The sequence below is a fragment of the Rutidosis leptorrhynchoides genome, chromosome 11 (assembly GCF_046630445.1).
Source record: "Rutidosis leptorrhynchoides isolate AG116_Rl617_1_P2 chromosome 11, CSIRO_AGI_Rlap_v1, whole genome shotgun sequence".
NCBI lineage: Eukaryota > Viridiplantae > Streptophyta > Magnoliopsida > Asterales > Asteraceae > Rutidosis > Rutidosis leptorrhynchoides.
In genome coordinates, this window is record NC_092343.1 from 344,142,990 (window position 1) to 344,215,078 (window position 72,089).

At 31.1% G+C, this 72,089-nt stretch overlaps 1 protein-coding gene across 4 annotated transcripts; it reads right to left on the reverse strand.

Annotated features, from left to right (window-relative positions):
- Positions 1–18,586: 18,586 nt before the first annotated feature.
- LOC139876566 (uncharacterized) lies at positions 18,587–27,817 on the reverse strand. Of its 4 annotated transcripts, XM_071863905.1 has the most exons (6): positions 27,745–27,760; positions 26,119–26,622; positions 20,515–20,721; positions 20,293–20,416; positions 20,127–20,188; positions 18,587–18,882 (listed from the first exon to the last, which is right to left on the reverse strand). In XM_071863905.1, exons 3-6 carry the CDS (start codon positions 20,638–20,640, stop codon positions 18,685–18,687), a joined length of 510 nt encoding a protein of 169 aa, XP_071720006.1. In that variant the 5' UTR covers positions 20,641–20,721; positions 26,119–26,622; positions 27,745–27,760; the 3' UTR covers positions 18,587–18,684. The 4 variants fall into 4 exon arrangements, with proteins under 4 accessions (XP_071720006.1, XP_071720008.1, XP_071720005.1 ...); XM_071863907.1 differs by lacking the exon at positions 26,119–26,622 and having other exon boundaries at positions 18,587–18,877; positions 27,745–27,817; XM_071863904.1 differs by lacking the exon at positions 26,119–26,622 and having other exon boundaries at positions 27,745–27,817.
- Between the last annotated feature and the right edge of the window lie 44,272 nt (positions 27,818–72,089).

Sequence of the window (72,089 nt, forward strand, 5' to 3'; positions counted from 1 at the left end):
AAATTTAAATGTTGCATGGTACAAATGGGCCCGAATCCTATACCCACCTGTAATGTACATGCTATATCTTTTAAATACAGTACATCTTTCTCGTGTACGAAACCATTTTCATAAATCATAGTAACCGTACACATATCTTGTGCACAAAAATAACATACACATAACCTGTGTATAAAATCATTCCCTCGATATATAACATTCATATCAACTGGTGGCAATTATCATATCCACATAATTCAATGGTGGCAATTATCATGTCCACATATTTCAATAATAATCCGCAGAACTTCTGTCTGCATAATAATTCATTCGAGGAATGTTTTGCTTGTGTCTATCTCGTCAAACATTTATAAAAGCATTTCATGTATTCGCAGTTCAAAATATATTTCAAAAGCATTTAATAAAGCATTTGTAAAAATAGCGCATGTATTCTTAGTCCCAAAAATGTAAAGAGTAAAAGGGAATCAAATGAACTCACGAATATAAATATTGTAAAACAGTTAATAAAGCATTTGCATGTATTCTCAGCCCAAAAATGTAATGAGTAAAAAGGAAGAAAATGAAACTCACCTAATGTATTTTGTAGTAAAAATACATATGACAATATTGAACAAGTGTAGGATTGGCCTCGGATTCACGAACATATATCATTTATATATATATATATATATTAACACATATATATTTAACATGTAATAAACATCAAATCCATTTATATATATTAATTATATATTACTTATTTAAAACAGAAATGTAATATTTATATAGTTATCATATATGTATATTTTTATATAAATAACTTTTGTTTGTTAAAAATAATGATTTTAATGATACTAAAATAGTGTTGGTAATAGTAATAATTAGGTTTAATAATGAAAACATAAATTTTTGATAATAATACTAGTTGTTTTATTTGAAGTAATAATAATAATGATAATAATAATATTAATAATAATATTAATATTAATAATGATACTAAAATCATGTTTAATGATAATAATAATAATAATGATAAAAATAATAATAATAAGGATACTTTTAATGATATTAATAATAACAATAAATAATAATAATAATAATACTAATAATAATACTAATAATAATAATAATAATAATAATAATAATAATACTAATAATAATAATAATAATAATAATAATAATAATAATAATAATAATAATAATAATAAGTAATAATAAGTAATAATAAGAGTAATAATACTACCTTACAAGTAAAAGTTCCAAAAATAACTGTCTTTGCCAAGGCTCGAACTCAAGACCCTTTGGTTACACACAACACACCCAACCACTGAACCAATGTTACTATTCTTATCTAATTACGATTTTTAGTTCTTTTAACACTATTTCGGACCGTTTAATAATTTGACTTCGGCCCAATATGGATTTGAAGTGGATCTCGGCCTAATATCATCGTGGCAGCCCACTGTTTATTCGTCCAGCAAGAAAATAAAAGATTTCACGGCCCAATATAAGCCCAGCTAACGTTTAAATGGCCCAACCATCATAACAACTTCTATAGTAAAAAAATAAACTGGAGTCGCCTAGATTCGAACTCAAGACCTCTTGTCCCCTGACCTCATCACCAATCCATTGCACTGCTCGATACCTTTCTGTTTTAATTAACAGACTAAACTACTTAAGCAGTAAACCTTATTATTATCGATTATCATATCCAAACAAACATCATCAGGTGAACGTTTATCATGATATCATCCATCTATCTTCACCATCATACCTTTATCATCATGTCACCGAACCTATTATCATCTTAACATCGTCATGTTATCACTTCATCATCATAACCCATCATCATCATTAATCACGATTATCATAATCTCATCACCATAATCATAACCGTGAATCATCACCATTAACATACATCCTCACGATTTTCACCAATATCATCATCTTTAAGTATCATCATCTTAACAAACTGCATCAGCAACGTATAAAAGTAGCTGCATCGATTATACAGTTGGGGTTGTTGGGAGGGTTTCGAATAGAAAAAGAAAAATAGGTGGATTATAGTCAGGTGTTTAGCAGGTAGGAAATAAGTGGGTTTGAAATGCCCAACTTCTCAATATGATTGAAGTCCATTTACAGCCCATCCGGAGCCCGATTAACTTGGTTGTTGCATGGTGTCTTTGAAACTTGCCACGACAGAAAGAAATAGATAGAAAAATTCGATGGTTCCCACAGTCTAAAGTGATGATACATGTCGGCCATAAATTATACTTTGTCCCACTTGATCATTTAATAATGCTTTATAAATTAATACTTTATATCTAAGTTGATAACTCCTTAAAACTTTAAACATATAACTCATTATTCTTTCGGTAGTTTTCTAAATCAGAGTAAAACGAAGCAGCACGAGTTCAACGGTTTGCACCCGTAGTTGTTTTTGTGCAGTCGCGAATAAACAGAAGAATATGAAAGAGAGAGAGAGAGAGAGAGAGAGAGGGTGGACAGTGGCAAAGGTTTGTTCTCGATGGTGGTGGCATTTTAATGTGAAGGTTGGTTGGTGATTAAAGGTGATGGGATAGTTCAAGAAATAAAGAAAGGAGGGTGGCAGTTTTTGTGGTGTTAATCGACTAGAAACAGAAAAAAACTGCATCAGTAGGCCGTAGATGAGGGTGGTGATTTCTTGATGAGTGGAAATGATATTTGGCGTGCTCAATGTAAGAAATTAATCAGTGGTTATGGTTTATAGTGATGATTAAATAGGTAGCGAAGGTGGCGGATGGTGGTATTTATCAACAAGACGAAGACGAGAGTGAGGTTTGGTTGTGTTAGTTGAACCATGAACAAAGAGTATGAATAAATAAAATAGTAGCACAAGTGATGAGGATGGTACATGGTGGAATGGTTGTGATGTTTGGTGATCGTAGAAACCGAGCAAGAGATGGTGTTGGGTCTCGGACAGGAAACAAGAAACAAGAGAAGAAGATGGGTGTTCAAGCGTGTAAGTGATTGATAGTTGATAAGGTAAAGTCTATTGATATCATATACACTGAATTTGTTTTAATCAATGGAGCTCGACAGGAGGAATCAATCGTACACAAAAAATATAGAACGATGTCGATTGCTAACAAATTTTTGGATTCATCCTAGTGTTTTAGAATTCTGATTTGTAGATGATTGGCTCGACAAAGAAAATATTCTGTCAGAACACAAAATAAGATCGACTTTAACAGATTTGTTTGTTCATGATAATTAGATTCTTAATTTGTACGAATTTGTTGGTTAGTATGACTTAATTGGAATCGTTAGTACCAATTTGTATGTAGGAAACGCTTTATGACGCAGCTTGATATGGATTGAAAACAGAATACGAAATTTTATGTATTTATTTACGAAGGTACAGTATATATATATATATATATATATATATATACCTGTATATGTATTTATGTTTATATATATATACTGTATTTTTTTGTATACATATCTGTATTTATATATAACTGAATTTGTATGGTTGTATAACAAGTAAATCTATTCCTGTATATTAAATTTATAAAGAAAAAACATAATAATTATACATGTATTAATTTTTAATATCAATTTTGTTAATAATAGTAAAACTAATAATAATAATATTATTAATAATAATAATAACAAAAATAATGATAATAATATCAATAATATTAATAACACTAATTGTACATATCAAATTTCATATATATTAATAATAATAATAATAATAATAATAATAATAATAATAATAATAATAATAATAATAATAATAATAATAATAATAATAATAATAATAATAATAATAATAATAATAATAATAATAATAAGTAACAATGATAATAATGAAAATGGTAATAATATTATTAATGATGATAATAATACTAGTTATAATAATACTAATATTATTAGTGCTAATAATAATATTAGTAATAATAATACTGCAATCATTTATATATAACAATTTTGTATCTATAGATTATATATATATTTCTATTACTACATATGTAATTATTTTTTAGATATAAAGTAACATAAATATATTCATTATATATATTGAAGCAATAATCTCAGAGTACACCTTTAATACTTTGTTAACGTTCACACATTTATGTTCAAAGTCATTTACATTCAATATACTCTCAATAATTAACTAAACCTTTTTAAATAACAGTTTTTAAATTATCTTAAGTTATATTCCATAATAACTAAATTGCATAATAGTTTAATTTATAATATATATTTATTTACAAACAATTGTTCGTGAATCGTCGGGCATAGTCAAAGGTCAAATGATTACATGAACACAGTTCAAAGTTTTTGAGACTTCAATATTACAGACTTTGCTTATCGTGTCGAAATCATATCAAATTAAGTTTAAATTTGGTCGGAAATTCCCGGGTCATCACATAAATACGATACAATTTTACACAAGTTATTTATTTATTTATAGAGTGGATATACCTAAACCTTGCTACAACACTTATAGGCAGTGTACCTAATCGTAGAGTAGTGTAGTTTTTAGTAAGTTCGGTTCGTCCACAGGGAACTAGCCAAGTTTAACGCTATATTTTTAAAACTATATTTGTATATATATAAATATATATAGACAAAATTTCATTCATCGCCCCTGAACTTTACATCAAATTTGACTCCATGTCCTTTTTCTTTTTTTTATGCATTCCTCGTCCCTAATGTATCACATTTCTACATCCCTCGTCCTCCCGTCTAGATGTAGAAATGTGATACATTAGGGACGAGGAATGCATAAAAAAGAAAAAGGACATGGAGTCAAATTTGATGTAAAATTCAGGGACGAGAAATGAAATTTTGTCATATATATATATATATATATATATATATATATATATATATATATATATATATATATATATATAAGTAGTATTAATATTATAAAAGGGGGTTTTTACCGTTTAATGACCGGTTTGTCGATTTTAAAACTTTAGTAGCAGTTAAAACCTAATGTAAAATATTAAAAATAAATATAACTTAATTTAAAGCGTAAATTAAATGACAATAATTAAAGTGCGATAAATAAAATGACGATAAATAAAATTGCGATAATTAAAAAGTACGATAATTAAAAGTGCAATAAATAAAATGACAGTAAATAAAAGTGCGATAAAATATGGAATAAAGGAATTATGCTTATTTAAACTTCCGTAATCATGATGTTTGACGTGTTGATTTTAATTTATTACCATGGGTTAATTGTCCTTTGTCCTGGATTATTCGATATGTCCATCTGGTTTTTGTCCATAACAGTCCATCAGTCATAAATATAAAGTGCGAGTGTCCTCGTCAAATTATCCTTATATTCGAAGTCAAATATTCCAACTAATTGGGGACTTAAACTGTAATAAGGTTTTAATACTATATTATCAATTACACCAAGTGTCCTTGCATGTAATCCACCCCTGTTTTAATGAGTCCATTGACTATTAATCCATTCCCGTGTCCGGTCAAATGAACGATTATTAGTACTTATAAATATCCCGCCCATCGTGTCTGATCGAGTGTATGTGGTTATTTATAATTACGTCCAATTGTAAATCTTTATATTAAATTAACGAACTATCATTCAATTAAACAAATATAAAGCCCATTAATAGCCCATAGTCTAATTTCCACAAGTGTCGTTCTTTTGTCCAAACCCCAATTATGGTTCAAAGCCCAATTATCCCGTCTTTAATATTTTAGCCCAACATCACGATTACTTCGGCTTAAATAAGCATAATAATAACTTAGCTACGAAACATTAATTTAAAAAGGTTGAACATAACTTACAATGATTAATAATAGCGTAGCGTTACACGGACAGAATTTCAACTTACACACTTACAACATTCGCTAACATACCCTTACTATTATTAATCTTAAATTAAAATTAAAATTATAAATTATATATATATATATATATATATATATATATATATATATATATATATATATATATATATATATAGTGGTAGGATCAAGAGGGAAGTAACCATTCGGGGGGAAGCGGGGGGAAGCAAAAACTTTTTTTTTTCGTTTTTTGAAAAAACTTTGTTAACGAACATTATAGACGAGATGAAAATATGAACATTTAGTAGAGACACTTTGTGATAAATGTTTTTAATTTGGCGGGAAAACGCTCGAAGAAGTAATATATAACAATTATCGTGTTTTTTGAACGTATTTTGAGGTTTTAGCTATTGGGGTTTAGATATTAGGGTTTAGATATTAGGGTTTATAGGGTTTAGATATCAGGGTTTAGAAATTTAGGGTTTAGGGTTTAGATTTAGGGTTTAGATTTAGGATTTAGATTGAGTTTTTAACACGAACGGTTTAGAGTTTCGGGTTTATGGTTTAGGGTTTAGGGTTTAGGGTTTGGTGTTTTGGGTTTATGGAATAAACCCAAAACACCAAACCCTAAACCCTAAACTCTAAATCGGGCTAAATTTTACTTCACAAAACATGAAGAAAAAAAAAGTTCATATTCTTCACGAACAATATTATCTTGAATGTTATTTTTGTCGATCGTTTTCCCTTTTAAATAATAACATTCATCACGAAGTGTCTCTTCTAAATGTTCATATTTTCGTGTGATCTTGATGCCGGAAAAAAAATTTTCAAAAAAAACGAAAAAAAAAAATTTTGCTTCCCCCCGATTGGTTACTTCCCCATTGATCCTGCCCATATATATATATATATATATATATATATATATATATATATATATATATATATATATATATATATATATATATATATATATATATATATATATATATATATATATATATATATATATATATATATATATATCGTGAGAGATAGAGAGGATAGAAAAAGATGTGTGAATTTCGGCCAAAACACGCGAACTTTATAGGACCTGACCTCACTGTTGCTGCCATGCGATCGCATGGGTTTATAACTGCCAGGCCATGCGATCGCATGGCCCCCTGGGACAGCTCACATTTGCTTGTTTTCTTGTTGCCGACGATTTTAATATGTAATATAATATATATATATAATTTTAAGAATTAATTATATATTATATTATATTCATGTGCATAGTTGACTTGTAATTTTTAGTCCGTTGCGTCGAGCGTTGAGAGTTGACTCTGGTCCCGGTTCCGGATTTTCGAACGTCCTTTCGTACTATTTAATATCTTGTATTTTGCGTTTCGCGGCTGGTACTCTTATAACTTTTAGACGTTTCTCATCAATAATTTGAACCACTTTGATTGTACTTTGTACTTTTTAGGTTTTTGGTCGTTTGTGTCTTCAATTCGTCGAATCTGTATTTTGTCTTCACCTTTTATTATTTAAACGAATATTACTTGTAAATAGAACAATTGCAACCAAAAACTTGTCTTTCTTGAGGGATAATGCTATGAAATATATGTTTGTTTTTAGCATTATCAGGTACGTTTTGGTAAGAGGGGAAAGTTGAATCCTCGTTTTGTTGGATCGTTTGAAATTACAGAGAGAGTTGGACCCGTATCTTATCGTTTGAAATTGCCACAAGAACTCAGTGCTATTCATGAAGTTTTTCATGTGTCGAATTTGAAGAAGTGTTTGTCCGAGGCCGATAAGACCATTCCTCTTGAGGAGCTTCATGTTGATAAACAACTCCATTTTATTGAGGAACCTGTTGAAATTATGGATCGAGAGGTTAAGACGCTCAAGCAAAGTAGAATTCCTATCGTCCGAGTTAGATGGAATGCCAGACGCGGTTTCGAGTTCACTTGGGAGCGTGAAGATCAGATGAGGAAGAAGTACCCGCATTTTTTCTCAGATGTTGAGTCAACCCCTGCACCTGCTTAAATTTCAGGACGAAATTTCCGTAATGGGAAGGTACTGTCACGACCCTACTTTTTCCGTTATCTTTTATCGTTTATTATTTAACGTCCGTTAATTGTTATTCGTGCCACGTCATTTCTATGACCTATATTATTATTTTAGTAATAATATATTAATTGTTATGTGTTAAATGAATATTTGTATTCATATTTTAAATTGTACGTTTCTACGTTTCGTGGATTTCTATCCGGCGAATCTTTTAGGTTTTCAAACCAACGGTCAAACTTTTGAGAATTTTAAATCCAAATTATTTTAAATATGATATTTTAATGTCATATGATTTTATATAGTGTTTATATATTTTATTCGTCGCGCATATGTTATCTCTCCGAATAATTAATCGCGTAATAGCGTTTTCGTGTTTCGTGTTTCGTTCGAGCGTTCGGGCCACAAGCTAATCAACATTTAACAAAATTGGGCCATGGGGCCCACCCCCTTACCCACCATTCGGCCAAACACCCTAGGGGAGGGGTGTTAGGCTTTGATTTTCTCATTTGTTTCAAACATCTCATTTTAGAAATATACCTCTAAACCTAATTCTCTCATTTTCTCTCCTCTCTTCCTTTTTCTTCTTGTGGCCGTCGACTACACCAACCATCATCATCATCATCATCAACTAAAATAATACTTGGATCAAGCAATCGTTTACATAATCGGATTCTACACAACGATCTCTACGCGTTCATACTCTTTGATTCGCATTCATATCGTTAAGGTGAGTTATAGTCCCGTTTTTCATACTTTTTAAAGTATTTTTGGGATGTGATTACATGCATTTTGTTTTACGTTTAGACACAAGTGGCAATTAAATTTAAATTATTCATTATGAGTTGAACGAAAATATTCCCTAGTCTGGTAACTGTATTCACTGGTTTCTACTGGTGAACGCGAATCCTATGGATAGATCTATCGGGCTTGACAGCCCCATTTCGAGCTAGTCACGCTAGCAATTTATAATCGGAATGTATTAGTACTTCGTATTTATTTGAAGATACACATGTTCAGTGTATATATATTGTGTTTGATAAGGGTATGGAAATGGTTAAGTGGTTACCAGGTGGCTCATAGATAATGGAATAATATTTTATGTTTTCTAACATTTTAAATCTTGTGGTCTAAAGTTTATTTGTTTATTTAAACCATTCACTCAACATTTTTGTTGACAATTTACTTGCATGTTTTCACAGGTACTTTTGGTGCTTCCGCTGTGTTAGAAGTGTCTGCATGCATTTGGGCAGATTTTATTAAACGTTTTATGAAACATTGAACTTGCATTCTCTTTTAGATTATTAAAATGTGGGCATTTGGTTGACAGTGTTTTATGTCAACTTTGGTTATTTAATATGTTGAGTTTGTTTAAACTACATATTTTGGTAAATTTTCTTTTTGGGAAACTTTTTAAATAAAAGAATGCAATGTTGTTTATTAAATTCATTTAAAGTTCGATCAAGCTATGGGACCAAGTGACGAAGCCGTTAAGTGTACTTGACGGGGCCATCACAGATGGAAGAGCTCTGGTTGTAGGGAACTAGGCGGTCTTAATGTGGTCAACCTGTGGTTTTTAGGGTGCATTAGAGTCTAGTCTACAGCCCGGCCTTTCTTGATATAGCATTATTATGCATTTCATTTCATATGAGGAATAATTATAATTTATTGCTTATGTCATTTCTATTTTGTATGTGGCTTGTGGATTTTTCTGTTTGCAGATGTCGGCTTCGAGCAACAATTCTGTTCCTGCTCCCGTTTCCCCGTCTACCGCCCGTCGCCGTGCACGGCAGCCTCGCCTGAGGGACCATGTTAACTACTACATGGTTACCATCACTCATATGACTAGAGCATATACGAACGAGACTCGCATTGATGCTCTTAGAACTGTATGCGTGTCTTGCCGCATGCGGAGGTGGTGGATGAGATTAGAGCTGATATGGATACGTTCATTAGCTTCAAGCATGGGATTGAGTTCGAGACTAGGAAGCGTAACCGAGAGGTGGACGCTAAGTTTGAGGCTCTTGAGAGCGTGGTTCGTGGTCTTAAGACGGAGTTGGAGGAGGTGAAAGGAAAGTTAAGGAAGTATGAGACTCCTGAAGAGCCTCATACCAGCCCAGCTTATCACACCCGCTCCAAGCAGATGTGATGTGATGTTCATGAGTGATTTCTTTATTTCATAGACTTATTGTCCTTTTATACATTCATTTTTGGATGATGTACGACGTTTTGTCGAGGATTTTGTTATGGGATATTTTTCATTTATGTATGGATGGTTATTTCTTTTATAACATCTGTTTATCATTATCATGATTTTTATTTTGGTGTTGTAACTCTTGGCATGTTATATTATATGCGTAATATAGTTCATGTATGTTAGGTGCTATGTATGTTGTATGATTTTTATCATAAAGTATGTATGCATGTGGTGGCTATTTCTATAACTTTGTTCATGAACATTATAGATTGGATGAAAATATGAACATTTAATAAAGACACTTTGTGATAAATGTTTTTATTTTGGCGGGAAAACTCTCGAAGAATTAATATATAACAATTATCGTGTTTTTCGAGCGTATTTTGAGGTTTTAGATATTAGGATTTAGATATTATGGTTTAGATATTAGGGTTTATAGGGTTTAGATATTAGGATTTAGAAATTTAGGGTTTAGGGTTTAGATTGAGTTTTTATCTTGAATATTATTCTTATCGATCGTTTTTCCGCCTAAATAATAGCATTCATCACGAAATGTCTTTTCTAGATGTTCATATTTTCGTGTGATCTTGATGCCTAAAAAAAAATTTCCAAAAAAAAAAAAAAAAAAATTGCTTCCCCCCGCTTTTCTAGATTGGTTACTTCCCCATTGATCATGCCCCTATATATATATATATATATATATATATATATATATATAGGCAGGTTCAAACGAGAACAACTAAAAAGAAGATAAATGCGAGAACTATTTAATTTAATAGTTTTTATGCGTTTAAATGCAACAAATTACATGCAAATGTTAATTAATGCACATATCATTTACAAACATATGTTCATTACCTCAAATTACATGTTAAATTATTAACTATATGAAACTGTTCACATGTTCGGAAACAAATATGCACATGTGAACGAGAAACTATATATTTAATTATATAGGTAAAATATAAGTATTTTTCAACTATTTTACGTTCATTTGTACTCTTCATTAAGGTTTATGTGCGATTCAATATATCTACATGTGAAAATTTTTATAAATCAATAGTTCGCAGTTCTTGCTTTTTTATGGTTCTCGTTTGAACATATATATATATATATATATATATATATATATATATATATATATATATATATATATATATATATATATATATTAAATCTACCGTGTGTGTGTGTGTGTGGGTGTGCGCGCGTGCGCGCGCGCTGGCGCGCGGGCGTCGTACACGCACTCACATATTAACAATGTCTATGTTTAACTAGATTGGCCACAACAAAGTCTAAGTAAAAAATGCAATATTCGAATATAGATATGGGGTATGTTTGGGAACGAGCTTTTTGAAGCTTTTTAGAGCTTTTAGCTTTTAGCTTTTAAGAAAAAGCTCATATCTAACAAAAAGCTTCGTTTGGTTATGAAAAATTAAAGCGATTGCTGGGATTGAAAAAGCTCTAATAAGCTTGTTGATGAAACGCTTCAACAACTAGCGTTTAAGATATAATAGGAGCTTTTGGTGTCTATGTGACTTAAATACCCTTCAAATTGTAGTACATCTCTTCCACGTAATTCCACGTAGTGCAATCAATATTTTGACTCATTCAGTTAAGATAGAGATATATCAATATGTGGATTAATATAATCGATAGCATTTTTATTTTTATCATCAATATAATCAACTAGTAAATGGGCCGCCCAATTTTGTATTCATTAGTTAGAGATATATATAACAATATAATCGAGTTTTCAAAATTTCAAAAAGAGCCCCCCAAGTAATATGAAGCATTCAAGTGTTCACATTCATCTCTACGAAGTTATATTGAGAAGTCATTCGGAATTTTGAATAAACGGTTTCACATACTTAATGAAATGCGAAGGTTTAGTGTGCAAACACAAATTGATGTTATCACGGCTACATTTGCATTGCATAACTACATTCGTACTAATAGTCAAGAAGATATCATGTTTGCAATAATCGATGAACATCCAAATTATATACCACGAGATGAGCTTAATGATGTTAATAATCATGACACACGCTCCGAAGGACTATTTGAAGGAAGAAGGAATGAAATGAAACATGTTCGTAACAGTATTGCTACTTTAATATGGAATGATCGTCATTAATAATTAGTAGTATTATATATGTTTTCGGTTATTAGTAGTATTATATATGTTTTCGGTTATTTGGTAATGACTATGTTTTATTAAACTAAAATAATGATATTTAAGTATTTTTTCTAGTGTCCATTTTTGTCATTTTACTTATTTTATAACAGCTCCAGCTACTTTGCCAAACAATTAAATACATTTAAAAAGCTTCAGCTAAACGCTTTCAGCTAAACGCTTTCAGCTAAACGCTTGCAGCTAAACACCTGCAGCTAAACATCTGCAGCTTCCAGCTAGTTTTGCCAAACATACCCATGATCCAACTTACAGCTTTTCCACTATTGTTCAACCTCTGCCATTCCACAGCCTCCCGTTTTATCTTGTACGTGTATAGTGGCACGAATCCGGTTTTCTAATATATGATATGATAGGTATATTAAGGAGTTGGTATTAGCTCACCAAATATTTTAAACAATAGACATTTTGAGTAATTGGTATTAATTCAAATATTCTGGAAAGTTAATTGTGATTGTACTTACTTTGGGTAGACATCTTTGACAGCAGACCTGCATGTACGACAATCATATATGGTCACTCCCTATCGTAATTAAACTATTCATCCTCTTAACCTTTCACATCAGCGTCACATAAACACCAATATCCTATAACTAACTCATAATTAAACACTCTCTATCATGACTAAAGCAATACTCCTCTTAATATACAACGTACAAGCAATAAAGCATCAAGTCCAACAATAAAAAGCACTGGGACCCGCAATTCCTATAACTCTTCCGTTAAATCTATGGTGAAAGCGGGTAACTAACGCGGGTAACTAAGTGGTGCCTATGGTTAGTTACGGGTAATGAGCGGGTAATCGGCGGGTAACTAACCATAGGGGGTGGTGTAAGGAAATACCTAGCTACACTTTTTTGACCACAAATGATGCACTAATATTGAAACCACCCTTCATCAGTTCATTGAAACCACCCTTCATTACAGGCATACCTAGCTACACTTCCTCGCACAACAAAGGTGCACACCTACGGATATGTTGAACAACAATTAAGGTTACTTAGGTATGATATAGATAAGTAAAATCACAAATCAGTTTGTAATCAAATAGTTCTTATTGGCTAACACATTAATATTATTAATATTAATATAAATATTAATATTAATATTAATTAATATTAATATTAATTAATACTAATACTTTTAATACTAAAAGTGGTGGATATTTGTGTTGTTTCAGTTATATCGGATTGTCGTTTTGAGTTTGCGTACACAATACAAACGGTCCATCAACTTCGACTATATTTACACAACGGCCCCTCAAGTTTACACTTTTTCAGGGGTTAAAAGTGTAAATATTTAATTTTATTAAAATAAAAGAAGATAATTCCACCCGAATTTATAACGGGCCCTATCTTCTCGCTCGGTGCGAGTTAAATTTTTCCGAGACCACCGTTCAAATAGGAAAAATCTTACGAACCCAACGGGACTAACTATACGCGAAATGGACAATTTTTTAAAAAACGCTAAACACGACGACAACCCGTATCTTCCCGCTCGCCACGAGTTAAATTTTTTCGACGGCAGCGTCAGACTCGAAATAATTTAATGAACAAAATGAAATTTACCACGTTCGAAACAGACACTTTTTAAAAAACGCTAAACACAACGACAGCCCGTATCTTTATGTTCGCCACGAGTTAAATTTTTCCGACAGCACCGTTAGACTCAAAAAAAATATATTGAACAAAACAAAACTAACTACGTTCGAAACGGATACTTTTTAAAAAACGCTTACACAACGACATATACAACGGCGCTTAACACATGGGCCGTGTTCCCCTCTGTAAATACACAACGCTACGTTAAATATGAATACGCAGCCCGAAAGCCCCCGCCGCAACGCACGGGCTGTTCCGGACTAGTTACAACTATAACGAAGAAAGTTGTGTACCCTATCAATCAAACGAACTTCATCAAGTATATATGTCGACATGATTCACCCGTATCCGTGCTACCCGATCCCATGGTCAAGGTTTCATCAAAGCCGAGAGAGGAACCTCGTGAGAGGCAAGTCGAGTGTTGAGCCGAGTGTTGATGCTAACAGGGAGGATTCACCATGACTCTCGACCTATCAAAGTAGTAGAGTAATAAAACTTTAGTCAGGTAAATTTATATAATCAACGAATCTAGTCAGAAATTTTAGAAAAAAAATTGTCAAAACAATGCACAAATCAAAAGATTTTTATTTACTTGTATTTTAAAGCTCAGAAACACGTCATATTGATATCTCGGGTGATTAGATGATGTTGAATCAGACGCCATTAAAGTTTTGCTCTATATATCTTAACATACCTCATCTGAAATAAATTTAATATTAAGGATTAGATCTATCATATTATCATATAATGAAAGTTTTAATTAAATCCAACTCATAAATTGTTCAAATCAAAGGTGTGGGAGCAGTGGCACGTTTAATTAAATCCAACTCAGAAGTTTATTTTTAAACAAGAATGTAGAACAAGAAAATTATTAAATCAAATCATTACCATAATCCATTACAACATATGGAAAAATTATCATGTGATAACACAATCAAATCAGTTGTTCAAAAGTCAGTTATCAAGGTATCGCTATTATCATCCACAAAATAGATGTGAAAGCTATGGAAGCAGATATACAAACACGTAGCATTAAGACACAGAAAACATGCAGAAAAAGAGTAGGATAATTAGTACGACAAATAGCAAAGATTAAAAATTAACAAAAACATAATCAAATAATAGCATCAAGAAAAATTGCAAAATCGAAAGGAAAAAAACCCAAACCTGAAAGGAAAGAGATCCGAATTTCGGCCGTGAATAAAAGTACGTATGTGAAATGTAATGCAAAATGGCTAGGGTTTATACTACATGTAATTTATGAGCAACAGGCTTGAAAACTGAATTTAAGTGAGATGGGCTAAACCCTGTTTTAGGCCCATAATATATTTCATGTTGGGCCATTGGACCATTGAGAGAAAACATGTACTTCCTCGATCCATAAATATAATACACTTATCATACAATTTTGTCACAAATACATGTTTTAATAAAAGATTGCAATCGTGCACTTTCCCGAACTCGAACATCAACTGAATGAACTCTTCTAGACCGAGTTTTCCTAGCCCGTGGTCAGAACTTTGTATACGTACTCGGAAATTGGCTTCAAACAAGTTTGAACTCGAGTTCTAGCTTGCTTGATGTGGCAAACTCGTTCGAGTAGTTTGTGTTCGAACTGGTACGAACAGTTTGTGTACGAAAGCGTTCGAAGTCAATTGTTGGGTATGTATACAAAGTTCCCGGCCACGCTCTGGAAAACCCCGTCATGACGTGTTCAAGCAATTTGTGTTCAAGTTCGAGCAAACGGGAGATGTAAAATCGTAGCTTTTGAAAAGAAGTATTTTGCTAAAATGGTTATTAAAAAGTGTATTTTGGACAGTTTCCTAATTCTGAAGTCTACGAGTTTTTATTTTTGACTTCTAAAGTAGAAGTGTTAATTATGTATAAATAATTGGTATATTAAAAGGATTATGAAATTGCAACAAATATGTTTTAATCATATTATTGTCCTGATGTGATAGAAATTTCTTTGGAAATTACTATTTTGCTTTGAGACATTCATAATCTTAATATGAACAATTTTAAATTTATTTCAACATGCAAGAACTATCAAAATACACATATGTAGTGGCAAATTTAGGATTTATAGTCATGACTGTCACTAAAAAAATATTACATTAACAAGTGGTTTCATTAGTAAAAAAAAAAATTCATTGCATTGCTTATTTCACTGGTAGCATGTGTCACCAGTAAAATCATAATAAATCCGCCCTTGCATAGATGGGTCATGACATGATATATATGTTAGCTTTTTCCAGTTATAATAATATCATCTACAATATTGGCATTGATGGAACCATCCGGGCATAGTCTGGGTGGCCAGGGTGCCCCGCAAACGTCCAATTGACCAAGTCAAATGGCTGTTCATCTCAAATAAGGCGAAGGTTCGATTCTTGAATCGGCCACCATTTGTGCTTGGCGCTGGAACAGGGGTTGGTTCCGACCACACTTGCCTGGGACTGCACACGACCCGGTAGGCAGTTGGCATCCAAAGGGTGCACAGGGTTAAAGGTTTCCCGCCGATCTAACCTTTTCATCTCAAATATTTGCATTGATGGGGACGTTCAATAGTGCCTCCTTCATTTTCTTTCGAAAAAACATAAATTAAAATAAAGTGATCCAAAGATCAAATGGGTTACGATAATTAGGGTTTGTGTGAAGTTGAGTACATTTAAAACACTAACTACATAATTTCGAATTTAAAGCATAAAATCCCCGAATTGATGAACAAGAAAAAATCTAAAGCTCCAATAATTCTAATTAGTGTGTGTTTGGTTGATTACTTCCAAAAATCCACTTGCATGAAAGAAATTTAAGGGTTTGTGTTTGATTTCCAAAAATCACCTCCCACCTCTCATTAATGCTCTTTCTTTTAATATTTTCCAACCTATATAAATAAGATAGATGCTGTCCAGGTTTAATAAAAGTGAAATTAACACGTATTTACACTGTCTACCCAATTCACTTTAATATCTTGCGCCCTAAATCCTTTTTCTTACAAACTTAATCGTTTTCTACATTGGTAAGTTAACTAACACATGACAAATAATATATCAAGAATGAGGTGTTTACACAGTCCAAACTTGAACCTTATGGGACTTCTATTTTCCATAAAATTGATATGATTTTCAATGCTTATCTCCTTCTCATTCATCACGAAAAAACATACAATTAAATGGGCTTATAATATTGATCATAAAACTACGCAAACAATATCTAATACATCATAATATGAACAAACATAATTAAGACAAAATTGCATGGGGGTCTCTGTGGTTTGTTCGAAATAACAAGCGGAGTCCAAAAGAATTGTTTCACCTTGGGAGGTCACTGTGGTTTGCAATAGTTTCATGGGGGGTCCAATTGCCTAACACCGTTATCTTTTTCTGTTAACTTTCATCATGTGCATAGCATGTGAGGGTATAAACGTCATATTTGTTCACCTTGTCCTTTTAAATCTCTATTTCTTCACTTTTTAATTAAATAATTTAATTTTTCTTTTTTTTTTCTCTTCAAATCACCCACTCCTACTATTCTCGATTTCATTAGTTCTTCACTTGCACATATCAAAATTAAAACCCCATTATTAGATCTACTTTAATACCCCATTATTCATTCATAATCACAAATACAAAAGTTTGGATCTTGAAAACTAGATCTGAAAAAAATACACCCATAATCAATGATGAAGATGAAGCGATGATGATGAATCGATGAAGATGAAGCGAAGATGATGAATCGATAATGGTGGCGATAGTGAACGTCGGAATATATGTTTTCCTTTCAAATCTTCGTGCAACGCCGTGAGGAGAACCGCTGTTGTTGTCGATGTTTACTCCGACGAGTTCAATTCGATGATGGTTGTTTACAATTGTTTTCGTTCTTGGTGATACAATTGGGTTTGACTCATGAACAACTTCGTGAAAGGTTTGGCTTTTCTCAATTTTAACCTAATCTTGATCCATATCATTGTTTCCTGTATGGATTTATGTTGATGTTGAATTATGTCCAATTGTTGAGTGTAACTGATTATGTATCATCGATTAACATGAGTTGAAAAGATTCAAGTGTCAAAACACTCTTAAATTTGATAACTGATGAAGAACAGGGTTGTTTGATGATATAGATCTATAATTTCATATTTGTTTCGATTTTGAGAGATAATGAGGATATGACTTTGTTTGATGAACATGAACAAATGGATAATAATGATGATTTTTATTTTTTATTTTCTGATGTTTTGATGATAAATAAAAAGATGATATGAAGATGTAGAGAATTTAATGAAGAATGGGTGCAGGTATACTTAAAAGGGGTAAAAAAAGATAAAAAGACTAAAGTGCCCTCACATGCTATGCACATGTTGAAAGTTAACAGAAAAAAATAACGGTGTTCGGCAATTGGACCCCCCATGAAACAAGTGCATAGCACAGTGACCCTCAATGTCAAAAAAATTCTTTTGGACCCCGGTTGTTGTATCAAACAAACCACAGGGACCCCTCGTGCAATTTTGTCCATAATTAAATCCTAACAACTAACCTAAAACTTAAGTAGGTACCATAAATCGTACGCTTTCTCCAAAAACCCCCCGAGTCATTCGCCAAGTTGTTACACTAAATACGCTATCAGTAGATTAAATGGTCAGGTGTTCAGATAGCTCTCTAGTTTTGAAAATTAACATATGGGCACATGATTAATATTTAGTAGTACCAAAAAATATTTGCTTAACAAAAAGGGGCAACACTCAAAGATTAAATATAATTCCATCAGCCCATCAATATTTCCTGCTCACATACTAGGCTACTAATAACTCTAATAGCCAAAGAAAGTACGTTTCGATAAATTTACATGTACCTTGAACAACCAATGACATGAGCTATTTGAACATATATAGTATAATGACAAAATTGTCCATTAAATGTCTGCCTATGAACCTTCAATTGCGGGCTGATAGAAGAGTTTGTACGCCTCCAAGACTTCCAGATACCACATGGCCTCTCGATGGGGAAATGCAGAGAGATCGACAATTTTGTGAACCTGAACTTTTAAATTTAACTTATGTTAATTATATGCACAAGCAAGTCAAAATACAGGCTTTTAATGCCTTATTTGAAATAAAAAATTAACATATATATATATATATATATATATATATATATATATATATATATATATATATATATATATATATATATATATATATATATATATATATATATATATATATATATATATAATAAGGTGACAATTTTGACCTACTAACTTCTAATGGGTCGATTTGTTGCGTCTTATTTCAAACGGGTCTAATGAAACTTGGGCATAAGAGAATGAATTAAGGTAGCATTTTTTTTTTATTATTTTGAAAGGCATATATGAGTTTGCTTATTATGCGTACGAACTTCTAATCCCTTTATTCGAAATTTCCAAATATTATAGTACTCGTAATAAACATCGGACAAGTAATCACGCTTAAGACACCAATCATTTATGAAACAAATTAGATATGGATAAGACGTATCCGAGGGTCAACCCAACTTGACCGGGTTCGTTTTAATCAACCCATAACCAAACAGACAAGACCCACCCATATTACCACCTCTAGACTCTAATATTCCACATAGAAAAGAGAGCAACAAATTCATCCTTTTTTGCTTATGACAATCTCCCAATTCTGGGCTTCAGTATGAATCATTTAAAAAGATTTTGGCATATGACAGCCTCCTAATTCTGTTATGTGATGATTTCAAATCCAGGTGTCCAATAATTAGTACGTATCACGTACACAGATTTTTGCTTATGACATGCTTCTAATTTTGTTATATCAAATATGACTTATATCCACATTTTTGGTAAACTTAAAAGCAAAACTCAACCAAACACCAACTAATTTCTAGTTCTTTCTTCACCAAGTTCTCACTCAAAACTACGACTTTCGTTTCTTTAAAGTCTTAACTAACTCTATACGAAAGACTCGTTACAAAAAAATTAAGATATCATGTACAGTATATATAATGTAACTAATTTACCAACAAATATCATGTACAGTATATATTTTCTAGGAAAAAAAATTTTCAACTTCCTATGAACTACTATTTGTAATTTAATGTAATCATATCATATCGAGATTAAATTAACTAGCGAAAGTAACTAATTGAATAATAATATAATCACGAATAATCATATCATATCATATTCACTCGTTGAAATAAATCTACTGATGATAAAAAAATTACCGTTCAAAAAAAAAAAAATAATAATCATATTCGCAAAACAAAAAGTAAATTACCTTAATTAAGGGAAAATTATCATCACGAATCACACAACCTCCAACAATCATTACATATGCACCTGTGATATCAATCGAAAGTTCAAATCATTAAAACTACAGATATAATGCCAAGTTTAAAAAAATAAAAATAAAAAAAAATAAATTGTTAGTCAGAAACAATGACCTAAATTCCAGTCACGATTTAGGTTTTGGCCAGACGGTGCGAGTTCAACGACGCCGGTTCCGTCATCGACGAGAAACCGTCCGTCGCCGGCGGTGGTGGACGACGGTAGTGAGATTATTACGCCCTGCATTTAATTCAATTAATTAATAATTAATAATTATATTCGATATATGAAAAATAAAATTGATTTAAAAGAGCGGTGGCGCGTGAGTGTATGTATACCTGTAACCACGCGCGCTGGAAGAGGATCGGACCGAGAGAAAGGGAGGATTGAGAGGAGTCGTGAGTGCGACGCGCCGATTTTAATTGGATGCATAGTAACTTTAAGGCGGCTAGGTTGTAGTCCATTTTGTTGTTACCGTAGTGATTTCAACGGTCGCTCACAGTGGAACTGCAAAGATGGTCATCGACTCATCGTTTATCGCCCTTCTGTTTATTTTATATTTTAAGAAAACCCAAAAAAAAATTATTATTACTCTTTTTTTTTTTCACAACGAGATTAGAATTAGTAATGAAAATCATCAAAGAAGTTTCCACCACCTTGCAAAGCAAATTGCATTATAAAATTCCATGTGAGACTATAATTCGAGACCTCACGCAAACCAGAAGGGCGGTAACAAGTAGTTAAATAGAGATAGTTACAAACAAATTATTTTTATAATAGATAAGAAGATTTAGATGCGTTTGACTCCTAATTGATCGGTTCAGTGTTGAATGCTAAATCGTTCAACATTGAACGCGTTTGTTTTTTTTTATCATTAATGACAGATCTATTTTTTTTTGTTGGTGTGTTCCACACCCTAGCTAATGGATATCTACTTTTTTATATATCTAACGTCAGGACCATAACACAAAGCCCATTTATTTATTCGTGGTTCAACAGTCCATTGAAACTTGTATATTTAATTAAATCGTATTTAATTAAATTATACTTTTCTAACTATATGTATAATTATAATTATTATAATTATATGTTAATAATATATAATAATTGGTATCTAAGTTCAAAACTGTGTGGCCGCATAGGCTTGTATATAAACGGTAGTATATATTTGTGTTATAACGTGCACACTAAATCAACATACCCCCACTTCCACTTGTGCATGACATAACATCTAGAAAACTATAAAGATAAATATTAGCGTCTAGCATCACATCTATGCCCTGTTTATTTCAGCAAAACGAACTCTCATTAATTATTATTAAATATGATTTAATGATTGAGTGTCAATTGTCCCTTTATTGTGGATACCGAGTTTACATAAGACATGGATCTAGTCATTCTCATTTGTCAACTAATTCTGTTTCTCGATATAGAAATATTGAATGCGGTCACCATGTTAGAATTGATCAACAATCAATATTGCTTGGACACGACCGTGTAAATATCCATTCACTTTTATCGAAGGGCCTAGCAGTATCATACTGTCACGTAGAAGAATAAATCACATTTTGATTATATGTGTTCGTCATGTACTTCACATCATACCCAATGATGACCTTTATAACTACCTTATTAATGATATCATTTAACTATATCAAAGTATAATATGTCATACAATCGAAGATCGACATATACATCTCAGGTCTAAGGACATAAAGACATAACCATTATGAGGCTCATCATTGACGACGATCCATATAGTGACCTCTCATGATTGGGCCATTCCAATATTCATCATCAATGAATACATATAAGCTTTTGCATCAATGATCAAGCATAAAATGGTCCAAGGGGTTAGGTTCATACGAGATCAACAAGTTTGGGGGGGGGGGGGGGGGGGGGGGGGTTTAAGGGTTTTTTGAGTTTAACTCTCCGGTCCGGAGTACCGTGAATAACCCTCATACGAGATGATGATCTCAAAAAGGGTGGTTAAACATAACCCATCATTCGGGTTGACCGGAGTTGATGGCCCAAGGGCAATGTTAGGATTTACGTCGTGTGCGCTACCTGAAATCGCCGAGTGTTTGAGGGAGCTATTCCAGTTGCGCGGGTTAACTGGAATATCATTCCAGAGTTGTGTTGTGTTCGTTCAAGTTCCTCCTATTTATACTCGTGAGCTTTTGTCCCTTAGTGCCACGTAAGGAGACAAATGGATATGTTGGTGCCACGTTGTGTTGTCATTGTCCATTTATTAAAAAAAAGTTGTAAAGTACTGCCATCATCTTAGTGTTGTCTCCTTTATACCCTACTGTCCTTTTCTGGCCATCCTGCGATGTCGGGATCGTATCGTGCGTACACAGGTTTCCTTTCTTCTTTAGTGTCGCCATAGTACATTCCTAGCCTCATTCGTGCCCATAATATGGCGCTATGCGACCAATGTTTGTGGGCATATTATCAAAGTGTGATTATATGGCGCGTTAGCCAGCGCGTGGATATGATCCCGCGTGATTATATGGCGCGTTAGCCAGCGCGTGGATATGATCCCGCGCAATTTAATGATATGTTTTAGGTATTAAGTGAATGTAAATGTTAAAGTCATTTAGTTTATTGCCCCGTGAAACCACGGATTCCGACTAAGAAACTTAGTCGTTGATTTTAATAACATAAAGTTCGCTCAAAGTTGAATATTTATATTTATATTTTTAATAATAATAATTATTATTATTAATAATAATAATAAATGCCTTTTAAATTTTTTTAGAAAAATAAAATTACAATTTATGAGAGATTAATATTTCCATTTATAAAAGATTTTGTATTATTTTTTTAATTAAATTAATATATAATTATGACATCATCATTATGAAAAGTAAAGGGTAATTTAGCTTACTGATGATGTCATCATTTTAAATGTTTATTAGACTATATAGATAATATATAGATTAGACTATATAGATTGTTATTGTTAAATGTTACTCCAATAGTGGGTGATCACAAATTTTCATAGTGGGCCGTACTAATAGTTATTGTTGTATTAATTTTGGTTTTTTTTTTTTTGCAAAAAACAAGGAATTAAATAAAAAAGGGCAGGACACATCAAAGCGATGAATCGAGCCAAAGAACAAGGCACTTGTATTCTTCCGTGAAGGAAACAATAAGGCCCAAAGTGTAAACAAGTGACTCATTTACATATGATCGATAAAAAACCTACACTAGTGACAAGAAATTAGATAATTTTGGTTAATAAATACAAAAAGTTAGCCACTTATGAAGTGGGTGAAATATCTCGAATGGTTGAAATATCTCACATCTTCATCAAGGTAACAATCTCATTTTAATCTGCTCCAAGATTTGAAATATCCAGCGGAGCACTCCACCGGTAACGTATCTTTTCCTTTTTTCCGATGAATTTTCAACTCACAAATTCTCCCATTCATCTTTATCATTTGCCTCTGTTAGTCACCAAACTGATTTCCTTCTTATTTTTAATCTCTACTTTATTTTCCTTCTTATGCCTACCAACTGTTCGATCATTTGTCTCAAAGAGTATGCCGAATTTGTTGGTTTAATACAGTCACTACTCTCTAATAATGATGATTCATTAAAGAACCCCCATTCATCCTGATCAAGTATTCCACGTATACTCTGTATATGAAAAGAAATCACAGTAAACCATGAAACCTCTTAACTCCTCCCATACCTTCAAACCCACTTTCCCAAATTCAATCCCCATCAATTTCAATTTCAACAAAAATCAACCTTCTTCATCTTGCCAATCCAAACCTCACTCAACATTTTCTCAAAAATCAACCATTTTTTTGGAGAATCTTTCAAGATTCACAACTCCACCTATCATTCATCATATCATTCAAGATTTTGGTAATGTTTTGGGTATTTCTTGGAGAAAAGACAGGACTATTGCATTTGTTAAGCTTCAAACAACCAATCAAGCCTCAAGTGTGCTTAATTCGTTAAATGGCAAAATCATCAATGGTATGAGAATAACCATCGGGTACGCAAAAAATGATCTCAATCTTGACCTTTTATCAAAACATTCTTCTAATTTCTCTCAACAAAATTCCAAATCAAACCCACCCTTTTATCCTGTTAACCAACCTGCACCTCAAAATTCACCTAAGGTTAACTTGTCCTACAATGTTGAAACTTGCAATCGTATAAATCTTACTGCCCTTATTGTCGATAAGATTCCAATGACTGCAACAAAATTGATCAAATGGTTCAAAGGTCGTTCTATTGCAGTTGAGTCGATTTCTGTGTGGGGTTTGTTTGGTTATATTGTTGTTTGTTCCGATGAAGATAGCTTTAAGAGAATGACAATGGGGCCTACTCTAAGTGTAGATGAATTTATTGAAGTGATTCCAATGTCCCAACGTCGGAACAAATATTCCCGTATTGCTAAGGTTGCCATCTCAGGCATCCCGTATGATTGTGTATCCTCTAACTGTGCCATTGTTGCCGTTGAAGAAGTTGGAAGAGTGCTACACATTAACACCAATTGTCACAGGCTCAAAAGAACTGATGTTGTTTTCGCTCTTATTGAGATTTTCAGTCCAGGTCCAATTGAAAAGATGGTACTAGCCAATGTGGCCAATTGTACCACTTGTAATTTATGGGTAGAAGAAATCAATTATGATGCAGAAATTGAAATCATCTCTGATGAGGATATTTGTATCTACAACTCTTGGTTACAGAAAACTAATGATGCTGTTGATAACCTAAAATCTGATCGAATTTTGGATTCTCCGGTCACTGAGAATCTCAACCCTCCGGTTGTTTCTCCGGTGGTGTTCCCTGATGTGGAAACAGAGGTTACCGTTATTGACCCCTCTTTTCAAACTCCCCAAAAAGTCATTAAAAAAGTGGAAATACACAACTCATTGGAAAAGGTCACTTCAGCTTTCCTGTCTCAAAAAGCAAAGAATACAGGGTCCAATAGTGCGGCTAGTGAGATCAAAAGATCCTTGTTCAAATCTTTTGATAAAGATGGGTTGAGTGATAATGTGGAAAACTTAAAACAAGTTCAATCGGGTGTCCCTCCCCATTCCCAAAAATCTCCTTTTTCTCTTTCCCATTGTGACTATCCTATCCTTAAAACTACTTCTCCAAAAAACCAACACTTCCCTTCTGTTACCCCTCCCAACTCACGGCCCATCAAAACCTCTTTCATCAATTCTAACGTGTCTTTTGCAGATAAGGTCAATGAAAAACCTCCATCGCCCTTGAAGAATTCCTCTTACGCCTCTTTTAAAGCTTCACATTCTGATTATGATAAGGGTAGTAGGGAAGCAATTTTAAAACCAATTGTTCCCCCTAAAAAAACTGATAAGAATAAATCCTATGAATGGATCAACAAAATTCCAAACATGACCGATATGTTCGACACAACGAGCGAAATTAATCATCTCACTGAGCAAGGTTTGGATTCAACTCAAAATATTTTTTGCACAAGAAGATTCCTTATAAAGAGGAATTGTACAACTTCGGTGTTTTTATGGAGAACATGCCTGATGACACTCCAGAAAAAGTCACTAAGCCATGAGGATAGCCTCGTGGAACACTCGTGGCCTCGGTAACAAGTCAAGTGGGCGAATGGCCGATTTAATTGTTAATCGGTTCCAAATCCAATTCCTTGCAATTCAAGTGACTATGGTGAATGAGGTAAATCAACTCGTCTTTTATGAAATTTGGGAATTTCTAATTTGATTCTATACAATCTCAAGCAATAGGTAGTTCCGGAGGTTTTTTGGCTTGTTCGGTAATGAGGATAATATTCTATTTTAGCTTGATCCATGGGTTGATGACGTACTTTGAAAGATGAGTTTTCTTCATTGTATTTTATCTGTGAGAAAAAACAAGTTGTGTTTAAATGTTTTAGATTCTCTTTTGATATCGGAAATTTTCAATTGGGTTGGAATCTCCACCTTGCTCTTCCTTTTTCCGATTTTAGCAGATTCAAAGCTCAAGAATTCCACGTTTAACTGGCTCGGTGTTCGATATCTGTCCATGTTTCGCTTCAGTTGGTATGGGCCGTACTTCGGGTGACTATGTGGTGGCCGATGCTATTCGGCTTATGGTCCAGTCTAGTTATTTTGTTCCTCCCCGTGTGGCCGAAAGTCGTTTGGGAAGTTGAATCCGTGGTCCATTTGTTGCTACATTGCAAATGGTCTTTTAGGATTTGGTCGGATCTTTTTCAATGGTTCTTTTTCCTCTCGGGTTTTAGCGGTTTGCTATATCAAGTTGAAGATCTTTCTTCGGGCGGCGATTCTCAAAGTAGTTCATGGTTTGCAAGCTTATTTGTGGGATCAAGACCCTTTTCTTCTTTATCTTTAATTCCGTCAAGCTAATCTTTGTAATTTAGTTGTTTTTGTAATCGTTCCGTTTACCTTCATCGCTTTGATGGAGTATTCGGTTTTAATAAAATTCATCTTTCGCCGTAAAAAAAACAAAAAAAAAAAAAAAAAAAAAAAAAGTGTACCAATAGTCAGTCAACTGATATGCAAGGTTATTTTAACACAAGTGGAAAGAAAAAAATGGCAGACAAATAAATATGTTACAGAGTATTTAATGTGTAGGTAGTTGTAACAATAAATACTATTAGTAAATAATCTTATATGCAAGGGTCAGTCACTTACACCAAATATTGTTAAAGTAAATTTTGAGAGAAAAAGAGATTATAAATATAGATTCAAAATGCTACGGGAAAAAAATTAAAGTAATGTACAAATAACATGCAAGTTCTCAAGGTTGCAAAAATTACTACTTATAGGGAGTACTCGGTAGGGACTTGTTAGTTAGTACTCACGTGTCGACCGAGTTTTGACCAATTTTCGAGTAATCTAGAGTTTTGGCCAAGTTAGACTGAGTACTCGCTAAAGAGTTGCAAAAACCGGGTACTCATCGAGTAATGCCGAGTGCTACAGCGCTGCAAGTTACAAGAGATCGAGCAACCAACAAACCCAGATAAAATCAAACAGATGGCAAATATAGTGAAGCTTTATACTATTTGACTAAATTTATTTAAGCAAGTATTTAGAATGTAAAAAGAAACATCTAGCAACAATACATGTATACAGGTATAGATAACTATAAACACAAACAGATACACATGAAATTAGGACTTGTGTTCCACTTTGAAAAATTTACTTTGTTGTTAACAAAACATAAATAAATGATTAAGCATTTAAATTTAGGTGTACGAGCATAATTAAATCCGAAACATTAGATTTATGAGAAGATTACAGAGCATCATCAAACAAGAAGGTGGAACAAAAACAATATTGTATCAAATCATTACCATAATACATCACAAAATATTTGCATCAATTAGTAAAAATCAATAACAATAATCAAATTATCGCGCTATAAACTTCGACTAAATAGATATGAAAAATACCGAAGCAGATATACAACTAAAACACGTAGCATCGCTTTAATGAAGCAGAAAATAAAGACAAAAACAGAGTAACTTTATTTGCAATGAAAGCAAAGTTTAATCAAATAACAGCAACAAGAAAAAAATTTAAAGATCCAAGGGGAAACACCCTAACCTGAAACGAAGAGAAATGAAGTTGAGGCGGTGAAAAAAAAATAAGTGAAATGTAAAATGGAGCTAGGGTTTATGGTACGCTCAATGAGCAATAGGCTTGATTGACCGGACTTAAGTGAGACACACTCAGCCCTGTTTTAGGCCCAGATTAGTTTCCATAGTGGGCCGTTGGACTATCCAAGAGGTGAAAAAAACGGTTTTTTTTTTTTTCAACCAAAAAAAAAAAAAAAAAAAAAAAAAAAAAAAAAAAAAAAATCAAATCCCATCTATAACTAAAAAACCGAGCCGGGTTTTTTTTTTTTTTTTTTACTTTTTCGTAGGGTTTTGACTATTTTACCCCAATAAGATTGATAGTATGAATACATGTTGTTGGTTTAGTTTCAAAACACACCGGTTCTCTCTAATTTCTCATTATATACTATAATCTTTCTTATTTCGTTATTATGGAAAACTCGCAACAAACATCCCAAATTGGTTCCGCTTCAAATTTACAAAGCAAATCTTACTCAAATGACAATATTCGAGAAATCTAAAAAACTTCCCAAAATCAAGAAATTTGGTGAAGTTACGAGTTATGTATTATGAAAGATGGGGCGAAAAGGCTCGTTGTATGATATGTGATAATTTTTATGCAACAATGGCTAATAATACGTCGAGACAACATACTACTATTTCTTGTAAAGCGACAAGTCAAGATTCATCACAAGCTAATATTGGTTCGGATGGTCGGCTTTTCATATATTGATCAAGAAGCGCTTCGACAAGATTTGGCACGACATGTCCTCCAAAAAAGTTGTGCGCAAATTTTTTATTTTGTGGAGCCAAATATTTTTCACGAAAGAAATAAGAAATGGAATTACCTTTCCGGACAACATGTGTCGTCTACAAAAGTACCCAATCAAAATTATACGAAAAGCTGACCAAAAAGTGACATTTTTTCGTTTTCTGTGTATTTTCCCAAACAACACATGTCGTGCGGAATAGAATAGTGTCGTCCGATTTTTATGTTTTACAAGTAGTGATACGTGCATACAAATAGGATCACATACTAACTTGTACTTATAAAAAGATGACCAGCCAAAACTTTTAACCTTGTTATGTAACAAACTCATAACAACCACTAGTAAGATACCTAAATATACCTATTAATTGAGAAAAAAACGTGGGTAATGTACACATTTACAATGATATGAAATTTACCAACAAAGATGTATTATATCAAAAGTCATAATTAATTTATAGTTAATATTAAAATTCTATAATGATGATGTCATTATTAGACTAATTCCTTTATTAAGAAAAAAATCAAAAAGAAAAAGAAAAAAATCTATCCATGGTGGGTGATGTCATTAATTTAAATAATTTTCAATTAAAATTAAATCTTATTAATTAATTATTATTGTTAAATCTTATTAATTAATTATTATTATTATTAAATCTTATTAATAATTATTTTTTTATTAAAATTAAATAATTTTGAATTATTTTAATTAATAATTTTGAATTGAGTACGAGAAGGTATAAAAGCTAGGCAGAAGGAAACTAATTCTAATTTTATATTTTAATTTACACTTTTAAAATAAAAATGACAACCAATATTATCTCTTATGATTGGATGTGGATTGTTTAATATGCATTTTAGGTGTTTGATGAAATGTTCAGCTAACTAGTATCTTAGTCGGACTCTGTGATTCCACGGGTCATTAAATTAAATAACTTTAACATTTACGTTCACTTAATACCTAAAATATATTATTAAACTGTTTTATTTAAACAAACTCGTGGTTCCACAGGTCATTAAACTAAATAATTTTAACATTTATATTCACTTAATACCTAAAACATATTATTACACTGTTTCATTTAAACAAACCCGTGGTTCCACGGGTCATTTCACTAGTTAAAGTATATATTGGTAAGCCAATAGTACAACGTAATTTAACCTAACACTAGCTTAAGACCCACAAGATTTGCGGGTTTTGCCAATAAAAATTAGAAATATAATATATTATACATGAACACATAAATATAGTAGCTTGAGTTGTTTCTGCTGCAGGAGAAGAAAAGTATTTCAGTAATATGGACATCATCAAATCTGGTTACTGAACTATATAGCTGTTATAAAAAGTTATTTCAAATTTTATGGACAAAATCTGGTTACTGAATATTTTTTAAGATATGGATAACACTGTAAAGACCCGTCCTAATCCATCCGGACGAAGTCCATATCGATTATAAACTATTCACAACAGTTGATTTCATCGCGAGGTACTTGACCTCTATATGATACATTTTACAAACATTGCATTCGTTTTTGAAAAGACAATCTTTCGTTACATCGAAAGTTGACTGCATACATACCATTTCATAATATATCTAACTATAATTGACTTAATAATAATCTTGATGAACTCAACGACTCGAATGCAACGTCTTTTGAAATATACCATGAATGACTCCAAGTAATATATTTAAAATGAGCAAATGCACAGCGGAAGATTTCTTCAATACCTGAGATTAAACATGCTTTAAAGTGTCAACCAAAAGGTTGGTGAGTTCATTAGTTTATCATAAGTAATCATTTCATAATTTTAATAGACCACGAGATTTCATATTTCCATTTCTCATAAACATACGTCCCATTCATAGAGACAAAAATAATCATTCATATGATGAACACCTGGTAACCGACATTCACAATATGCATATAAGAATATCCCCATCATTTCGGGATCCTCCTTCGGACATGATATAAATTTCGAAGTACTAAAGCATCCGATACTTTGGATGGGGCTTGTTGGGCCCGATAGATCTATCTTTAGGATTCGCGTCAATTTGGGGGTCTGTTCCCAAATTCTTAGGCTACCAAGCTAAAAAGGGGCATATTCGGCTTCGATCCATTCAACCATATAATATAGTTTCAATTACTTGTGTCTATTTCGTAAAACAGTTATAAAAATAGCACATGTATTCTCAGTCCCAAAAATATATATTGCAAAAGCATTTAAAAAGGGAGCAAATGAAACTCACCATACTGTATTTTGTAGTAAAAATACATATGACGACATTGAACAACTGAACAAAGTACGGTTAACCTCGGATTCACGAACCTATATCATTTATATATATTAACACATATGATTAACATATAATAATAATTAAACTAGTTTATTTATTACTTATTTAATTTAGTAATATATTTGTTATTTCAAAGTTTATATATTGTTATTTTGTATATTAATATTTATACATATAATTATACTAATACATATATATATATACATACACACACACACACACACACACACACACACATATATATATATATATATATATATATATATATATATATATATATATATATATATATATATATATATATATATATATATATATATATATATATATATATAATTAGTATTATATGGTTAATTCAAAATTTGTTATATGTAAATATTTATGTAAATAATATTAATAAGTTTGATATATATATACTTATGTAAAATATTAATATAATTATAGTATGTATAGTATTTATATTTTATGTACCAAATATTTATTTACTTAAAATGATACACCTGATGATAATAATTTACTAATAATAATAATAATAGCTTTCTTAATAATGATATTGTTAATAATAATACTTATGTTTAATAATAATAATAATAATACTAATAGTTACTAAAGTGATACTAATAATAATAACTTGTATTATTTTCATAATAATAATGATAACAATAATCCTAATCATAATTACAATCATAATAATAATAAATGATAGATTTTTATAATAATACTTGTATTTGTAATAATAAGTGTTCAAAAAAATAATCATAATAACAATAATAACAATACTAATAATAATATAAATTCTTTTTTTTTTAAAAAAGAAAAAGAAATCTACCTTCAAAAAGGGTTTCTAAAAAGAAAAGCCTTGGACGAGGCTCGAACCCGAGACCTCTTGTTTAACGCACAACAACCTTAACCATTCTTCTATTTCTAACCTTCTGTTTAAGTATCACAGATTTATACATATAATCCGTATGTTTTGGCCCAACAGAAATTTCCCTCCATTAATCGACTTTTTGGGCTGGCCTTCATTTAAACAGCCCAAGCGTGGCTATGGCCCAATATTTACAGCTGCCATTTGTTGAAAAAAATACAACGTAGTCAAGTTTCGAACTCAGGACCACTCGCCTACCAAGCACCCACTTAAACCATCGAACCATCATGTTATTTCTTGTTATAATTCGAACGTTTAATTTATTTAACATACACTAATTATTTATCATTTCCTCACTGCCTAGCATCACCGTTATCATCAATATTTTTATCATCGAAATTATCATTATCAAATCGTTCGCCATCACAACATCATCTTATTCATAATCACCTTCATCGTGAAATATCATCATACCACATCTTTATTTTTTTTATTAACATAAAATCACGATCAACATCGACCTCATCATCAACGATGGCGATAAGTTCAACCCGTAACAGAAACAGAAAAAATAGTAGTAGTAGCAACAGTTAATGAGTGTAGCAGTTGTGGTGATTTGGTGGTGGATTACGGTGGTTGAAACCTAAATATACGAGTAATCAACAGCAGGTAAATATCACTAAAACAGTGGTGGTTATGATGGTTTTTGAGTGGTGATTTTGGGTTGTAAAACAGCCGACTTACAATGGTTATTTGACGGTGGATTCGGGGCTGGAGAACAGCAAAGATGGTGGTCAAATGGTGGCCGAAGGATTGAAGGATGGTGGTGATACCGGTGGTTGTTGAGCTTAGAAACCTAACCACAGTAGTATTAGGTGTAACTTAAATATGATGATGTGGTTATGGTTGTTGTCGATATAAACAACAAGGAAGTAGATTAAGCAGCTTGCAGGTTATGGTGGTGGTGATCGATGTTCACGAAATAAAAAGAATGGAGGTGAGAGAGAGATATAGTGAGTTAGAGAGAGAGTGAGATGGAGGTTGTGGTTCAAACGGTGAGGAAGGTGGTTGGTGATGATGTTCGTTTAATCGATGGTGGTGGAAGAAGGGTGTTAGGTGGCGGTGGTGATGTGGTGAAGGAGTGGCCGGAGTTTACAAGGAAGTTCAAGGAAGGAGGTGGTTTTTCTTTACTCTTGTTCATCGACATATGCACATAAAAATATCTATACATTAAGTAATTAAGTAACATATATAATATAATAATCTAAATATAATTATAATAATAATTTCACATGTGGTAGGAAACAGAACAACAGTCGAGCAGCCATATATATTGGCTTCATCTTACCGACACTATTCTCATGTAGTGTTATATCGTGGTCCATTGCTAAACAGCCAACGTATGAAAGTGTTCCTAAAAATCCCAAAATTTTAGGTTAAATATAATTAATTATTTCACTCAATAACTATTTGAAACCTGATCAAAAAGGTTCGATAATTGTTTATTTTCTGTTCCAATTTATGTGTACGGAGTACTAATATTTAAACTTAAAAAGGTAAAAATATTTTTAACAATTCTAACATCTTCGTAATCAATTTACAGTCCAACTTTTATTTCAATTCTTCATGAACATGTACAATATCTATATTAAAACTAACAAAACATCAACCGAGTGTTACCGACGTTTACCAATTAAGCTCAAAATCATTTATCTTTAATATATGCTCTTTCTATATATATAACCAATCTTAATTAAAAAGTTTAAGTAAATAATTATATTAATTATATCTTTTTAAACAAATATATATAATATTATATATTTATAAGTATTATTATTATTATATATATATATATATATATATATATATAATCATAATAGTTTTTATTACATCGCATATTATTTTACATATATATATATATATATATATATATATATATATATATATATATATATATATATATATATATATATATATATATATATATATATATATATATATATATATATATATATAATCATAATAGTTTTTATTACATCGCATATTATTTTACATATTTATTTCCTACCATCAAATCATATAGTATTTCAAATAATATTCCAAATTATTATTTATATATACATTTAATTATGTATGTATTTATTTACAAATAGTTGTTCGTGAATCGTCGGAAATGGTCGAAGGTCAATTGAATATATAAACATTGTTCCAAAATTTTCTAGACTCAATTCTATATACTTTGCTTATCGTATCGAAATCATATAAGGATTAAGTTTAAATTTGGTCGGAAATTTCTGGGTCACTACAGTACCTACCCGTTAAAGAAATTTCGTCCCAAAATTTGATCGAGGTTGTCATGGCTAACAATAAGAATGTTTTCATGAAGAATGTGAGTGGATAAATAGAGTTTTATCATCATTTAGTAAATGGATAAAAAAAAATCGATTATTCGAAGAGCACAAATGAAGCTATCACAAAAGATTGAAATAGAAAAAGTAAAGATTTGTGAAGACCCGTCCTAATCCATCCGGACGAAGTCCATATCCATTATAAACGATTCACAACAGTTGATTACATCGCGAGGTACTTGACCTCTATATGATACATTTTACAAACATTGCATTCGTTTTTTGAAAAGACAATCTTTCATTACATCGAAAGTTGACGGCATGCATACTATTTCATAATACATCAAACTATAATTGACTTAATAATAATCTTGATGAACTCAACGACTCGAATGCAACGTCTTTTGAAATATGCCATGAATGACTCCAAGTAATGTCTCTAATATGAGCTAATGCACAGCGGAAGATTTCTTTCATACCTGAGAATAAACATGCTTTAAAGTGTCAACCAAAAGGTTGGTGAGTTCATTAGTTTAACATAAATAATTATTTCATAATTTTAATAGACCACAAGATTTCATATTCAGTTCTCATAAATGTACGTCCCATGCATAGAGACAAAAAATATCATTCATATGGATTGAATACCTGGTAACCGACATTCACAATATGCATATAAGAATATCCTCATCATTCCGGGATCCTCCTTCGGACATGATATAAATTTCGAAGTACTAAAGCATCCGGTACTTTGGATGGGGCTTGTTGGGCCCGATAGATATATCTTTAGAGTTCGCGTCAATTAGGGTGTCTGTTCCCTAATTCTTAGATTACCAGACTTAATAAAAAGGGGCATATTCGATTAGATAATCTAACCATAGAATGTAGTTTCACGTACTTGTGTTTATTTCGTAAAACATTTATAAAAGTTGCGCATGTATTCTCAGCCCAAAAATATAAAGGGTAAAAAGGCAAATGAAACTCACCTAATGTATTTTGTAGTAAAAATACATATAACGACATTGAACAATTATAGGGTTGGCCTCAGATTCACGAACCTATATCATTTGTATATATATTAATACACATAATTGTGATTGAACAAATATATTATTATTATTGATGTAATTCATTTATATAGTAGATTAATATATATATCTTCATTTTATATATAGATACATTAATATAGTTAAGTTATGTGTGTTGAATATATATTTATATATATAATCTTTATTTTTATGCTAATAACTTTAATAATGTCATTAATACTTTTATTTTCATAATCGTAATTACCTTAATAATAATGATATAGATAATACTAAGATCGATAATAATGATAGTTTTAGTAAAAATAATATTTTTAATAACAATGGTAATTTTTAATAGTTTTAATAGAAATTTTAGTAATCATACAATATTATTTATATAAATGTTTAACTGATAAGTCGATTAATGATACTTTTTAATAATAATAATAATAATAATAATAATAATAATAATAATAATAATAATAATAATAATAATAATAATGATAATAATGATACTAATAGTTATAAAAGTGATACCAATACTAATGTTAAGGAAAAATAATGATAAATTGTATTATTTTCATAATATTAATAATAATAATAATCCTAATAATAATAATAATAATGATAACACAACTAATAGTGATAATAATATTCATATTTGTTTTTATAATCATAATAAATGAAAATTTGTATCATAATACATATATTAGTAATCATAATATTAATGATTAATTTTCATAATACTTAATTATAATAATAATTCTAATACTTAATGCTACTAATAATATTAACCACCATGATAAGTGTAGTAATAACAATAATAGCAATAATCATAATAACAATAATAATAATAATAATAATGATAATAATAATAATGATAATAATAATAATAATAATAATAATAATAATAATAATAATAATAATAATAATAATAATAATAATAATAATAATAATAATAATAATAAGTTGCAAACTACCTCTAATATTTGGAATTACAAAAAAATGCCTCAGCCGGGTCTCGAACCCGAGACCTCTCAATAATAGACCCAACACCTAAACCATTCACGCCATTTTGTTTTACTTGACCTAAACTCATTACATAAACAATTAACTGTATTTCTGTTCTTGTTTTCCCTTTCACCCTTCATCTAATCCAGTCGACCAGGAAAACCATAAATCAAACATCAACTAGCAACTAATTATCTTTAAACTATCCCAACGAAATACAAACACTGATTTTTAAAGGAATCAGGATTTGCAGCAGAAGAATAGATAAATAAAATAAATAGATAAAAAATAAAAAGAAGCTGTAAAACCGTATGCTTCTTCTTCTCCCCAAAACAAATGATTGAAATATCCAATTTACAATAGCAAATAATGAAATAGTTTAGAATTTAAACAAACGATTTAGAATCAAGTCGTCTGTGGGTGTGTGATTGTCAAAGCAGAAGAAGAGAAAAAAAAATAAATAAAAAAACAGCAATATTAGCCCGTAATGAACTCACACATTGATTTTTAATTCAGGACTGTTTTAGACAAAGTTTTGTATATGAAATATGTTTAAAATTACTCCTATAAACTTTACATATCATCAATTTTACTGGAAACAAACTAGAGAACTCGAATTTTTACGATGAACAATCGGTTGACTTTTTAAAATAGAACTTTGACTCTCAAATTTGAACACGATATGAAAAATTGAGAGTTGAATCTTTCGAGATAGATTGAGTAGAAGGTTTCCAACACAAATGTATTTATACATTTTGAAAATTAATTCATTTTCGAAGTTTTTGAAAAATTTGTACAAGAACAGAGAACCGAGCTGTATACAGGTTCTGTGTTTGTTTTAAATTCAACAATTTGAGTTTATTATATTTGATAAACGATAATGACAGTGAAAAGTAATTGAAGTGGTTCAGTTTTAACATAATTGATCGTTTATATGAAGGCCCGTGACTAAAGTTTTTCTCAATCAGACAAAATACATAAGAATATAAAAAGATAAAAAGCTTGATACACTGCTACAAATTTTTAACCCTATCTGATAAATTCATGTATTACGTACAGGTCTGAGATATAAACAAAAATATGAAACAGTTTGAATATGATGCCTACCCGAAAATCATGCTGTATATTATTTTGTTTAATTAATAATAAGGTTAATAGTTATTAAATATAAATATGTTAATGTTTTAAAAATACAGATAAATAATAAAAAAAAATATATATATATTAATCAAATTAAGTCTAATGGTAATAATAGAAATAGTGATAACAAATATTAATAATACTAATATTAATAATTATTATAATAATGATTAAAATAAATCATGGTAAGTATGATAATAATATGATAATAATAATATTATTAATGTAAAAGAAAAATAATGATTTTTAATGATTTAGGTGTTAATAATATTTGATAATTCTATAAATAATAATTAAGACATATCAAGTTACATGTACCAAATCCCTTATTAAAACAATAATATTTATAATACAGATGTTAATAACAAAAATTTAATAACATTACAATATTAGTCATAAATAAAATTTTAAATTTTTATTTCTAGTTATAATAATGATGCTATTAATAATATCTATAATACTATTAATATTATTAAATAATAATCATAATCAAATGTACCAGATTTCATATAATAACATTAATGATACTGTTATTAAAATTAATATTAATATTTATATAGATAGTGAAGATTTTGATTTTAATACAACAACTATATTTTTAAATTATATTTTATATTATTAATTACATGATATAATATGATAGCCTTTAATGAATATTTATTTTTATAATTTATATTATAATACACATATAATAATAATTAATCATAGAATTTATAGTTATATATATAGATTCATTTTAAATTTACACTCATTTACTTTGTATTCTATTTTACGTATTTAATTCAAATGTTTAAATTATATTTTATAATTTCAATTTAATATACGTATACTTACATTTACATATACATATTTATTTACAAACAATTGTTCATGAATCGTCGGGAATGGTCAAAATGGCAAATGCATTCATGTAACTATTCCAAAGTTTTCGAGACTCAACATTACAGAATTTGCTTATCGTGTCAAGATCAGATATAAAGATTAAGTTTAAATTTGATTGGAAATTCCCGGGTCATCACAGTACCTACCCGTTAAAGAAATTTCGTCCCGAAATTTGAGTGAGGTCGTCATGACTAACAATAAAAATGGTTTTATGACGAATATGAGCTGATAAATAGAGTTTTATCATTATTGAATAATTTGAATAAAACGATTCGATTACTCGAAGCGTACGACTGAAGCTATCACAAAAGAGTGGAATGAATAAATGAAGTTTCGTTTTAACTTTTGACGTTGTCTTGGTTGAATTTAGAAAATAAGGTGCGTCTTAACTTTTGACAGAGTCAGGGTTGAATTCCGAAATTCAAGGGATTTAAAAGAAAATCTTGAAGATCTATAAGATCTGATTCTTCGGAATTTACGGAAATTAAGATTTCTTTAATTAAATACGGTGATCTGCCCCGATTTACTACGTCTGATTTTTCCTTTATAAATTTACCTTTTCCGTTCCATTTGTTTTCACCACTTCTATACTCAATTCCCAAATTCAAAAGATTTATGAAAATGCTTAACCCTGTTCTGATCCTTGTTCTTATTCTAACTATCGCAATGACCGTTCTTCTTTTCCAACTCCCACCTGAAGAATCTGCTTACTTCTACTTTGCCCTTGGGGTTGTAATACTTATAATTCTCCCGTGTCTTTATGTTGCGATAAACATTGATATACACGGTTTGTAATTTAGGTGTTGTTATCGGGCTTTATATCTTTCCTTAAATTTCAATGTCCCTATATCTGTTTTCTATAATCATTGTCATCCACAGTTATTACTCCTTCCTCTTTGCTGCGATTTATACTCCAATTTCTATTTCTTTTGGAGCTTTGTCCCTTCGTTTCTTCTTTTTACGATTGGACACCTCTTGTAATGGTCCAGAATTCGTAAGTATGGAGTTTCGAATGAATATAATGTTCTAAAAAAGAAAGAACGTAATAACACAATTTGATTTGTCAAATTACTAGAGTCACTGAGAATAGAACTATCAAGAATATATTTTCTTGATATGTTCAGAAGTTAATCAGAATGAAAGAGTTATGTAACATGTCACATGATGACGTTATAATCTGTGAATCATCATGTTCCATTTAGAAACTCAGCACGACTTACTGTAATATAATCACGTTGATCAAGTGTCATTATATTATACTAATTCATGCATCAGTTCCCAACATTACTTCAATAACATTCATATCTTAAGCTTGAAAGTTTACAGAATATAGAAACTAACAGTTTCTATATGATGTAACACTGATAACAGGAAGAGATTAATGATTTCAGATAAGAATAGTTATGAAAATATCTTCAGAAATATGGAGGATATTTATAATGAAAGATACGATAATATCTTTGAATATTTAAGATCAGAGGATGATGGAGACTATTGTCCGCAAGAGTTTAGGGTAAGGAGTAAGATATTTGCTAAAGACTTCAGCAGGCATTGAATCATTTGGATTCTTTGAAGTCAAACTTATTCTTTGTGATTTGTCCACGGCTTCCTTCATAGTTTCGCATAATCTGCTTTTCGATATTAAATTTTCTATTGAATGTTTCCGATATAATGATACACAGGAAGCACGAAGAGGTATATAATTTTGGACGAGAATATTTATGGAAATATCCTCAGAAAGATCGAAGATATTGATGATGATATTTTGAAATTTCTAAGTTCGATGGTTGATGAAGAAGATTTTTCGCAAGATTTTAACATGAGTACGGAGCAAGATATTCGTTGAAGGTTTCATCAGATCCAGAATTACTTGGATTCTTTGAATATATGGTATGGTCCTTGTATTTGTCCTTGGTCTCCTTCGTGGTTAGCTCAATCCGTTTTCCAGTTCCAACTTTTCTGAGCTTTTCCAACATACTATTTTTTATCATCAACCTTTCAATAATTAAAGTCGTTTACGGTTTTCTATGGTTTCTGCTGCTTCATTCAGCTTTTTCAAAGTTCAATGTATTAATTCGTAGGCTGGATGCTTTTCAAAATTTCAGAATGGAAGATCATTGTTCTAAAAGATAAATGTTATACATATATCTGTTGATGTAGATATGCTGTGAGTTTTCAAAGTACGGATTGCCGATTCCTCTACATCTACTGCTACCATATTTGAATCATTAGTTATCGATCCGAGGTGATTTCAGGAGAATTGTGTTTTTAGATGATTAAACGCTGACGGTAATATGGTGGAATATAAAAGGTTCCCCGGTTACAATAAAAGAACATACATATAAGTCAAGGTGATAATAAGGTTGTTTCGATGGAAAAGTAGAAGTTGATTTGTTGAAGATGTGACAAAATTTGCTACCTTGAAAAGGGATCGCAAAGTTATTTTTGCTAATAAATGCCAAAGGATCTGACGCGGTTTCTTGTTAAACTTTTACTCAGTTGTCGAGAGTTTCTCAGGTGCATAACTATATGCACAAATCTTTCCTTCCGTAGATGAAGTGCGGTTGATTCATCCTATTGATTGAGGTGTTTTCAAGAATTATGAAAGTTTGAATGCAGATTGGAATCGTCAAGGTACAATTAAGGTTTAAGATGAAATCAAGTGACAACTTGAAGAATTGTTTAGTTTCATAAGTTATAATCAATATTTTAATTCATTTTAATTGTCCAATGTTGATAGTCCACAGTTAGCAATTCAATAATTCATATATAATTATATATATAATATTCGAATTAATATGTATCGTGACCCGTATACGTCTCAGACTCGATCACAACTCAAAGTATATATATTATTTGAGAATCAACCTCAACCCTGTATAGAGAACTCGATCCTTACTGCATATAAAGTGTCGATGGTGATTCCAAATAATATATATAGATGTGTCGATATGATATGTCAAGACTTTGTATACGTGTCCCGATATTTAAAGTGCGTAAAATAAATAGCAGAAATTAAATGACGATAAATAAAGTGCGTAAAGTAAATAACAGAAATTAAATGACAATAAATAAAATTGCGAGAATATAAATTGCGATAAAATAAATTGCGATAAATAAAATGTAATACGGAATTAACAGTTAGCTAGGAACAGTTAGCTAGGATTTTGTTAGCGTGATTTCTTAATAAAATTTAATATTGTTAATTAGTCTGTTTCTAATCAATTTTTATTGTGTCCATTATTTCTTCATTATGCCACTTGTTGGATTCTGATAGGTCAAAATCCAAATATGAAATTGAATGAAAATAGTTATTCTTTGGTGAACGGATACGTATCTCGGTGGTTGTAAATAGGATAGTGAATAACTATTGAATCAGATTCGAAGAATATACAGTGTAACTTATTAATGTGAAATTTAAATATTCCTCGGGTATTACCTACCCGTTAAAAATATTTTCACCATTAACAGTTTGTACAAAAGAATTTTTAATTACAATCTTTTTGATAACATATATACATATATATTTTCTTCAGATGTAATCATGGATTTAATGAGTCAATATGATATTAAACTCATTTGCTTTTCGGTTGGAACTAGAATAAATAATCTCTAAAACTTAAGAGATTACATATTCGCCATGTCGAACGAAGATAAATGAGGTAGAATGATACGTAGAATGAAGATCATACTCAAAGTACAGATGATGATATTGAAGCATGGATTGTTGATGGTACCGGTGCTGTTATTGATGGTACTGTTGGTGCCGGTGATGTTGCTGAAGCTGGTACATTTTGCACCATATTCTCCGAATTAATTATTCGAGCGCGAAGTTCGTTGACTTATTACTCCAGGATGATTGTCGATCGGAACGAGCGGATGAATAAGGTTCAGAATCGTAGATAGAATATAATCTTGTCGAGTTACCCTGGAAATGAGACTGAAAATGGTGTCTCGAACAGGTTCGCCGGTAAACGCTTCAGGTTCATTGTGAGGTGAATTCGGTCGGTGGAATGGATTGCCTTCTGCGCGTTTCCATTAATTAAGTCGACTACGAACCCATCAGATGAATTGATAATGGCTGATTGGTTGATTCATGCCAATGACGCTGTTTTCGGAGCTTAGTTAAATATCTATGTCGGAATAGCTGTCGGAATAACTGTCAGAATAACTATCGGAATAGCTATCGGAATCTGAGGGACTCGAACTGGTTGCAGGATTCATCTCGTACGATCAGATGAAGGATTTTCGATAAGAAATAGATTATAGGATGTAGATTAGTACCCTGCAATACATAATTTATATATATGCATATATAATACTATAATCCTATAAGTTACGGAGGAATCTACGGAAGTTGTCAGGAAAAGTTACAGTAACAAATACGCTAAGATATGAAGTAGCAGATACGCTAAGATATGAATTTTGTCTATACACAATTCATACAGTCAATGCAGTAAAACGTGTCTAGACTGAGAATGATAAGCAAGTGATTTTCTAAAAATGATAAGCAGGTAACTTTTGACACAAAATGATAAGCAAAACTTTTGATATGCAGACACGGTTGAAGTCCAGACTCACTAATGCATCCTAACGACTTATCAGTTAGACAAACTAATGCAGACATGGTTCGCTAAGACCACCGCTCTGATACCAACTGTGAAGACCCGTCCTAATCCATCCGAACGAAGTCCATATCGATTATAAACGATTCACAACAGTTGATTACATCGCGAGGTACTTTACCTCTATATGATACATTTTACAAACATTGCATTCGTTTTTTGAAAAGACAATCTTTCATTACATCGAAAGTTGACGGCATGCATACCATTTCATAGTACATCGAACTATAATTGACTTAATAATAATCTTGATGAACTCAACGACTCGAACGCAACGTCTTTTGAAATATGCCATGAATGACTCCAAGTAATGTCTCTAATATGAGCTAATGCACAGCGGAAGATTTCTTTCATACCTGAGAATAAACATGCTTTAAAGTGTCAACCAAAAGGTTGGTGAGTTCATTAGTTTAACATAAATAATTATTTCATAATTTTAATAGACCACAAGATTTCATATTCAGTTCTCATAAATGTACGTCCCATGCATAGAGACAAAAAATATCATTCATATGGATTGAACACCTGGTAACCGACATTCACAATATGCATATAAGAATATCCCCATCATTCCGGGATCCTCCTTCGGACATGATATAAATTTCGAAGTACTAAAGCATCCGGTACTTTGGATGGGGCTTGTTGGGCCCGATAGATCTATCTTTAGAGTTCGCGTCAATTAGGGTGTCTGTTCCTGTAACGACCCGGAAAATTCCGACCAAATTTAAACCTTAATCTTTATATGTTTCCGACACGATAAGCAAAAATCGGTAATATCGAGTCTAGAAGGTTTAAAATCTATGTTTATATAATCAATTACCCTGTGACTGTGCTCGACGATTCACGAACAATTTATTTGTAAATAAATATGTATATGTATATATATAAATGTAAGTAGATATGATAATTAGAAATAATAAAATTTAAAAGTTAGAATTAAATATGTAAATTAAAATACAAAATAATTATGTGATAATTTGAAATGAATTCTAACACTCCGTATATACTACTTGGATGGAGATTAGTTAAGTATTAATATTTTTGTTGTTTACACGCAAATCTCTATCTCATTAGGGTACATATTACTCGGATATTATTATTATTATTAGTAACAATATTATTATTATTATTATATTTATTAATTATTAAATACTGAATATAATAGGTATATATATATGTATATATATAAACATATAATTATGTAGGTTGTTATATATCACCATCTAAATTCCATTCATGTCCACTTTTTGATTTCTGTCCGTGAATGGAATAAAGATACACTATGCATGATTGAAAGATTATTTAAGTACTGTGTTTGATTGGTGTTTAATTCCTTCAACCGAATTAATTGTGTATATATATTATATACACATACATGCCATTGATATAGAAAATTACATCTCTCCATCCTCTTCTTCTCCTAACACCACTTCACCACTTCACTTTCTAAATTCATGATTAATTCAAGAATCCTCACCCTAACCATTTCATCAAACCACCACCCTTTGTAGATCACCACAACATCAACCGAACACCATGATCGCTTGCTAATGCAACTCGTTTTCCGTTAAAACCAAAGCCTTTCTTGTTGGTTGTTCGATAACCATCCACTTCACACCCATCCACTTTAGTCGATCACCACATCTCAACCATTCAAGTTAGTACTCTCAATATCAATTGAAACCATCACCGTTGAAGTATCCTTAAACCTACCACCATATTCCACCTTGAACCAAAAACCTCCGATCAATACAACTCTCTTTGTTTTTTTTTTTCATCATATATCTCTCTTTTACTCAAAAATCACCATAACCTCATCGCCACCACCACTGGATGTCATCACCAACCGTCGCCATCCAAAAATCAAGCACCACCGCCACTTACATCTCTCTCTCATCTCTCTCTTCGTTGAAGTCACAAAACCACCGTGAGCAAAGACCACCGCACCACTACCATCGGCTTTCTCTCAAACTACCACCACAAACCCACTTCAATCACCATAAACACTCTCTTATTGTTCGCATACCGCTGCTATCTACTTCTATTTTCTTCACGGATCAAACAACCCAAACCAACACTCAAAACCTTGTAAATATGCTGCTGTATTCCTTTGTATCTGCAGCAGCTCCTGCGATTGTTTTTCCTACTTCTTCGTCACCAAACCCTACTGCTACTTTCACGACCACCACACACCATATTATAACCCACCATCCTCGTACATAGCTGCTGCCATGTCCCTAAATATTACGGCTACAGCTGTTATAAAATTTTTCTTGTTTAAAGAATAAAAACTTGATAATTCAACTCAAATATTGCATCGTTGATTGCATTACTTTTCCCGACATCCAACTTTATCTAGCTAATATGATATTGATAATGGGTGATGACATGGGGTGGGGTTAACGAAAATACTAGTGATGATTGTTATGATGTTACCATATGATAATATAGAATAATAACAAGTACAAAATGATGGGAAGACAGGCTGTTAAAGCAAAGTTCCTATAAACAGCCAAAACGTAAAACCTTATTGCTAAAAAGATTAACTTTGTATTCTTGGGCTGAGTAATCGTTTTTCTGTTTAGCCGAATAATCTATTGGGCTGATAGGGGACATGGGCCGAAATCTATATTTCTGTTGGGCCAAGACAGACGGACTGTAGGATATAAGGATTAAATTCGGGAATTAAAACTGAAAGGAAATAGTGGACTAGTGGTTAGTGGCGTTTGCTCTTATTCGAGAGGTCGTGGGTTCGAGTCCCCTCCCAGGCAGATTAATTTTTTTTATGCTTCTAAGGTATAATTTAACAGTTATTATTATTATTATTACTATACTAATATAAATATTATACTTATTATTAGTATTATTAATAAAATAAGTATTGTGATTATCATTACTATTATTATTATTATTATTATTATTATTATTATTATTATTATTATTATTATTATTATTATTATTATTATTAATACCAGTAATAGTATTATCATCAAAATCAATATTTTCATTAAGAATACTATTATTAATATACTAAATGAGTATTATTTATATAATAAAAATATAGTTATATAATTATATATTGATATTTGTATAATAACTACTAATTATTTTAAGTTACTAAAATAACAGTTGATAAGTAAACATGAATTTGTTCGATTATGAGTATATGTGTTAATATATATACAAATGATATAGGTTCGTGAATCCGAGGCCAACCTTATACTTGTTAAATGATGATATATGTATTTTTACTACAAAATACAGCATGGTGAGTATATAGTCCCTTTTATCTCTAAATATTTTTGGGCTGAGAATACATGCGCTGTTTTTATAAATGATTTACGTTATGGACACAAGTGATCAAAAATATAAATTCTACATTGAGTTGTACCATGGCATATCTCTTTATACTTGGTAGCTAATATTTACGTGAGGAGCGTAAACGCAAATCCTGTTGATAGATCTATCGGGCTTGACAACCCCAACCGGGCTGGACGACCAGCATTTAACGGTTGCACAGTACTTCGTTTCGTTACTACACTTGGTACGGTGTAGGGTTTATTTAAGAATATGCTGCTGTGATTTAAATGTTAAGTATGGTTACCAAGTGCTCAACGACTTTTTCATACACGAGGAGTGTATTATGTATAAACATGAAATCTTGTGGTCCATAGTTATAACGCTGCTAGCATCAAATCTATATATCTCACCAACTTTATGTTGACGTTTTAAAGCATGTTTATTCTCAGGTACGAATTAAGTCTTCCGCTGTGCATTAGCTCACTTTAAAGACATTACTTGGAGTCGATCATCGCAATGGGACCAAATGTTGAAGATTCCGTCCGGATGGATAAGGACGGGTCTTTACAGTTCCCTAATTCTTAGATTACCAGACTTAATAAAAAGGGGCATATTCGATTAGATAATCTAACCATAGAATGTAGTTTCACGTACTTGTGTCTATTTCGTAAAACATTTATAAAAGTTGCGCATGTATTCTCAGCCCAAAAATATAAAGGGTAAAAAGGCAAATGAAACTCACCTAATGTATTTTGTAGTAAAAATACATATAACGACATTGAACAATTGTAGGGTTGGCCTCAGATTCACGAACCTATATCATTTGTATATATATTAATGCACATAATTGTGATCGAACAAATATATTATTATTATTGATGTAATTCATTTATATAGTAGATTAATATATATATCTTCATTTTATATATAGATACATTAATATAGTTAAGTTATGTGTGTTAAATATATATTTATATATATAATCTTTATTTTTATGCTAATAACTTTAATAATGTCATTAATACTTTTATTTTCATAATCGTAATTACCTTAATAATAATGATATAGATAATACTGAGATCGATAATAATGATAGTTTTAGTAAAAATAATATTTTTAATAACAATGGTAATTTTTAATAGTTTTAATAGAAATTTTTGTAATCATACAATATTACTTATATAAATGTTTAACTGATAAGTCGATTAATGATACTTTTTAATAATAATAATAATAATAATAATAATAATAATAATAATAATAATAATAATAATAATAATAATAATAATAATGATACTAATAGTTACAAAAGTGATATCAATACTAATGTTAAGGAAAAATAATGATAAATTGTATTATTTTCATAATATTAATAATAATAATAATCCTAATAATAATAATAATAATAATGATAACACAACTAATAGTGATAATAATATTCATATTTTTTTTTATAATCATAATAAATGAAAATTTGTATCATAATACATATATTAGTAATCATAATATTAATGATTAATTTTCATAATACTTAATTATAATAATAATTCTAATACTTAATGCTACTAATAGTATTAACCACCATGATAAGTGTAGTAATAATAATAATAGCAATAATCATAATAATAACAATAATAATAATAATAATAATAATAATAATAATAATAATAATGATAATAATAATGATAATAATAATAATAATAATAATAATAATAATAATAATAATAATAATAATAATAATAATAATAATAATAATAATAATAATAATAATAATAATAATAATAATAATAATAAAAAGTTGCAAACTACCTCCAATATTTGGAATTACAAAAAAATGCCTCAGCCGGGTCTCGAAGCCGAGACCTCTCGATAATAGACCCAACACCTAAACCATTCACGCCATTTCGTTTTACTTGACCTAAACTCATTCCATAAACAATTAACTGTATTTCTGTTCTTGTTTTCCCTTTCACCCTTCATCTAATCCAGTCGACCAGGAAAACCATAAATCAAACATCAACTAGCAACTAATTATCTTTAAACTATCCCAATGAAATACAAACACTAATTTTTAAAGGAATCAGGATTTGCAGCAGAAGAATAGATAAATAAAATAAATAGATAAAAAAATAAAAAGAAGCTGTAAAACCGTATGCTTCTTCTTCTCCCCAAAATAAATGATTGAAATATCCAATTTACAACAGCAAATAATGAAATAGTTTAGAATTTAAACAAACGATTTAGAATCAAGTCGTCTGTGGGTGTGTGATTGTCAAAGCAGAAGAAGAGAAAAAAAAATAAATAAAAAACTGCAATATTAGCCCGTAATGAACTCACACATTGATTTTTAATTCAAGACTGTTTTAGACAAAGTTTTGAATATGAAATATGTTTAAAATTACTCCTATAAACTTTACATATCATCAATTTTTACTGGAAACAAACTAGAGAACTCGAATTTTTACGATGAACAATCGGTTGACTTTTTAAAATAGAACTTTGACTCTCAAATTTGAACACGATATGAAAAATTAAGAGTTGAATCTTTCCAGATAGATTGAGTAGAAGGTTTCCAACACAAATGTATTTATACATTTTGAAAATTAATTCATTTTCGAAGTTTTTTTAAAAATTTGTACAAGAACAGAGAACCGAGCTGTATACAGGTTCTGTGTTTGTTTTAAATTCAACAATTTGAGTTTATTATATTTGATAAATGATAATGACAGTGAAAAGTAATTGAAGTGGTTCAGTTTTAACATAATTGATCGTTTATATGAAGGCCCGTGACTAAATTTTTTCTCAATCAGACAAAATACATAAGAATATAAAAAGATAAAAAGCTTGATACACTGCTACAAATTTTTAACCATATCTGATAAATTCATGTATTACGTACATGTCTGAGATATAAACAAAAATATGAAACAGTTTGAATATGATGCCTACCCGAAAATCATGCTGTATATTATTTTGTTTAATTAATAATAAGGTTAATAGTCATTAAATATAAATATGTTAATGTTTTAAAAATACAGATAAATAATAAAAAAATATATATATTAATCAAATTAAGTCTAATGGTAATAATAGAAATAGTGATAACAAATATTAACAATACTAATATTAATAATAATTATAATAATGATTAAAATAAATCATGGTAAGTATGATAATAATATGATAATAATAATATTATTAATGTAAAAGAAAAATAATGATTTTTAATGATTTAGGTGTTAATAATATTTGATAATTCTATAAATAATAATTAAGACATATCAAGTTACATGTACCAAATCCCTTATTAAAACAATAATATTTATAATACAGATGTTAATAACAAAAATTTAATAACATTACAATATTAGTCATAAATAAAATTTTAAATTTTTATTTCTAGTTATAATAATGATGCTATTAATAATATCTATAATACTATTAATATTATTAAATAATAATCATAATCAAATGTACCAGATTTCATATAATAACATTAATGATACTATTATTAAAATTAATATTAATATTTATATAGATAGTGAAGATTTTGATTTTAATACAACAACTATATTTTTAAATTATATTTTATATTATTAATTACATGATATAATATGATAGCCTTTAATGAATATTTATTATTTATATTATAATACACATATAATAATAATTAATTATAGAATTTATAGTTATATATATAGATTCATTTTAAATTTACACTCATTTACTTTGTATTCTATTTTACGTATTTAATTCAAATGTTTAAATTATATTTTATAATTTCAATTTAATATACGTATACTTACATTTACATTTACATATTTATTTACAAACAATTGTTCGTGAATCGTCGGGAATGGTTAAAATGGAAAATGCATTCATGTAACTATTCCAAAGTTTTCGAGACTCAACATTACAGAATTTGCTTATCGTGTCAAGATCAGATATAAAGATTAAGTTTAAATTTGATTGGAAATTCCCGGGTCATCACAAGATTCATCTTACTTTCGACAGAGTCAGGGTTGAATTCCGGAATTCAAGGGATTTAAAGAAAATTTTCGAAATCTGAGAGATCTGATTCTTCGACGAATAAGGAGATTAAGATCTCTATAATTAAATACGGTGATCTACCTCGATTACTTTATCTGATATTTCCATTATAAATTAAACTCCCCCGTCCTATTATTCTCACCATTCCTGTACTTTCTTTCTTAGTTCATACATCCAAAAGATTGTGAAAATGCTTAATCCAGTTCTAATCCTTAATATCTTCTTGATTTTCGTATCAATCACTCTTCTTTTTCAACTACCACCAGAGGAATCTATTCCTTTCTACTATTACCTTGGGGTGATACCATTCTTAATTTTACCGTGTCTTTATGTTGCTATTCGTATTAGTATCCATGGTTTGTAATTTCTGCGTTGTTGTTGGATTTTATATCTTCCCTTATACCTCAATGTCCCTGCTTCTGTCTGCTATAATTATTGTCATCCATAGTTAATACTCCCTCCTATTTGCTGCGATTTATACTCCAATTTCTATTTCAGAGCTTTGTCCCTTTGTTTCTTCTTCTGGCGATTTGGCATCTCTTGTAATGGTCCAGAATTCGCAGATATAAGTTTCAGAATGAACATTGTTAATGTTCTAAATAAGAAGGAACGTAATAGCACGATTTGATTTATCAAATTACCAGATTCACTGAGAATAGAACTATCAAGAATATACTTTCTTGATATGTTCAGAAGTTAAGCAGAATGACAGAGTTATGTAACATGGCACATGATGACGTTATGATCTGTGAATCATCACGTCCCACTAGAAACTCAGCATGAATTACTGTAATATAATCATGTTGATCAAGTGTCATTATATTATACTAACTCATGCATCAATTCCCAACATTACTTCAATAACATTCATATTTTAAGCTCAAAAGTTTACAGAATATAGAAACTAATAGTTTCTCATATGATGTAACACTGATAGTTCAAAGAGATAAATGATTTCAGATAAGATTAGTTATGAAAATATATTCAGAAATATCGACGATATTTATAATGAAAGGTACGATAATATCTCGGAATATCTAAGATCAGAGGATGATAGAAACTATTGTCCGCAAGGGTTTAGGGTAAAGAGCAAGATATTCGCTAAAGACTTTAGCAGGCATTGAATCATTTGGATTCTTTAAAGTCAAACTTATTCTTTGTGATTTGTCTACGGCTTCCTTCATAGTTTCGCATAATTCGCTTTTCGGTACTAAATTTTCTATTGAATGTTTCCAATATTTCATTCTTTATCATCAAACTTTCGACGGTTAAGGTCGTGTACAGTTTTTGCCGCTTCATTCAACTTTTAAAAATTCAGAGTATTAATTCGCAAACTGGGTGCTTTTCAAAATTTCAGAATGGAAGATCATAGTTCTAAGAGATAAATGTTATATGGATACATATAACTGTTGATGTGGAAACGTTGCGAGATTCACAATACAGATTTGCTGATTCCTGGTAATTGGTATGGCAATTCTTGTTACAAGATGCGGATGAGTACATGATGAGACTTCAATAGATAAATATAGTGATTTGTCGGAGAGATTTAAGCCAAGGAGCAACGAGGTTGCTGGTACATCTGTTGGTAATATGGTGGAATATAAAAGGTTCTCTGGTAACAACAAAAGAGCACGCATATATATCAAGATTATAATAAGGTTGTTTCGAACAAAAAATCGAAGTTAATTTGCTGGAGCTGTGACAAAATTAGCTATCTCGAACAATAGTTGCAAGATTATTTTCGGTAATAATAACGCCAAAGAAGCTAGCACAGATATGTGTTAAACGTTTACTCAGGTTCTGAGTGTTTTCAGGTGCATAATGTAACGACCCGGATTTTTTCGATCGTTTTACACTTATAAGATTAATATTTACATAAATTAAACCTTACCAACATGATAAGCAATCTAAATTGTTGAGACTTATGTTTTTGAAAAGAGTTTTACACAACGTTTGACCGTCCAATTTGACCGATGATATCACGAACTATATAACATACGATAATTATACGTTTATGTATATATATTTATTTTTATATATTTAACATGACCTAAGAATGTTTTAACATCTCATTGTGTACTAATAACAATGAGTTATAAGTATATTTTGAGACTACTAACTTAAGTTTTCAAAACGATAACTATATGTGACGTTCTTCGACTTAAATACTTAAAACTTATAATGCTTATACATGTATCGTATAGATATGTATTTTATCACTTTTAAAATATTTATATACATAAAACAATATAAGTATATTTACAAAAGATAGCTATATTTGAATCCTCGTTCCGTTTTCTCAAGATTTTTATACGTATATCTAGGGTATATGTACTCGTATCATACCTAGCTTCTATACGTATTTACTATTGGTATATACACATCACAATCACTTTATTAGCAGCCATGAGTCAGCCAATTTTGGATCTTAGCATGCATGATTAATCAATTTGGCATATTACAAGACTTTTGCACAATATTACAAATTTATACATCTTTTCACCACCATTTATACTCCATTCCATTTTCATTTTTACTACACATTTTCTCTAACAAAAACACACTCTTAGGAACCTTAAGTGTTCTTCACAATCTCAGCAAATAACCATGAAGATCTAGCTTCAAAAACAACCCTTAATCATCATAAGAAAATCCATTCAAGAACACTTCAAAAATCCTTCCAAGTAAACAAGTTTACTTCCAACCTTTCAATCCAACTCCACCACTCTTTTGATTCTAGGATTTTTCTCATCTCTTATAGTAACTTTGTCCAAGTAACTTGAGGTAGTAACCTTATTCATAATCTTATTCAATTCATATTCATATAACTATCTTATTTTGTGGTATAAAATTTTAACAACAAGAACATAGTTTGAATGATTTCAAACTTGTTCGCAAACTAAATAGATCCTTCTAACTTGACTTTTAAAACACTTCAAGACCTATAATATATCATAATGATATGCTAACTTAACAAGATATAACTTGGTTTTACAAAGAACACCTTAAAAACTGAATCTACGTCGTCGGAGTGCGACCGGGGGTTGTTTTGGGTTGGATAATTAAAAACCATCTTAAGCTTTGAATTGGAAGTTCATGTTCTGGAAAAATTATATTTCTTATAAATATGTTAACACATAAAAATTTCATGGTTTAACTCAAAGTGTAAGTATTTTTAGAAAAATGATCATTAAATATTGTTTTTATGATGGAAAATGATCACCTTCATAAGTTTCACCTATAACCTGTGATTTCGAATACAACCTAAGGTATTTTCAGTTCATATTCTTAAAATTTGACTCGATCCAAGGAAGTGGCAAGTTGAACCAACAAAAACGGAGTTGTAATGAAGAAACTACGACTAAAACAAGATCGGGTATCCGAAGCTAGTTTAGCTACGAAAATATTTGGAGAAAAATTAAATTAATCATATATTTCTAATTAATATGATATTTCATATATATTTACTTATGATTTGATTTTATATATTTCAGGACCACCCGTAAACAACACGAGAAGATTAATCATAAGACCTCATGATTGTACGCAATACGTCATTTGACAACACGGTACTTTATGTAAGCAACACGTCACTTGACAACATGGTACCATGGGTCGAGATTAATTCTGATCAATACGAATACGATGGGGTCTTTATTTATTTTATTTAAGCAACTAATTGTGGACCACTAACATCGGACTGCTAACTACGGACTAAGAAAATATTAAAAGTATATATATATATATATATATATATATATATATATATATATATATATATATATATATATATATATATATATATATATATATATATATATATATATATATATATATATGTAACGATTACTTGAAAAAAAAATATGTTGATATATTATATATGGTTAGGTTTGTGATATCAATCGGAGACCAAGTCGTGTTTATTACCTTCAAGGCAAAACGTGAGTATATAGTCCCACTTTTAAACTCTAAATATTTCGGGATGAGAATACATGCATTTTATGATTTACGTTATGGACACAAGTGATTAAAAATATATATTCTACGTTGAGTTGTACCACTGGCATACTTCCCTGTAACTTGGTAACTATTATTTACATGAGGTATTGTAAACGCGAATCCTGTTGATAGATCTATCGGGCCTGACAACCCCAACCGGACTGGACGACCAGTATTCAACGGTTGCACAGTACTTCGTTTCGGTGACTACACTTGGTACGGTGTAGTAAGATTTCATAATAAAGGGAATATGCGACGTTGATTAAATGTTAAGTATGGTTATCAAGTGCTCAACAACTTAGAATATTTTTATTAAAACGTTTATATATGAAATCTTGTGGTCTATATTTATAACGCTGCCGGCATTAAACCTATATCTCACCAACTTTATGTTGACGTTTTAAGCATGTTTATTCTCAGGTGATAACTAAAAGCTTCCGCTGCAACATGTTGAATTTAAGCAAGATCTTGAGTATGCATATTTGTGTAAAAAATAAAACTGCATATCGGAGGATTTGTAATGTAAAATATGTTGGAAGTCGTATTGTTATTATCACATGTAAAGTTTGTAAGTCTAAGATTATCACTAAACGATAATTATTATTAAGTTGTTTAAACCTTGTATTTGTAATAAAAGCTATGGTTTGTATTGTAAAAACGAATGCAGTTTTTGAAAAATGTCGCATATAGAGGTCAATACCTCGCGATGAAATCATATGTTATTGTATTCATCCTTATGGTTAAGGTCGGATTATGACATGTGGTATCAGAGCGTTGGTCTTAGAGAACCAGAAAATTTGCATTAGTGTGTCTTATCGAGTTTGTTAGGATGCATTAGTGAGTCTGGACTTTGACCGTGTTTGATTTCGAAAACTATTGCTTATCCTTGTTGGTTAAAAAAAAATTAATATGTAAATATTATGTGGTACTAACGTGCTAGTTGTTATGTGATAGATGTCTGGCTTAGAACTTGTTATCACATTCAGCGACTCTGAACCAGAATCTTCAGATGGTGTTCCAGTCATTAACCTGTTCGATGATGAAAACGATACCTTTGGGGAAGACTCACAAGTTCCGGATGAATCAATTGAAGAGGAACCAGAAAGTGATCTTGAGGAGGAAGAAATACAGGAAATTACGAAAGACAAGTTCGAACGAGGAAAGAAACGAAAGGCTACTGAAATGGAAAATCCAAATCCCGAGTCTAGAGAGAATGTTGTGGCACCAACTCCACCAGATACTTCCACACCTATTTCCGCTATTCCTATTAGTTCTATTCCGACATCCAGTTCTTCGGTTCCTCAGCCAAAACGCAGGGAGACAACCAGGATAACCTCTAAGCGATTTCTTTGAACACAAACGCTTTGGGTTAAATGATGCGTTGTTGTTTTAAACCATGGGATTATATAATGTTTTGTATAATATTACTAGTATGGTTTGCTTAATGTTTGATATAAGATAAGCATATGTAAAATAGTGAAGTGTGAAATGCAATAATTTTCCATGGTTGAGTATTATTTGGGTGATAGTAATTGATTTTCCTACTAAGCTATTAAGTATGAACTTTAACGGGTAGGTACTACCCTAGGTATAATTATAAAACGCTAATAAGAAAAAAGGCTTTTATAATAATAACTGGTTCATATTATTAATAAGCTACGATGTACTGTAAATACATACTACATCTATAATATTCCATGTGAATAATTATTTTTTTTTCCATTTTTATTGAAGATTATGGCGCGATTGAACCGAATGACGGAACAAGAAATCCAGGAACTCATCAATCAGTGAGTGAATGACATAATGTTATGGTTCGAGGCTGTAAGAGGTGCTGCAGTTAACCCAAATCCTCGTGTGGGATGCACTTACAAAACTTTTCAAGGTTGCTAGCCCTCATCATTCAGTGGAACAGAAGGACCGGTTGGTTTAACCTGGTGGATCGAAAAGATTGAGTCTGTGTTTAAAATCAGTGGTTGTATTGAGAAGGACATGACCAAGTATGCATCGTGCACCCTACAAGATAGTGCACTCACGTGGTGGAAAAACTATGTGAAGGCCGTAGGAGGAGATGTAGCTTATGATACTCCCTGGGAAGAATTCAAAACAATGCTAATCAACGAATATTGTCCAAGGAACGAGGTTAGGAAGTTGGAAGCTGAATTACGAAGCCTGAAAGTTGTTGGTACTGAACTCACCAACTACAATCAGCGATTCATGGAATTAGCTTTGCTATGTCCCGAATTGGTACCAACCGAAGAACGGAAGATAGAATTGTACAAAGATGGTTTGCCTAAAAATGTCAAAGCAAATGTTACAGCATCGAAACCCAAGACTATTCACGAAGCCTTCACCATGGCGAACGAGTTGATGGACCAGATTATTCTGGATAAGAACACCGATGTCAAGACATCGGGAAATAAAAGAAAGTGGGAAGGTAATCATCAACAATCCAACAAAAAACAAGAAACCACGCAAGGTGCGGGTAGCGGTTCGAACTCAGGTTACAAAGGACGAAATCCTTTATGTAACAGATGCCACAAACATCACTCTGGTTATTGTAATGTGGTGTGCGAAAATTGTAATCGAAGGGGTCATCTTGCTGAAGATTGTCGGATTCCTGTTACAAATACAAATGGCACCAAGACTCCTGCCACTAATGCAAATAGAACTGCCTTGGCCACTGTTACCTGTTATGGGTGTGGGAAATAGGGTCATTATAAGAGCTAGTGTCTGAATCCAGAGAAGAATAATGGATCTGCACGTGGAAGAGCATTTGTTATTAATGCTAGAGAGGCGTGTGAAGACCCGGAGCTTGTTACGGGTACGTTTACCATTAATAACTTATCCGGATCTATTATATTTGATACTGGTGCTGATAGAAGTTACGTGAGTAGAGACTTTTATGCTAAATTGAATTGTTCATCATTACCTCTAGATGCTAAGTACATGATTGAGTTAGCTAATGGTAAACTAATTAAAGCCGATAACATTTGCCGTGATTGTAAAATAAATTTAGCCGGAGAAATATTTAAGATTGATTTGATACCCGTAGAATTAGGAAGTTTTGATGTAATAGTCAGCATGGACTGGATGTCTAAAATAGGAGCTGAAGTTGTGTGTGTCAAGAAGGCAATTCGCATTCCTCGTAAGGATAAAACGCCAGTAATGATTTATGGAGAGAAGGGTAACTCAAAGCTAAAACTCATTAGTTGTTTGAAATTTCAAAAGTGCTTGAAGAAAGGGTGTTATGCTATCTTAGCACATGTTAATAAAGTCAAAATGAAGGAAAAAGTGAAGAGCATCAATGGCGTGCCTGTGGCAAGAGATTTTCCTGAAGTCTTTCAGGAAGAGTTGCCGGGATTACCTCCATTTAGATCTGTAGAATTTCAAATAGATCTAGTACCAGGAGCTGCACCAGTGGCTCGTGCTCCATATAGACTTGCACCGTCTGAGTTAAAAGAACTTCAGAGTTAGTTAAAAGAATTACTGGACCGTGGTTTCATTCGACCGAGCACTTCACCGTGGGGATCTCCGATTTTATTCGTCAAGAAGAAAGACAGATCTTTCCGAATGTGTATAGATTATCGTGAATTAAATAAGTTAACTATCAAGAATCGGTATCCACTATCGAGAATTGATGACTTATTTGATCAATTGCAAGGATCATGTGTTTACTCGAAAATCGACCTAAGGTCGGGCTATCATCAACTATGCGTCAAAGAAGAAGATATTCCAAAAACTGCTTTTCAGACACGCTACGGTCATTATGAATTTTTGGTCATGCCGTTTGGATTAACGAATGCGCCAGCTGTATTCATGGACCTCATGAATCGAGTTTATAGTCCGTATTTAGATAAGTTTGTTATCGTTTTTATTGACGATATTCTTATCTATTCCAAGAGTGAGCAAGAGCATGAGCAGCATTTAAGGTTGGTATTAGAATTGTTAAGAAAAGAACAGTTATACGCCAAATTTTCTAAGTGTGCATTTTGGTTGAAAGAAGTGCAATTTCTTGGCCACGTTGTTAGTAGCAAAGGAATTCAGGTTGATCCAGCTAAAATTGAGGCCATTGAAAAATGGGAGACTCCTAAGACACCAACACAGATACGCCAATTTTTGGGTTTAGCTGGTTATTATAGAAGGTTTATTCAAGATTTTTCCCGAATAGCTAAACCATTAACAGCGTTAACGCAAAAAGGGAAGAAATACGAATGGACCTCTGAGCAGGAGAGTGCATTTCAATTACTGAAGAAGAAGTTGACTACGGCACCTATTTTATCATTACCTGAAGGGAACGATGATTTTGAGATATATTGTGACGCTTCGCGACAAGGTTTTGGTTGCGTCCTTATGCAACGGAAGAAAGTTATAGCATACGCATCCCGACAATTGAAGATTCACGAGCGGAATTATACGAAACATGATTTAGAATTGGGAGCAGTAGTGTTTGCATTGAAGATATAGAGACACTACTTATATGGGGTTAAATGCACTGTGTTTACCGATCATAAAAGCCTTCAACATATCTTCGATCAGAAACAGCTGAACATGAGGCAACGTAGGTGGGTCGAGCTGATAAACGACTATGATTGTGAAATTCGCTATCATCCCGGGAAAGCGAATGTAGTGGCCGACGCTCTAAGCAGAAAGGAACGGGAACCAATTCGAGTACGAGCGATGAACATAAAAATTCGCATGAATCTCAACTCACAAATCAAAGAGGCTCAACGAGAAGCTCTTACTAAAGAAAACATAGAAAATGAAATAATGAAGAAGTACGGGAAACAACTCATTATACGGGAAGACGGAATTTGATATTTTGCAAACCATATTTAGGTACCAAAGTTGGGTGGATTAAGGAAGTTGATATTGAACGAGGCACATAAGACAAGATACTCGATACATCCTGGAGTTGGAAAGATGTATCAAGATCTTAAGACGCATTATCGGTGGCCTAATTTAAAGACAGATGTTGCAACATATGTTGGGGAATGTTTAACTTGTTCCAAAGTCAAAGCAGAACACCAGAAGCCGTCAGGGTTACTTCAACAACCAGAAATCCCAGAATGGAAATGGGATGGTATTACGATGGATTTCATCACAAAGTTACCTAAGACTGCTTGGGGTTATGACACCATTTGGGTAATAGTTGATCGTCTCACCAAATCTGCACATTTCTTGCCTATAAAGGAAACAGATAGAATGGAGAAACTATTACGATTATACATAAAGGAAATTGTTTCAAGGCATGGAATACCTATTTCCATTATATCCGATCGTGATAGTAGATTTACATCAAAGTTTTGGCAATCACTACAGGAGGCCCTGGGAACTCGTTTGGATATGAGCACCGCATATCATCCACAAACTGACGGGCAGAGTGAAAGAACAATTCAGACTCTTGAAGACATGCTCAGGGCATGTGTGATCGATTTTGGAAACGGATGGGATAAGTATCTACCATTAGCAGAATTCTCGTATAATAACAGTTATCATGCGAGCATTAAAGCTGCACCATTTGAAGCATTGTATGGAAGGAAGTGTAGATCCCTTATCTGTTGGAATGAAGTAGGAGATTGACAATTAACTGGTCCCGAGATCATACACGAAACGACTGAGAAGATAGTACAAATCAAGGAGAGATTCAAAACAGCCCGTAGTCGCCAAAAGAGCTACGCGGATGTCCGAAGGAAACCATTAGAGTTTCATATCGGTGACATGGTTATGCTAAAGGTGTCACCTTGGAAAGGTGTAATACGTTTTGGAAAAAGGGGTAAACTGAACCCAAGGTATGTAGGCCCGTTCAAGATCATCGAACGCATCGGACCGGTAGCTTATCGACTCGAGTTATCACAACAACTCGCCGGAGTACATAATTCATTTCACGTCTCAAACCTCAAGAAATGTCTTGCAAAGGAAGATCTCACCATTCCTCTTGAAGAAATCCAAGTCGATGAGAACTACAATTCATAGAAGAACCAGTCGAAATCATGGACCGTGAAGTTAAACGGCTCAAGCAGAGCAACATACCAATCGTTAAGGTTCGTTGGAATGCTCGAAGAGGTCCCGAGTTTACTTGGGAATGAGAGGATCAGATGAAACAAAAGTACCCACATTTGTTTCCCGAGAACGCAAAATAGGTACAACTTTAAAATTTCGGGACGAAATTTATTTAACGGGTAGGTACTGTAACGACCCGGATTTTTCCGATCATTTTACACTTATAAGATTAATATTTACATAAATTAAACCTTACCAACATGATAAGCAATCTAAATTGTTGAGACTTATGTTTTTGAAAAGAGTTTTACACCACGTTTGACCGTCCAATTTGACCGATGATATCACGAACTATATAACATACGATAATTATATGTTTGTGTATATATATTTATTTTTATATATTTAACATGATCTAAGAATGTTTTAACATCTCATTGTGTACTAATAACAATGAGTTATAAGTATATTTTGAGACTACTAACTTAAGTTTTCAAAACGATAACTATATGTGACGTTCTTCGACTTAAATACTTAAAACTTATAATGCTTATACATGTATCGTATAGATATGTATTTTATCACTTTTAAAGGATTTATATACATAAAACAATATAAGTATATTTACAAAAGATAGCTATATTTGAATCCTCGTTCCGTTTTCTCAAGATTTTTATACGTATATCTAGGGTATATGTACTCGTATCATACCTAGCTTCTATACGTATTTACTATTGGTATATACACATCACAATCACTTTATTAGCAGCCATGAGTCAGCCAATTTTGGATCTTAGCATGCATGATTAATCAATTTGGCATATTACAAGACTTTTGCACAATATTACAAATTTATACATCTTTTCACCACCATTTATACTCCATTCCATTTTCATTTTTACTACACATTTTCTCTAACTAAAAACACACTCTTAGGAACCTTAAGTGTTCTTCACAATCTCAGCAAATAACCATGAAGATCTAGCTTCAAAAATAACCCTTAATCATCATAAGAAAATCCATTCAAGAACACTTCAAAAATCCTTCCAAGTAAACAAGTTTACTTCCAACCTTTCAATCCAACTCCACCACTCTTTTGATTCTAGAATTTTTCTCATCTCTTATAGTAACTTTGTCCAAGTAACTTGAGGTAGTAAACTTATTCATAATCTTATTCAATTCATATTCATATAGCTATCTTATTTTGTGGTATAAAATTTTAACAACAAGAACATAGTTTGAATGATTTCAAACTTGTTCGCAAACTAAATAGATCCTTCTAACTTGACTTTTAAAACACTTCAAGACCTATAATATATCATAATGATATGCTAAATTAACAAGATATAACTTGGTTTTACAAAGAACACCTTAAAAACTGAATCTACGTCGTCGGAGTGCGACCGGGGGCTGTTTTGGGTTGGATAATTAAAAACCATCTTAAGCTTTGAATTGGAAGTTCATGTTCTGGAAAAATGATATTTCTTATGAATATGTTAACACATAAAAATTTCATGGTTTAACTCAAAGTGTAAGTATTTTTAGAAAAATGATCATTAAATGTTGTTTTTATGATGGAAAATGATCACCTTCATAAGTTTCACCAAACTTTGACCTATAACCTGTGATTTCGAATACAACCTAAGGTATTTTCAGTTCATATTCTTAAAATTTGACTCGATCCAAGGAGGTGGCAAGTTGAACCAACAAAAACGGAGTTGTAATGAAGAAACTACGACTAAAACAAGATCAGGTATCCGAAGCTAGTTTAGCTACGAAAATATTTGGAGAAAAATTAAATTAATCATATATTTCTAATTAATATAATATTTCATATATATTTACTTATGATTTGATTTTATATATTTCAGGACCACCCGTAAACAACACGAGAAGATTAATCATAAGACCTCATGATTGTACGCAACACGTCATTTGACAACACGGTACTTTATGTACGCAACACGTAACTTGACAACATGGTACCATGGGTCGAGATTAATTCTGATCAATACGAATACGATGGGGTCTTTATTTATTTTATTTAAGCAACTAATTGTGGACCACTAACATCGGACTGCTAACTACGGACTAAGAAAATATTAAAAGTATTAAAAGTATATATATATATATATATATATATATATATATATATATATATATATATATATATATATATATATATATATATGTGTAACGATTACTTGAAAAGAAAATATGTTGATATATTATATATATGGTTAGGTTTGTGATATCAATCGGAGACCAAGTCGTGTTTATTACCTTCAAGGCAAAACGTGAGTATATAGTCCCACTTTTAAACTCTAAATATTTCGGGATGAGAATACATGCATTTTATGATTTACGTTATGGAAACAAGTGATTAAAAATATATATTCTACGTTGAGTTGTACCACTGGCATACTTCCCTGTAACTTGGTAACTATTATTTACATGAGGTATTGTAAACGCGAATCCTGTTGATAGATCTATCGGGCCTGACAACCCCAACCGGACTGGACGACCATTATTCAACGGTTGCATAGTACTTCGTTTCGGTGACTACACTTGGTACGGTGTAGTAAGATTTCATAATAAAGGGAATATGCGACGTTGATTAAATGTTAAGTATGGTTATCAAGTGCTCAACAACTTAGAATATTTTTATTAAAACGTTTATATATGAAATCTTGTGGTCTATATTTATAACGCTACCGGCATTAAACCTATATCTCACCAACTTTATGTTGACGTTTTAAGTATGTTTATTCTCAGGTGATAACTAAAAGCTTCTGCTGCAACATGTTGAATTTAAGCAAGATCTTGAGTATGCATATTTGTGTCAAAAATAAAACTACATATCGGAGGATTTGTAATGTAAAATATGTTGGAAGTCGTATTGTTATTATCACATGTAAAGTTTGTAAGTCTAAGATTATCGCTAAACGATAATCATTATTAAGTTGTTTAAACCTTGTATTTGTAATAAAAGCTATGGTTTGTATTGTAAAAACGAATGCAGTTTTTGAAAAATGTCGCATATAGAGGTCAATAACTCGCGATGAAATCATATGTTATTGTATTCGTCCTTATGGTTAAGGTCGGATTATGACACATAATTATATGCATCCATCTTTTCTTCCGTAGATGAAGTGTGGTTGGTTCATCCTCTCGATTGAGGTGTTTTCAAGAATTATGAAATGTTTGAACGCAGATTGAAATTGTCAAGATACGAATGAGGTTTAAGATGAAATCAAGTGGCAAAATTGAAGAATTGTTTAGTTTCATATGTTATAATCAATATTTTAATTCATTTTAATTGTCCAATGTCGGCAGTCAACAATTGATAGTCCACAATTAATAGTTCAATAATTCATATATAGCTTAATATATAATATTCGAATTAATTATTATGTATCGTGACCCGTGTACATGTCTCAGACTCGATCACAACTCAAACTATATATATTATTGTAGAATCAACTCAACCCTGTATAGCTAACTACAGTATTACTGCATATAGAGTGTCTATGGTTATTCCAAATAATATATATAGATGCGTCGATATGATATGTCAAAACCTTGTATACGTGTCCCAATATTTATGGTGCGTAAAAATAAATAACAGAAATTAAATGACGATAAATAAAGTGCGTAAAGTAAATAACAGAAATTAAATGACGATAAATAAAGTGCGTAAAGTAAATAACAGAAATTAAATGACGATAAATAAAATTGCGTGAATGTAAATTGCGATAATTAAATTGCGATAATATAAAATGTGATCAGTTAGCTAGGAACAATTAGCTAGGAACAGTTAGCATGGATTCTTAATAAAATTTCTCATAGTTAATTTGTTTGTTTCTAACAAATTTTATTTTGTCAAATGTTTTCTTCATTATGCCACATGTTGGATTCTGATAAATCAAAATCCCAATATGAAATTGGATGAATATGGTTATTCTGTGGTGAACGGATTTGTATATCGGTGGATGTAAGTAGGATAGTAAACGACTGTTGAATCAGCTTCAAAGAATGTACAGTGTAACTTATTAATGTGAAATCTGAATATTCCTCGGATATTACCTACCCGTTAAAATATTTTCACCATTAACGCTTTGTACAAAAGAATTTTTTTTAATTACCATCTTTATGAAAATATACTTACATATATATTTTCTTCAGATATAATCATGACTTTAATGAGTCAATATGATATTAGACTCATTTGATTTACTGTTAGAATAAGAATATATAATCTCTAAAACATTAAAGATTATATAATCGCCAGGTCGAACGAAGATAAATGATGTAGAACGATACGTAGAACGAAGATCATACTAGAAGTACAGATGGTGATATTGAGGCATGGATTGTTGATGGTACTGATGCTGTTATTGATGGTACTACTGGTGCCGGTGATGTTGCTGAAGCTGGTACGTTTTGCACCATATTTTCCAAGGCTACAACTCGGGCTCGAAGCTCGTTGACTTATTAATCCAGAATGATTATCGGTAGGAACGAGCTAATGAATAAAGTTTTAGAATTTTTGATATCATAATATCATTGCGTGGTATCCTGGAAATGAGTGTGAAAATGGTGTTTCGGACAAGTTCGCCTGTAAGTGCTTCAGGTTCTTCACCAAGAGGTGAATTTGGTTGATGAAAAGGATCGCCTTCTTCGCGTCTCCATGGATTAAGTCGACTATGAACCCATCAGATGAATTGAGGATGACTGATTGGTTGATTCATTCTGGTTATACTGCTTTCGGAGTTCGAGTGGAAATCCATATCGAAATTAGCCGTCAGAATAACTATCGGAATAGCTATCGGAATCTGAGGGACTCGAACTAGTTGAGGGATTCATCTCGTACAATTAGCTGAAGGATTTTCGATAAGAAACAGATTATAGGATGTAGATTAGTAACCTGCAATACATAAGTTACATATGCATATATAATACTAAAATCCCATAAGTTACGGAGGAATATACGGAAGCTGTCAGGCAAAGATAACAATAACATATATGCTAAGATATGAATTAGCAGATACGCTAAGATACGAATTTTGTCTATACACAATTCATGAAATCATTGCAGTAAGATGTGTCTAGACTAAGAATGATAAGCAGGAAATTTCCTAAGGATGATAAACAGATGATTTTCGACAAAAATGATAAGCAAAACTTTTGACATGCAGACACGGTCGAAGTCCAGACTTACTGATGCATCCTAACGACTATCAGTTAGACACACTAATGCAAAACCTGGTTCACTAAGACCACCGCTCTGATACCAACTGTAAAGACCCGTCCTAATCCATCCGGACGAAGTCCATATCGATTATAAACGATTCACAACAGTTGATTTCATTGAGAGGTACTTGACCTCTATATGATACATTTTACAAACATTACATTCGTTTTTGAAAATACAATCTTTCGTTACATCGAAAGTTGACGGCATACATACCATTTCATAATATATCTAACTATAATTGACTTAATAATAATCTTGATGAACTCAACGACTCGAATGCAACGTCTTTTGAAATATGCCATGAATGACTCCAAGTAATATCTTTAAAATGAGCAAATGCACAGCGGAAGATTTCTTTAATACCTGAGATTAAACATGCTTTAAAGTGTCAACCAAAAGGTTGGTGAGTTCATTAGTTTATCATAAGTAATCATTTTATAATTTTAATAGACCACAAGATTTCATATTTCCATTTCTCATAAACATACGTCCCATTCATAGAGACAAAAATAATCATTCATATGGTGAACACCTGGTAACCGACATTCACAATATGCATATAAGAATATCCCCATCATTCCGGGATCCTCCTTCGGACATGATATAAATTTCGAAGTACTAAAGCATCCGATACTTTGGATGGGGCTTGTTGGGCTCGATAGATCTATCTTTAGGATTCGCGTCAATTTGGGGGTCTGTTCCCAAATTCTTAGGCTACCAAGCTAAAAAGGGGCATATTCGGCTTCGATCCATTCAACCATATAATGTAGTTTCAATTACTTATGTCTATTTCGTAAAACAGTTATAAAAATAGCGCATGTATTCTCAGTCCCAAAAATATATTGCAAAAGCATTTAAAAAGGGAGCAAATGAAACTCACCATACTGTATTTTGTAGTAAAAGTACATATGATGATATTGAACAACTGAACAAAATACAGTTGGCCTCGGATTCACGAACCTATATCATTTATATATATTAACACATATGATTAACATATAATAATAATTAAACTAGTTTATTTATTACATATTTAATTTAGTAATATATTTGTTATTTCAAAGTTTATATATTGTTATTTTGTAGATTAATATTTATACATATAATTATACTAATACATATATATATATATATATATATATATATATATATATATATATATATATATATCAATAAAATTAGTATTATATGGTTAATTCAAAATTTGTTATAGGTAAATATTTATGTAAATAATATTAATAGGTTTGATATATATATATATAGTTATGTAAAATATTAATATAATTATAGTATGTATAGTATGTATATTTTATGTACCAAATATTTATTTACTTAAAATGATACACCTGATGATAATAATTTACTAATAATAATAATAATAATAATAATAATAATAATAATAATAATAATAATAATAATAATAATAATAGCTTTCTTAATAATGATATTGTTAATAATAATACTTATGTTTAATAATAATAATAATACTAATAGTTACTAAAGTGATACTAATAATAATAACTTGTATTATTTTCATAATAATAATGATAACAATAATCCTAATCATAATTACAATCATAATAATAATAAATGATAGATTTTTATAATAATACTTGTATTTGTAATAATAAGTGTTCAAAAAAATAATCATAATAACAATAATAACAATACTAATAATAATATAAATTAAAAAAAAAAGAAATCTACCTTCAAAAAGGGTTTCTAAAAAGAAAAGCCTTGGACGAGGCTCGAACCCGAGACCTCTTGTTTAACGCACAACAACCATAACCATTCTTCTATTTCTAACCTTCTGTTTATGTATCACAGATTTATACATATAATCCGTATGTTTTGGCCCAACAGAAATTTCCCTCCATTAATCGACTTTTTATACTGGCCTTCATTTAAACAGCCCAAGTGTGGCTATGGCCCAATATTTATAGCTGCCATTTGTTGAAAAAAATACAACGTAGTCAAGTTTCGAACTCAGGACCACTCGCCTATCAGGCACCCACTTAAACCATCGAACTATCATGTTATTTCTTGTTATAATTCGAACGTTTAATTTATTTAACATACACTAATTATTTATCATTTCCTCACTGCCTAGCATCACCGTTATCATCAATATTTTTATCATCGAAATTATCATTATCAAATCGTTCGCCATCACAGCATCATCTTATTCATAATCACCTTCATCGTGAAATATCATCATACCACGTCTTTATTTTTTTTATTAACATAAAATCACGATCAACATCGACCTCATCATCAACGATGGTGATAAGTTCAACCCGTAACAGAAATAGAAAAAATAATAGTAGTAGCAACAGTTAATGAGTGTAGCAGTTGTGGTGATTTGGTGGTGGATTACGGTGGTTGAAACCTAAATATACGAGTAATCAACAGCAGGTAAATATCACTAAAACAGTGGTGGTTATGATGGTTTTTGAGTGGTGATTTTGGGTTGTAAAACAGCCGACTTACAATGGTTATTTGACGGTGGATTCGGGGCTGGAGAACAGCAGAGATGGTGGTCAAATGGTGGCCGAAAGATTGAAGGTTGGTGGTGATACCAGTGGTTGTTGAGCTTAGAAACCTAACCACAGTAGTATTAGGTGTAACTTAAATATGATGATGTGGTTATGGTTGTTCTCGATATAAACAGCAAGGAAGTAGATTAAGCAGCTTGCAGGTTATGGTGGTGGTGATTGATGTTCACGAAATAAAAAGAATGGAGGTGAGAGAGAGATATAGTGAGTTAGAGAGAGAGAGTGAGATGTAGGTTGTGGTTCAAACGGCGAGGAAGGTGGTTGGTGATAATGTCCGTTTAATCAATGGTGGTGGAAGAAGGGTGTTAGGTAGCGGTGGTGATGTGGTGAGGGAGTGGCCGGAGTTTACAAGGAAATTCAAGGAAGGAGATGGTTTTTCTTTACTCTTGTTCATCGACATATGCACATAAAAATATCTATACATTAAGTAATTAAGTAACATATATAATATAATAATCTAAATATAATTATAATAATAATTTCACATGTGGTAGGAAACAGAATAAAGTCGAGCAGCCATATATATTGGCTTCATCTTACCGACACTATTCTCATGTAGTGTTATATCGTGGTCCATTGCTAAACAGCCAACGTATGAAAGTGTTCCTAAAAATCCCAAAATTTTAGGTTAAATATAATTAATTATTTCACTCAATAACTGTTTGAAACCTGATCAAAAAGGTTCGATAATTATTTATTTTCTGTTCCAATTTATGTGTACGGAGTACTAATATTTAAACTTAAAAAGGTAAAAATATTTTTAACAATTCTAACATCTTCGTAATCAATTTACAGTCCAACTTTTATTTCAATTCTTCATGAACATGTACAATATCTATATTAAAACTAACAAAACATCAACCGAGTGTTACCGACGTTTACCAATTAAGCTCAAAATCATTTATCTTTAATATATGCTCTTTCTATATATATAACCAATCTTAATTAAAAATTTTAAGTAAATAATTATATTAATTATATCTTTTAAAAAAATATATATAATATTATATATTTATAAGTATTACTATATATAAATATAAATATCTATATATATATATACATATATATATATATATATATATATATATATATATATATATATATATATATATATATATATATATATATATATATATATATATATATAAAATCATAATCATAATAGTTTTTATTACATCGCATATTATTTTACATATTTATTTCCTACCATCAAATCATATAGTATTTCAAATAATATTCCAAATTATTATTTATATATACATTTAATTATGTATGTATTTATTTACAAATAGTTGTTCGTGAATCGTCGGGAATAGTCGAAGGACAATTGAATATATGAACATTGTTCCAAAATTTTCTAGATTCAATTCTACATACTTTGCTTATCGTATCGAAATCATATAAGGATTAAGTTTAAATTTGGTCAGAAATTTCCGGGTCACTACAGTACCAACCCGTTAAAGAAATGTCGTCCAGAAATTTGATCGAGGTTGTCATGGCTAACAATAAGAATGTTTTCATGACGAATGTGAGTGGATAAATAGAGTTTTATCATCATTTAGTAAATGGATAAAAAAAAATTCGATTATTCGAAGAGCACAAATGAAGCTATCACAAAAGATTGAAATAGGAAAAGTAAAGATTCATCTTACTTTCGACAGAGTCAGGGTTGAATTCCAGAATTCAAGGGATTTAAAGAAAATTTTCGAAATCTGATTCTTCGACGAATAAGGAGATTAAGATCTCTATAATTAAATACGGTGATCTGCCTCGATTACTTTATCTGATATTTCCATTATAAATTAAACTCCCTCGTCCCATTATTCTCACCATTCCTGTACTTTCTTTCTTAGTTCATACATCAAAAGATTGTGAAAATGCTTAATCCAGTTCTAATCCTTAATATCTTCTTGATTTTCGTATCAATCACTCTTCTTTTTCAACTACCACCAGAGGAATCTATTCCTTTCTACTATTACCTTGGGGTGATACCATTCTTAATTTTACCGTGTCTTTATGTTGCTATTCGTATTAGTATCCATGGTTTGTAATTTCTGCGTTGTTGTTGGATTTTATATCTTCCCTTATACCTCAATGTCCCTGCTTCTGTCTGCTATAATTATTGTCATCCACAGTTAATACTCCCTCCTATTTGCTGCGATTTATACTCCAATTTCTATTTCAGAGCTTTGTCCCTTCGTTTCTTCTTCTGGCGATTTGGCATCTCTTGTAATGGTCCATGTAATATGAGCTAATGCACATCGGAAGATTTCTTTCATACCTGAGAATAAACATGCTTTAAAGTGTCAACCAAAAGGTTGGTGAGTTCATAAGTTTATCATAAAACAATAAAATTCATCATTTTGATAGACCACAAGATTTAAATGCTGCATGGTAGAAATGGGCCCGAATCCTATACCCACCTGTAATGTACATGCGATATCTTTTAAATACAGTACACCTTTATCGTATACGAAATCATCTTTCATAAATCTTAGTAACCGTACACATATCTCGTGCACAAAAATTAATGCACATAACCTGTGTATAAAAATCATTCTCCCGATACATAACATTCACATCAATTGGTGGCAATTATCATGTCCACATAATTCAATGGTGGCAATTATCATGTCCACATAATTCAACGGTGGCAATTATCATGTCCACAAAATTCAACGGTGGCAATTATCATATCCACATAATTCAACGGTGGTAATTATCATGTCCACATAATTCAATGGTGGTAATTATCATGTCCACATAATTCATTCGAGGAATGTTTTGCTTGTGTCTATCTCGTCAAACATTTATAAAAGCGTTTCATGTGTTCGCCGTTCGAAATATATTTCAAAAGCATTTAATAAAGTAGTTGTAAAAACAGCGCATGTATTCTCAGTCCCAAAAATGTAAAGAGTAAAAGGGAATCAAATAAACTCACCTAATGTATTTTGTAGTAAAAATACATATGACTAAATTGAACAATGTAGGGTTGGCCTCGGATTCACGAACCTATTTCAAGTATATATATTAACACATTATAATATAAATCAATTAAGTTTATATATTTTGTTATGTATTAAGATCAATATTTTTATATATAATTTTATTAATACTTATAATACATTATAATACTTACTTGATATTTAGTTAATGTTATATTAATAATATTAGTTAAAACAAAATTTATGTAATATTTGTATACTTTATGTAAAAATATATTTATATATATATATATATATATATATATATATATATATATATATATATATATATATATATATATATATATATATATATATATATATATATATATATATATATATATATATATATATATGTATATATATCTATACATCTTTAGTTTTGTAAAATTAATAATTGTAGTATTACTAGATTAAGGATAATAATAATGATGGTAGTCATAATAGTAATTTTAATAAAAATGATATTTTTACTAATAATGATAAAGTAAAAATGATAGTTTTAACAAAAATAATTATTTTTAATAATAACAATAATAATAATAATGATAATAATAATAATAATGATAATAATAATAATAATAATAATAATAATAATAATAATAATAATAATAATAATAATAATAATAATAATAATAATAATAATAATAATAATAATAATAATAATAATAATAATAATAATAAGAGTAGTAATAATAACTACCTCTTCAAGAAAAAGCTCCAAAATAAAATAACTGCCCTTGCTAGGCTCGAACCAAGACCTCTCGGTTAAACCAACACACACTAACCATTGAACTGCCATGTTACTTTCTGAATTAAAGCCCATGTTAGATTATTTTATCATATAGATACTTGAAGCCCAGCCTATTAAGTCCACCAAGCTCAATAATCCTTAGTTCTTTTTAACCCTCTCGGCCCAACAGAATTTATATATACGACCCAAATAAGAAACAGACTATTGTGGCCCAACAAGCAAACTTGAAATTATTTTGTTTTTGCAGTTTAATCGATTGTAAACATAAACAACTCCTCATCATCATCTTAATCACTTCCTTATCATTTGTCCTTCTATCATAATCACGATCACTCATCATCATGTATCATGATCTAACATCATCGGTCTCATCATCATCCTTTATTTATTATTCTCTATATCATCTATATCATTATCTATAAAATTTTTATCCTTACCCATAATCATAACAATCATCATCATAC

Excerpts from the sequence above, each read along its gene's own strand:
- LOC139876566 (XM_071863904.1), bottom strand. The coding sequence starts at position 20,640 with ATGGACTACAACCTAGCCGCCTTAAAGTTACTATGCATCCAATTAAAA. Across the intron at positions 20,417-20,514 it reads TCCAGCGCGCGTGGTTACAG|GGCGTAATAATCTCACTACC; the intron begins GTATACATACAC and ends AATTAAATGCAG. Across the intron at positions 20,189-20,292 it reads AAATCGTGACTGGAATTTAG|GTGCATATGTAATGATTGTT; the intron begins GTCATTGTTTCT and ends TTGATATCACAG.